Below are 72089 nucleotides of genomic sequence, written 5' to 3' on the forward strand. Positions count from 1 at the left end.
AATAAAGGGTAACAATGCTGCGTGTGTATGTCTACAAAGATGTATACTCTTGGTAAATGTTGAAATGACACAACCACAAAATAGTACTAATGACAAGATTTTCACAAGAGTATGTCGTACACGTTCCAAAAAACAATCTATTTGTACGAATCTACAACAGATACTCTTTCTAATGACGAACAAAAAGAAGTATGACAGGCAGCGTGCGCATCGTCGTGAGGGGGGCGGGGGGGGGCTCTGATCTCTGGACTTTGAATTGGTATGTCATGGAGGCTTTGTGGCTCATGCATGCTGAGTTACACCAGAAGCTTGCAGGTCAGAGGTCTGCGTTCATTGACAACGAGAAGCAAGATGAGAGCTCGAGAGTTGGGAGGGGTTGCACATATATTTTTCAATATGTAGGGAATAGAGCTACAACAAGAAAGCCGCTCGGATGAGCTGGTCAGCACCTGGACCTCAATTATGTGCGCCTAAGTTCGAACCGGGATCACGGCTGAGGATTTTCGCTGCTTGCTGCGTCTCTGCAAGTAGATGCAAGATAGGATCTCGAAAGATTCTATCCAATTAAATATGATAGTCACCAGTGTGTCAGTTTGAAGGGCAAGTCAAAGAAATTAATGTTTTCTAAAAGCCTGAGCACACGTCAGTCGTGACATGGTGAACGCCTCCTCTCCTTCTGGCTCACAATTGCAGTCAATACGTATTTCGCAGTGCGCGAAAGTCATCGTACAGAGTGATTAAGGACGAGCTTCATTGTATTTAGCCTGCGCGAGCTCCTGCGGATATGACAAACCTTTGTGCACAGTCTAGGCGCCATGTCTGCCGCTTCTTGAAGGTAAACCAATCAAATCTGCTATTTTCGATTAGATTCTCTCAAATTGAGGTTTAAGTACTAAGAAGGGCATTGTCTGCGACTGCGTCCCTAGCTCAGGAGCCTAGATACCCTCCCAGTTTTTAGGTGTGTGGATTCCAATGGCTGCATATATGACATGAGGCATAAACACGGTCTCTTGCATTCGCACAAGCCTTTCATCTGTCTGGTGCCAGAACCTTGCTTTATACACATTTGACAACGGAATAAAAGGATCCCCTCCCAGAGGAATGTGCCGGAGTGGATCCGCTAGCGACCATGGGAAGGTCCAGTTACACACTGATGGAAATCAGTCTAAAAGCTTCTCAAATGCTACAACTCAACTATGATGGCCACCAACAGGGTTTGCACCCAATTATGAGTTGCGGATATATGTGATACAGGCAAGAGCGGAATAGTATCTGAATTAACATTGCAGGAAATCTACATTTTTACACGTTTAAGCACTACAATGGTTTAATTTCAGCAAGAATTAGCCTTGTGTTGGGACCTTCAAGAGAGTGTGCCTTATTTTGATGATATGTGCCGATTGGCAAAAACCTCATCGGTTAAGCATTTTCAGACAAAATATGATGGGTAGGTAGTTTTGGCATTTACAAGTGGCCTATAAGCACTTTCTTGCTAGCTTTGCCAACTTGGGAGAAATGAGCTTGACCAGCCAAGAGTGAACTTTGACTGAAGGAACTAAATTTATCAAACACATTTCTTAGACTTTGACAAGGCAACAAATCATTGAGTTGAAACAGCTTCGTGGACATATTTGTTTCTTGGTTAATGTGCAGAAGTTTTTGGCCTCTGTCAAGGACGATATCATGATAATAGTGAAATTCTCTCTTTCTCCTTCATTTTTTGTATCTTTTCAAATTGCACGTCCTATTTTGCCGCTTTGAAGTACTCGCATGCTTGGCTTTTGAAAATCTAAAATACAACTCTTTTGTCTTATGCCTTCTGTCCTTTTCAGATTAAAATGCGTCGATAGAGTTAACTTAAGGCTAAGTGCTAACTCTGCGCAAACTCTTTTTTTTGTTATTTGGCAGAGCTCTGTCTACTGTTCTAGCCCTTATCAAAATTGCCTTCAGAGTGATTCAAGAAGAAGAAACCTCTTCACACTCTGCAGGTCTCGACCAATCAACAACTGTCTTCCCAATACCCTTCATTGGTGTCATAACCTTTCAACATCCACTTCAATTGCACCCATGCCGGAGATAGAAGCAGAATCTCCTGTTTCAGATATGCTGGTAGATAGGTTTGGCAGAAAACATACTTACCTACGTGTTTCAGTTACAGAACGTTGCAATCTTCGGTGCCAATATTGTATGCCAGCAGATGGGGTGGACCTAACTCCCAACTCTAAGCTCCTAACACAAATTGAGCTAGAACGTGTGGCAAAGCTATTCGTTTCAGGAGGTGTGGATAAAATTAGACTCACAGGTGGGGAGCCAACAATTAGGCCTGATATTGAAGAAATCTGTAGTCTTTTGAGGGCTTTACCTGGCTTGAAAACTTTAGCCATGACGAGTAATGGGCTGGTGCTTGGGAGGAAGCTTCCAAAGCTTAGAGATGCAGGGTTAGACTCACTAAATATCAGCCTTGACACCTTGGTTCCTGCAAAGTTTGAGTTTATGACAAGGAGAAAGGGCCATTCTAAAGTAATGGAAGCAATTGATGCTGCTTTACAGCTAGGTTATGATCCTGTAAAGGTACACCTATCAGGAGATTGCCGTTGAAAACATTAGCAGTGTTTACTTATCCTGAATTAATTACTTTGTTTGTTTGCAGGTAAATTGTGTAGTTATGCGTGGTTTCAATGAAGATGAGATCTGCGATTTTGTAGATTTAACAAGAGATAAGGCAATCAATGTTCGGTTCATTGAGTTCATGCCTTTTGATGGTAATGTGTGGAATGCTAAGAAGCTTGTGTCTTTTCACGAAATGAAGGAAATTATGGTAAGGCTGCGTTGATGGTTTTTTTTGTTGGTGGTGGATTGTTGCTTTCATTGAATGACAGGCAAACATTGAATCTTAGGCAAGACAGTTTCCTTCCTTACAACGTCTTAAGGACCATGCATCAGATACAGCCAAGAATTTTCGTGTTGAAGGGTTCAAGGGCACGGTTTCGTTTATAACATCTATGACGGAGCACTTCTGTGCTGGTTGTAATCGACTTAGGCTTCTTGCAGATGGAAACTTCAAGGTGTGCCTGTTTGGACCTTCGGAGGTAAATTCAGCTTGTACTTTATATATCTACTTGAGTGCATTCAAACTATTTTTGAGTTGGCATGTAGATTTTTGGGAGACCACAACATAATTCACAGCATTTAGTCTCACTCAATCCCTCAATGATGGAGGTTGCTGGAGGATAGAGACAAGAAATGATGTAAAACCCATAAAAAAACGAGACTTCAAAATTTTGCATTCAAAGTCTAGTGCGGCATTTTTGTTTTTGTACAAAGATGCTTTATGCTTTTCCAACTAAGTAAATATGAGGGCCAGAGGTGAAGGTTTCCTTTTACCACAAGGCGGGATTTTAAGTTGACATTTTACGATATCGTTCTAATATTTTTTGAAGTTTATCAACCAACGAAAGAGGACCACTTTCCTACCTTTGCTTCCATGAACTTAGATGAATCAAAGCAAACAAACTCTGATTGTGCCTTGTTTAGATACAAAGATACTTTTATGTGTTATTGAGACTATTGTAACTCGCTACATTTCCTTGATTGGACACAAAGATACTTTTATGTGTTATTGAGACAATTGTAACTCGCTACATTTCTCTCGTTTTTTTTTGAGGATTGGTTACACTAGAGTGGGCTTAACCCAACAACTACCCCTGTAAGGTGAAGCTTACACTAAAAGCTTGGATTCTAATCATGAGTTTAATATATGGGCTACATTGGGTAAGTACATATGGCTCATAAAGATGCAAAAGGGTGGGTCTTACCATCAAATTTGGGCTTGGGACAATGCTTAAACCCATTACAATACATCCTCATAGCAGATAGCGTTGACGTTCCCTTCTTCTTCTTCTAGTACATGTACTTTTCCTTTGGAATCTCTAGGGTTCTTTTGATTCTCAACATAAGAAACACTTACTAGGTGCATGTCCTTTCTTAGGGCACACCTTAATGTGGAAGCAATCTTGTGATTTATGTTTGCTTTTGTTACAACGCGAGCAACCTTTTCCTTCAACAACCATCGCGCAACTTTAAGACCTCATGTAAGTGCCAAGTCTTTCCTATTCCTCTAGAAGTGAATTGATTACATCTTCAAGTGCAGGATGGGATCTTCCTCCTTTAGCACAATTACAATGTTATCAAAGCTACTTGGTAGGGCCTTTAGGAGGATGGTTATTTTATCTTCGTTTGGAACTTGTACCTCGGCATAAATGAGTTGGGTTGAGATACTCTTAAGTTTGTTGACAAGGCTAGTAACATCATCTTGATCTTGCATAGTGAGACCATAGAGATGAATTTTAAGGCTCATCTTGGAGTGCTTACCTCGACACCAAATAGACGCTCTAGGGTTTGAAATTGTTTCCTCTTTGAAAGATAACATGATTAGTGCATTTGAGTAGGCCACTATGAGTGGCCACAAGTTATGGTGGACCCACGCAGTGGGTGGGAACATAGATAATGCACACTCCCACCTAGCTAGCCGAAACGGGGCACCCGTGGCTTGTAACTCTTTCATATTAGGGTCATTCCGCACACACAAAGGATTAATGCCTTGGCGTGTGGACTAGATCCGCCAGAAACGACAATTACAATCAATAAGATGGCATGATTATGAAAGATTGCTCATTGTGCATATGTGGGCTGAATGCTTTGAATGCTTCTATGTTCTCACAAGCACCTTGGATTTATGTTTTAAAGCTAGAATCGTGATCTACACGAAAAGAGCTTTCATTTGATACCTGAATTGATATTTCTTTTTGTTAACAATTTTCCAAAGAAGGAATTCCTAGAAGCTTCCAAAAGATTCTAGAAGATTCTAAGCGGAGAATTTTAGGACAAGTGGAAGAACGCTTGTTGCAAAGCTACTAAAAGTTGGGACACTCGTTCTCTCTTTTTGACCTTTGAAAGGACACTTGTTGTAAAGCTTCTCAAAAGCTGGGACACTTGTCACACATGCATCAACCTTTTTGACATGTGGCTAGACACTTGTCCCATGCTACCTAGCTTACATAAAGCTATAAATTCAGTCCCTTTCACCCTCATTAGAGCATCACCTACTTGTTGAACTTCCACTCTTATCATTAGTCCAAGAAGCCTCTACGCTACCTGTAACAAACTTGGACACCCAAGTCAAGATTCTACCGCGACACAACAGAGATTTACTTCAAAACAGTTCACAAGAGACGACACGGCCGGGCGTACGTGCCAAGAGGTATTGGCCCCAAAGACTGGCGCCCCTTTCGGTATTTATTTTTATATTAATCTATGTGCAAAGTACAAAGAGCCCGCGGGTGCTCACTCTCAGTCTTTGCGTCCAGATGCTATGAGAAGTGAGCCCCTAAGGCCACTTATAAAGATTACGGATGCCAAAAGGAGAGTCCCAAAAGCTTTTAAAATAAAAAGCAAACTGTCCCAAAAGCTGCCAATGCTAAATCAGCCAGCAAAAAGCAGCAGCGTAGACTGTGGAATTCCGTACAGTGCCACGTCAGCATGTCAGCGCGTTTTGCGGAGATTTGTACTGTCAGCCTGATTCGCGGAAATCCGTATGGTGCTGCCAGGTCAGCATGTCGATGCGTTCTGCGGGAATCTCTTCCACGTCAGTAGTAGGTAAATGTGTGTCCGGGGGCTTGCCACGTCACTGGTTTGTGACATACCCCCCTCTTGAAAGAATTGTAGTTGCCCTCAATTACGCTTGCAAAACAGACAGAGGCCATAAACTGTCTTAGTAGACACTCACTGTTAGTACCGACGCACTAGACACGACACATCTAGCACTGGTACAAAACGACAGTCACATCACAGGACATCACTTGACAAATCACAAACACTTTGATTCCAAATCTCAGACCATGTGTCCCAAACTGCTGACGTGTCAAAGCCCTGAAGAACAAAGCCAACTTGTAGATGCGTGCAGAGGGGCCTAAACCCTAAGAAGATCAAGTAACAGAAGAAGTCGTCCTACCAACCTATGGAGACCCCGTCCGATGGGGCCCCAAGTGACATAAAGGATAAAAATAAAGCAAGACCCACAAAGAGCCAAAACCTGATGACGTGGCAGCTTTCCGAAAATTCTGCCGATTGTTGACGTGGCAGAACTGTACGGATTTCCGCTTTTTACGCTGGCAGTGTTGACGTGGTAGGACTGTACGGATTTCTGTGATTTATGTTGGCAGCTTTTTGGCATTGCTTTTGGACCAGAAGCTTTTGAGTTTTGAAGGCTTTTTAGTGTAACTGCTCTTTAGGCCAAGGGCCTTTAAATATGAGGCTAGGGCTCATTCTTTGGCATGCTTCCTGGAGAAGGTGCAGAGCGTGGAGTTTCGGCTTGTACTATGTTGATGCAATATAAAGAAATACCGAAAGGGGCGCCAAGGTTTGGGGCCAATATTCTTTGGGATGGAATTCCGCCACTTCATGTCGCGTGTCGTCTCTCTCTCTCTCTCTCTCTCTCTCTCTCTCAGTTCAATTGTTATTGAAGTGCTAAAAGCCTGTTCAATCTGTTCTTTTCTCTTGGCACGTGGTGCCCGTCTTGTGACAGTGGTATCAGAGCATCAGGCGTGTGCTTTTCTGAAAGCATACCTTTCCTACCAAAGAGCAGACAGAGCAAGATCTCACTTCCAAAGTGCATTGGAAATTTTAGCTTCGTGCTCCGACCCGGGACTAATTAGCCACTCCCACCCTTATTTTATCGCGCATCGGACGCGCTCCCGCCTTCACCGCTCATTTCTTATAGGGCATAAGCCATAAAGATCACTTACAAGAGAAGGATCCAAGATGTTGATAGCTACCAAGTAGCATACTCCAAGTACTTGGCAAGCTTTCAAGAATTTTTTTTGCCCAAAGTTATATGGTTTCTGACATCTTGCTTCGGTGTGCAACTTTTGGCAGAGTGGGGTATCTTGAAATGCTTGCCATGGAAACCCTAGCAGATTATATCTTAAAACTTCTCGACATCTCTCAATAGATGTCTCTTCTCGAGCTGATAACCTTGGAGGTATAGTGTGATTGCTATCTTGGGACTACCATCGCTGCCAAAGAAACACTGTTTGTCCAAGAGCTGATGGACCATGCTGTGCTCGGCTACGACCCTATGGAATGAACCTAACCCTAATTTTTTTTGGTGCAGGTTTAGGATGAAAAGTCAGTCAACCTTTCGAGCTCGATTGATGAAATTGCTTTTTAAGTTTGAAATCTGTTTGAAAACTTGTTTGGTGATCCTGTTTGGAATTTGTTTGAAATGGATGGTATGTGTTTTGAACCTTTCTTGGTGCCGATTTGAATTGTTTGACTCTGGCTTTAATACTGGTTTCAATGATTGGTGATTTTACCCTTGGGTGGAATAGTGAGAAATGATGTTTGAGAATGCTTGTTCATACTCATGGCCCGGACCCTTGTGGTTATTTGCGGGGGGAGTATTGAATGATTGAAAAGTGTTGTTTTTACTCATGGCCCGGACCCTTGTGGTTATTTACGAGGGGAGTATTGTTGTTGTGACTCCCGGCCCGGACCTGGATGGTTATGTGGGAGGAGTATCAAGAAGTCTGAGCAATGGTTACTCTCAGCACCTCCAAACGACGCAGGTTGGGGTCTGGGGGCGTTTGGTTGTAAAAGGCCTCTATATCTCCTGGCCCGGACCTTTTTAGGTTATGCGGGAGGAGTGATGAGGGAGTCGTTGAATATCTTTCGGCCCGGACCTTGTTAGGTTATGCGGGAGGAGTTTTCATCGGCGGCTTTATGTTTCTATGTCTTGTAACATGCATATGTGAGCATTTGTGTTGCATTGTGATGTGCTTACCACTGAATATTCCTAATTGGATGAGATTACCTGGGTGCGTAATTTTAGTGCATCAAGATACCCGTGGAAGATCAGTGCGGTCTGGGTGTGATGGCTAATTTTACTATGCCGGAATTTCAAGAGTTCCGATCTGGATGAGAAGAGGAGAAGCCAACTCCTTGATCAAAAGAGCCGAAAGGAGAAGCTAACTCTTTAACAAAAAGAGCAAATTGATTGTCCCTTGGAATGACCCTCGGAAATTTTTGAGCTAACTTGAGTTGTTTTGCAGATATGCTGTAATCGTGGATGATTACTCTCTTTCAAGAAGGGGAGACGTCACAAACTGCTGACGCCTCAAAGCCCTGAAGAATAAAGCCAACTTGCAGATGCCGGCGGAGGGTCCTAAACCCTAAGAAGAACAAGTAACAGAAGAAGAAGTCCTACCTACCTATGGGGACCCTGTCCGATGGGGCCCCAAGTGACATGAGGGATTAAAATAAAGCAAGACCCACAAAGAGCCAAAAATTGATGACGTGGCAGATTTTTGAAAATTTCGTTGACCGCTGACGTGGCAAAAGTGTACGGATTTTTTGTGATTTACGCTGGCAGCTTTTGGCATTGCTTTTGGACTAGAAGCTTTTGAGTTTTGAAGGCTTTTCACTGTAACTTCCTTTTAGGCCAAGGGCCTTTAAATATGAGGCTAGGACTCAATTCTTTGGCATGCTTCCTAGAGAAGGTGCAGAGCGTGGAGTTCCGGCTTGTATTGTGTTGATGTAATATAATGAAATATCGAAAGAGCGCCAAGGTTTGGGGCCAATACTCTCTGGGGTGGAATTCCGCCACTCCGTGTCGCGTGTCGTCTCTCTCTCTCTCTCTCTCTCTCTCTCTCTCTCTCTCTCTCTCTCTCTCTCAGTTCAGTCGTTATTGAAGTGCTAAAAGTCTGTTCAATCTGTTCTTTTCCCTTGGCACGTGGTGCCCGTCTTGTGATACCATGACCATCGGCAATGTATTTAGTAATCGCATCTAGATCCATTCCGGACCTCATGGATGCCTGATTAACTAATCCTTATTGCAATTATGTCTATAGAGATTTATGAGACCGAAATGCTCCAGTCATTTCGTCTTTCAATTCCTGCACTCAAACAAGTCAAGTACAAATCAATCATATTTATTTTCGGAAATTCCTGTCATAAAATCATATAGCAAAATATTACTTAGCCCATTAGTATCCGTGAAACCCAAAGGAGACATCAGTGACTCCATTCAAAATCGGGGTACCGTTGACAAAGGAGCAGAGTGACTCCCCTTTTGTGCAAACCTGCTGCACTCGATTCACCCTCGCTGATTTCGGGTTTCTATTGGAGTAGACTATGCTAACCGAATGCTTCAAGGTAAAGTTCAAAATCTGAGGAGTATCTGCTAGGTCCTCCTCCTCCATCCACTTCGCATCCACTGCAGGATAGTTCTTGAATTTAACCAACAATCGCCTAATCACTTTACCTTTTATCTTTCTGTCCTTGTGTGCCAAAATCTGTTCTGGAATGAGTATCTCTTCGCTTTCCTCCACTTTGGGTTGCTCATCTGGCTCCCCATCATCGGGCACATCGCCTTTAAAAGGCTTCAATAGACTCACATGAAATGCATTGTGAATCTTCCAAGTATCGGGCAGCTTGAGTCTAAAGGAGACATCATTTATCTTTTCTTTTATGTGGAAAGGGCCATAATACCTCATGCTAAGCTTTGGAAAAAGCCGCTTCTTTCTCTTTTTCTTTCTTAGGCGTGCCTTCTCAAAACGTAAGAGCACCCAATCGTCTTCCTTTAATTTCAAATCTTGTTGATGTCGATCTGCTGCCGTATTATGTCGTTCTTGAGATTTTGCTAAAGCCTCCCGGACCTCGGCGAAAGTAGTGTCTAAGTCCCTCGTGCATTGGTCGGCTTCAAAAATCTTATCGTTAGTGCTGAGGAAGGGTGGAACCTTCGGAGCACCTTCAATGATCTCAAATGGCGCCTTCCCCGTCGAAGAGTGGATCGTGTTATTGTAGGCAAACATCTCAGATTGCCCATCTGTCTGCGGGTGGAATGATGACGAGAACTGCCACTGTGTGCCAATGTTCTCCCAAATAGCCCTCGAAAACAAACTCGTGAATTGAGGATCTCTGTCGGAGAGTATTGTCGCAGGCATGCCATGTAGTCGGAAAATCTGTGCAATGAACAGTCTCGCTAAATGATCCGGCTTGACTGTTTTCTTCACTGGAATGAAGTGAGCTTGCTTGCTAAATCTATCGATGACAGTCCAAATGCCATCATGCCCACTCTGTGTCTTCGGGAGATCAAAAATGAAATCCATGCATTACTTTCCTAGGGGCGGGTGGGAATGGGTAAAGTCAGTAGTAATCCCCGTGTCTTATGCCTGTCAAACTTGACCTTTTGGCATACTAAACAACTGCGCACAAAGTGTCACAAGACGGGCACCACGTGCCAATAGAGAAGAACAGTCTAAACAGACTTTTAGCACTTCATTAACAATTGAACTGAGAGAGAGAGACGACGCGCGACACGGAGTGGCGGAATTCCACCCAGAGAGTATTGGCCCCAAACCTTGGCGTCCCTTTCGGTATTTCTTTATATTGCATCAACACAGTACAAGCCGGTACTTCAGACTCTGCACCTTCTCCAGGAAGCATGCCAGAGAATGAGCCCTAACCTCATATTTAAAAGCCCTTGGCCTAAAAAGCAATTACAGTGAAAAGCCTTGAAACTCAAAAGCATCTCGTCCAAAAGCAAAGCCAACAAGCTGCCAGTGTAATTTACGGAATTCCGTATAGCATGCCACGTTATCAGCTAGCGCAAAACGCGGAATTCCGTACAGCTTGCCACGTCATCTTGCCAACGCAAATTTTGGAAATCTGCCTACGTCATCAGTTTTTGTGTGTGTGTGTAGGTCTTGCTTTGTTTTAATTTTTTGTCACTTGGGGCCCCATCGAACGGGGTTCCCATAAGTCGGTAGGACTTCTTCTTCTGTTACTTGTTCTTCTTAGGGTTTAGGCCCCTCGGCCGGTAGCTCCGTTCTTCAGTAGGTTGACACGTCAGCAGTTTGTTACATCTCCCCTTCTTGAAAGAGAGTAATCGTCCTCGATTACAGCATATCTGCAAAACAACTCAAGTTAGCTGAAAAATTTCCGAGGGACATTCCGAGGGACAATCAGTTTGTTGACAATTAGTTTGCTCTTTTTATTAAGGAGTTAGCTTCTCCTTTTGGCTGTTTTGATTAAGGAGTTAGCTTCTTCTTTCGGCTCTTTTGATCAAGGAGTTAGCTTCTCCTTTCGGCTGTTTTGATCAAGGAGTTAGCTTCTCCTTTCTGCTCTTTTGATCAAGAAGTTAGCTTCTCCTTTCGTCCAGATCGGAACTCTTGATATTCCGGCGTAGTAAAATTAGCCATCACACCCAGACCATATTGATCTTCCACGAGTGTCTTGATGCACTAAAATTACATACCCAGGCAATCTCATCCAATCAGGAATATTGAGTAGTTGGCACATCACAGTGCAACACAAATGCTCACATATGCATGTTACAAGACACAACAAACAGCGCCGTTGAGCACTCCCCCGAAACAAACGGTCTGCGGTATGAAGCTACTCAACGACTACCTTGTAACTCCCCCCGCAAATAACCTAAAAAGGTCTGGGCCATGAGCTTAGAGGACTGTATAACCAAACACTCCCCAGACCGCAGTCTGCGTCGCTTGGAGGTTCAAGCATACAACCAAACGCTCCCTAGGCATCTGCCTGCGTCGTTCGGAGGTTTTCTAGCATACAACGGAACGCTCCCCAGGCATCAGCCTGCGTCGTTCCGAGGTTTTCAAACAATACCAAAACAGTATTTCTCACTTCTCCACCTGGGAGTAAAATCACCAATCATTGAAACCAGTATTTAAAACCAGAGTTAAACAATTCAAATCGGCACCAAGATAGGTTTAAAACAAATAACATCCATTTCAAACAAATTTCAAACAATACTTTCTCAAACAATGTTCAAAAGTATCTAACTAGAAAATAACTAGAAAGGTCATTCAGGGTTTTGTTCGGACAACCGAACTTTGAGGACAACGGGCTTGCCCTTCTGCATCACGGTGATGGTTCGGTTCCGGACTTGGAGAGTTGCATCATTCTTGTCGTGCCAGGGCATGCCCAAGACAACGTCGCAATTGCCCAACTTCATAATGTGGAAATCGGCTTTTCCATGATAATCTTGTATAGTCATTGGAAGTGCACCAATGAGCGGTACCAGTTTCTGAGTTTGCCCCGTGGCTAGCTCAGCTTCAATTTCTCCACCCTCTACATCATAATCAAAGTGCATCTGCTTCAAGAATTCTGGATGGATGAAGTTCTCCATAGCTCCGAGGTCAAAGAAAATAAGGGCTTTCAAGCCGTTGATTTTTCCATAAGCTCTGCATAATTCATTAAAACTCTCGAGGTGTATATTATAAATATCGGGTACTAGTCCAATAGCAGGTCTAGCCTTCTTGGTCGGAGGTGGCCTCGGGGGTCTGTCTATCGTGGGAGCAGAAGGTTGTACTGAGGACGTCGAGGCTCGCTCAGGACATGTATTGAACGTATGCCCTGTTTGGAAACATTCGAAGCATCGGCCTTCTTGTAACAAGGCGTCTCGTTGACGTTGTGTCAGACGAGGCCGTTAAGGTGCGGGATTCCTGAGAATTTGTTCGTTGTTGCCGGGAGTTCTGGTTAGTGGCCGGAGGTTCTTCTGTGGTAAACTCCAACTTTCCTTTCATGAGCTTGTAGCCGACCGCGGCATGGTCCATAAGCTCTTACATGGTAGAGACTTGTTTGGAGAGACAATATTTCTGCAATGGTGATGGTAGTCCAATGGTGTAGCGCTCGCACTGGTCCTCCAAGGGAATGAACTTAAAGGAGGACATCGGAGGGTACACGTCGAGAAACCTTTGGTTATAGTCGTCCATGGTTTCGGTGGCAAGCATTTTCAAGTTGCCCCACTCTGCCAAAATCCGGACTTCAAACATCGAAGTCATGTAACTACGTGCAAAAACTGTCTTGAAAGCTTGCTTGGAGCATGAGGTTGTGACACGATTGAACTCCACTATTGTATAGCATTATCTTTAAGAAATCTTGCTGCTCGAGAAATCTTGGATTCTTCTGTGTAGTTCCCCAAAGCATAGATGTTGTCGAATTGCTGTAGGAACTGCAATGCTTTCTTGCGATCTTTCACCTCGGAAAAAGTGAAAAATTTGACTGTCATGCCACCATCTTTGAAATCTTTGGGTTGGTTAGGCGCATGTCCTGGGTATGGATAATAAGGGTATCCATATGGGCTCCAAACATCGTAGCCTGGTGGTGGAGGTGGGGGCAATGGCGGTGGCAAAGGCGGTTGCATTGGATCAGGGTCAGATGGCTGCACCATATTTCTGAAGACTCCCCTGATCGGAACAGATGGCTGAGAAGGTTGCCGGTTGGAAGCTCTCGTACTTTCTGGTGCCGGAGGAGGAGGTACCACTTGGGGCATCAGAGGGGGTAACATGTAGCTCAAAAATTGTTAAAAACTTTGCAGCATCGGAAGATTCTGCTGAGGATGTCGCGAAAGAATGTCGTGAAGCTCGTTGAGTAGAAACGGCAAATATTCTGCCGAATCCATGAATTCCAAGTCTTGGGTTCTTTATGGCTTATGCTCTGTAAGACACATCGATGAAGACGGGAGCGCGCCCGATGCGCGATGAAGTAAGGGTGGGAGTGGCTAATAAGTCCGGTTTGGAGGGCAAAGATACATCGAATGAAATTTCAATAGCTCTGTCTGTTCTTTTGTAGGACCGGTATGCTTTCAGAAAAGCACACGCCTGATGCTCTGATACCACTATCACAAGATGGGCACCACGTGCCAATAGAGAAGAATAGACTGAACAGACTTTTAGCACTTCATTAACAATTGAACTGAGAGAGAGAGAGAGAGAGAGAGAGAGAGAGAGAGAGAGAGAGAGAGAGAGAGAGAGAGAGAGAGAGAGAGAGAGACGACACGCGACACGGAGTGGCAGAATTCCACCCCAGAGAGTATTGGTCCCAAACCTTGGCGCCCCTTTCGGTATTTCTTTATATTGCATCAACACAGTACAAGCCGGTACTATCAGACTCTGCACCTTCTCCAGGAAGGAAGCATGCCAGAGAATGAGCCCTAACCTCATATTTAAAGGCCCTTGGCCTAAAAAGCAATTACAGTGAAAAGCCTTCAAACTTAAAAGCATCTGGTCCAAAAGCAAAGCCAAAAAGTTGCCAGCGTAATTTACAGAAATCCGTACAGCTTGCCACGTCATCAGCCAACGCAAAACGCGGAATTCTGTACAGCTTGCCACGTCATCCTGCCAGTGCAATTTTCGAAAATCTGCCACGTCATCAGTTTTTGTGTGTGTGTGTGTGCAGGTTCTGCTTTATTTTAATCCTTTGTCACTTGGGTCCCCATCGAACGGGGTCCCCATAAATCGGTAGGACTTCTTCTTCTGTTACTTGTTCTTCTTAGGGTTTAGGCCCCTCGGCCGGTAGCTTCGTTCTTCAGTAGGTCGACACGTCAGCAGTTTGTTACACAATGTCGTCCACATCTTTCTTGAGTCTCGGCCAAAAGAAGTAACGCTCCACACCTTTCAAGGTGGTGTCATGACCTGTAAAAGGTGGACAATGGCACTCAGTCAGAACCTTTTCTCTCAAGGGCTGTGTGAAGCACAACATCGTTTTCTTCATCAAGTAGCCATCCCATATGGAATATCCCGCTACTACCTCCCCATTTTGTATTCAAGTAAATACATTGGAAAAATCCGGATCTGTGGCATACTGATCAACCATGTCCTCGAAGCTTCTATGATGAATTGCAGAAATAGCCAAGACCAGGGGCTTTCGAGACAATGCATCTGCCACCAAGTTTTTCTGTCCCTGAACATGGACAATCTGGCCATGTCAACAGTCAGCGCGTGTGTGTGTGTGTTTGTTCCGGGGACCTGCCATGTCACCAGTTTGTGATAGTTTGTCACAAACTGATGATGTGGCAGCCTCTGTGCTGACGTGGTAGAGTGCCACGTGGCAGACAATACGGATTTCCGGTTTTTGTGCTGAGTTGCTGACGTAGCAAACAGTATGGATTTCCGCTTTTTGCGTTGACATGCTGACGTGGCAGCCTTACGGATTTCCTCTATTTGCGATGCTTCTTTTACTCGCAGATTTTTGATTAGTTGCTTTTGGGACCCTATTACTTTTGAGTTTAATGCTTTTGGGGCTTTGCTTTTAGCAACCCTTGTAATGTTTATAAGTGACCAAAGGGGGCTCACTTCTTAGAGCATCTCGATGCAGAGTCTTAGAGCGAGCACTTGCGGGAAGTAGTACTTTGCTCACAGATTAATATAAAAGAAATACCGAAAGGGGCGCCAGTCTTTGGGGCCAATCTCTCTTGGCACGGAACTACGCCTGGCCGTGTCGACTCTCTCTCTCTCTCTTTATTTGCGAATTGTTTTTTTAAGGAATCTTTGTTGTGTCGTGACAGAATCTGGACTTGGGCTGTCCAAGTTTGTTACAGTGGTATTAGAGCACGATTGATTTCTCTTCTATTGGGAAATCCGATCCTTTTTTTTTCCGCGACACCTATGGATTCCGAAAAGAATCAATTGACCTCTTCTACAACCGTTGAGGCGAGGAGGCAATATGGCAAATTCAAGCGACTTAGCAGAAGATGAGTATGGGCCACCCAAGCCTACACAATATAAACTTTTGGAGATGCAACTTCGGCAACAGGTTGACGAGTGCACATAGCAGATGCTTCAGTTTGCTAAAGATCCCCAGTTTGCAAAATTTTTGACCCATCAGTCCATGGTTGAAGTGCATACTCAGTAGCAGAAAGCCACTGAACCACCAATCAAACCGGCAATCAAGAAACCTCGTGCTCCGAGGATGTTTACTGAAGAAGAACTTCAAGAGGTGGTCCAGACCTAGGTGAGTCAACTTTTGGACACGAAGAAGCAATCGAAGAAGCGCAAGAAGGGGACTGACTACCCCGGTTACTTGGGCCGTCAATCTTCTTTTGCATCCGTAAGAAAGCAGAAGAAGCGTGTGCGTTTTGAAGGACTACCCAATTCCTCTTCCTCTTCTTCTGATAGTTCTTCTAGCTCTTCCTTTTTCGACTCGAGTGAGGAGGACAGAAAGGGCAAGAAGCGAAGCAAAAAGAAAATCTTTGGAAAGAACAAGAAAAAGGCAAAGAAGGTTAGATTCCGACCAGTTTCTGATAGTTCTATGGAGGAGTCATCCTCTTACAGTTCGAATTTCGACGATCACATGTTTTATGCGAAGAAGCACTTTTACAGAGCCAACCAATACAATTTCCTCGAAGATAAGAGCAAGAAGACAAAGAAATTTAAAGAGGGTGGACAATGAATAAAATTGAATCCTTTTCTGGATTTCGAGATGCTCCGAGGGTTTTGGCCTTCATAAAGCAGTTTGACATAGCCTTCTCTGGAGGGCATTACTCAGAGTATTTCTTCATGGTTGACTCAGGAGTACGAACGAAATGTAAGAACCGCTTGGAACCATCTTCGGATGACCAAGGGTGATTCTTTGGACGCATATTGCAAGAGGTTTTGGGATTCTTTTCTACCGACCTCTTCGTTTAAGAAGGTCACTTTTAAGAAACAGATTGAGCGGTTTTGCTGCGGACTCCCTACAGAGATCCGAGATTACTGCCTTGAACAATAGTCCGAGTCTATACAACAACGAATGGGACATGCGAAATGGGGATTCTCGATACATTCAGGGAATTTGACTTACCCCATTGATGAAATTTTGACTCAGAGGACCAAATAGACCTCGAACAATGAAAATAGAAAGAAAAGGAATCCCCAGGAAAAGAAAGATACACAACCCCGATTGACTCTTAGAGAGAGGGATAATTATCTCAAAGAGGGGAAGTGTTTTGGTTGCGGGGAACAAGGGCACATCTTCACAAAGTGCCCTAAAAAGGCACAACGAGGACAGATGAAGACATGCCAGGGAGGAACGTGGCAGAAAAGGCAAGATGAAAGCAGGTCTGGTACCGGATTGCATGGAAACCGACCCAAGCGAGATAGATGAAAGTACAGAACTTTGCCGAGCATGGGGCAAAGTGAAAGATCAGGAAGCCCTTATCTCTTTTGATGGAGGAGCCAAGGCCAACTTCATTTCACTTGAATTGGCGGCGCGGCTCGAGATTACGCCCGATAGGATGGGGCCACCTGCGGAGGCAGTTCTAGCGGCGGCTGGACGGGATGTAGCCATTACGCCTGTCATTGGCATGCAAGGACTTTTACATCATGCCTTTGGAAGGGTGTGACGTCCTCCTAGGAATCCCTTGGTCCCATAAGAAAAACGCCGTGGTCGACTATTGGGCCCAGAAAGCGACTTTGACAAATGAGAAGGGCAAATAAATTGTACTAGATGTAAAATTGAAGGGCAAGTTGTCACAAGATGGGCACCACGTAAAGAACAGAGTGAACAACTTTAAGCACTTCAAATAACAACTGAACTGAGAGAGAGAGAGACAACACGCGACAAGGAGTGGTGGAATTCCACCCTAGAGAGTATTGGCCCCAAACCTTGAGTATTGGCCCCAAACCTTGGGGCCCCTTTCGGTATTTCTTTATATTACATCAACACAGTACAAGCCGGTACTCTAGACTCTGCACCTTCTCCAGGAATCATGCCAGAGAATGAGCCCTAGCCTCATATTTAAAGGCCCTTGGCCTAAAAAGCAATTACAGTGAAAAGCCTTCAAACTCAAAAGCATCTGGTCCAAAAGCAAAGCCAAAAAGCTGCTAGCGTAAATCACAGAATTCCGTACAACTGCCACATCATCAGCCAGCGCAAAACACGGAAATCCGTACAACTTGCCACGTCATCATGCCAACGCAATTTTCGGAAATCTGCCACGTCATTAGTTTTTGCGTGTGTTCGGGTCCTACTTTTTTTAATCCTTTTGTCACTTGAGGCCCCATCGGACGGGGTCCCCATAAGTTGGTAGGATTGCTTTTGTTACTTGTTCTTCTTAGGGTTTAGGCCTCTCGGCCACATCTGTAAGTTGGCTCCATTCTTTAGGCTTTGACACGTCAGGAGTTTGTTACACGAGTCCGTCCCTATTGTATCGGCTTCGGCCATTTCAAAATTAAATCCAGTATTTTTGTTTTCTCGATCTACTTGAAAGAACTGAATGATGAACAACGAACGAACATGTCTGAATTAGACAAAGAACGACAAGAATTTTTGCACACATGTTGATTGTTTCTCAGAAGGCCTGCCTGGTGAGTTACCCCCATCTCGTCCTGAGGATCATATACTATTGATCTGATTTCTGGAAGCACACCACCGAACCAGCCACCTTATCGTGATAGCCAAGCCCAGAATGAAGAAATCATGAACCAAGTGAAAGGCCTTCTCGAAAAGGGTCTCATCCAGCCGAGTACTTCACCCTACTGTTCTCCGGTTTTCCTGATACTAAAGAAAGACGGATTTGGAGGATGTGCATTGACTATAGAGCTCTCAATAAAATTGCTATGAAGAACAGATTTCCGATTCCAACGATTGATGATATTCTTGACTGACTTCAGGGATCCTCTTGTTTTAGCAGGATTGATTTGAAAAGCAGGTATCATCAGATTAGAATCGCTCCAAAAATGTCTACAAGACAACCTTTTAGACACGCTTTGGTTTATACGAATTTTTGGTGATGCCTTTGTACTTACTAATGCTCCAGCGGCTTTCAACTGAATGATGGATAGGATTTTCCGAGAGCATCGATCTTTTGTGGGCACTTTCTTTGATGATATTATAGTTTTCTCCAAGGATGAAGCAGAACATCGATACCATCGTCTTCAGGTCTTTCAGCATTACGTGATCACAAATTGGTTATCAATGCCAAAAAGAGCGATTTTTCCTTGCTGGAGATACACTTTCTGGGACACATCGTCTCACCAACAGGAGTACAGATGGACCCGGCCAAAATTGAGACTATGCGCGATTGGCCAGACTTAAAGAATGTTCATGAAGTTAGAAGCTTTTTGAACTTGTGTTCTTACTACCGGCGGTTCATTCGGAAGTTTGCAAAGGTAGCTTCCCCTTTGCACTTATTGACTCAGAAAGGAGTCCCTTTCTCGTGGGGACCGATAGAGGTGACTGCCTTTCAGACACTCAAGGAAAAACTGACTATTGGACCATTGTTGGATTTGCCAGACTTGCAAAAGCCATTCGAAGTTTATTGTGATGCTTGTGGTCGTAGTCTGGGAGCGATCTTGATGCAAGAAGGCCATGTGATTGCTCTTACTCAGTGGTGACATTACCTACTCGGAGCCGATTTCATGGTCTTTACTGATAATTAGAGTTTATGCTACTACTTGTCACAGGAGAAGCTTTCGGAAAAGCAGATGCGGTGGGCTAACATCTTGCCACAGTTTCACTTCCAGATTGTCCATGTTCAGGTACATAAAATTAAGTGGCAGATGCATTGTCTCGGAAGCCCTTGGTCTCTGCTATTTTCGCGATCCATCATAGAAGCTTCGAGGATATGGTTGAGCAGTATGCCACCAATCCGGATTGTTCCGATGTGTTTACTTGGATACAGAATGGGGAGATAGTGCCAGGATATTCCATACAGGATGGCTACTTGATGAAGAAAACAGTGTTGTGTGTTACACAGCCGTTGATGGAAAAGGTTTTGACCGAGTACCATTGTCCACCTTTTACGGGTCACTGTGGCATTGATACCACCTTGAAAGGTGTGGAGCGTTATTTCTTTTGGCCGAGACTCAAGAAAGATGTGGACGACTTTGTTCACAGTTGTTTAGTATGCTAGAAGGTCAAGTTTGACAGGCATAAGACACAGGGATTACTACAGCCTTTACCCATTCCCACTGCCCCTAGGAAAGTATTGTAATGGATTTCATCTTTGATCTCCCGTAGACACAGAGTGGGCACGATGGGTTTTGGACTGTCATTGACAGATTTAGCAAGCAAGCTCACTTCATTCCAGTGAAGAAAACAGTTAAGCCGGACCATTTAGCGAGACTGTTCATTGCACAGTTATTTCGATTACATGGCATGCCTGAGACAATAGTCCTTGATAGAGATCCCCGATTCACGAGTTTGTTTTGGAGGGCTATTTGGGGGAACATTGAGACATGGTTGCAGTTCTTGTCATCATTCCACCCGAAAACAGATGGGAAATCTGAGATTGCAAATTGAGTTGTTCTGAATTTATTGAAGTCTTACATCTCTGATCAGAAGACTCAGTGAGACTTTTTTTTGCCTTTGGTGGAATTTGCCTACAACAAAATGGTTCACTCCTCGACGGGGAAGGCGCCATTTAAGATAATTGAAGGTGCTCCGAAGGTTCCACGCTTTCTCAGCACTAAAGACATGATTTTTGAAGCCGACCAATACACGAGGGACTTGGACACTGCTTTTGCCAATGTCCGCGAGGCTTTATAAAAAAAGATGAAAGGTAAAGTGATTTGGCGGTTCTTGGTTAAATTCAAGAACTATCCGACATTAGATGCGAAGTGGATGGAGGAGGAGGACCTAGCAAATACTCAGATTTTGGAACTTTACCTTGAAGCATTTGGTTTAGCATGGTCTACTCCGGTAGATCCCCGAACTCTGCAAGGTTGAATCTGGTGCAGAGGGATTGCACAAGAGGGGAGTCACTCCGCTACTTTGTCAACAGACTTCCTCAATTGAATAAGGTCACTGATGTCCCCTTTGGGTTTCAGAGATACTGATGGGCTGATGGGCTGACAGTATTCTGCTGAATGACTTTATGAAACGGAATTTTCGAAATTGAACACGATTGATTTGTACTCTCTCATTTGACTTGCTTGAGTGCAGGAATTGAAATACTAAATGACTGCAGCATTTCGGTCTCATAAATCTCTATAGACATGATTGCAATAAGGATTAGTTAATCTGACATCAGTGAGGTTCGGGATGGATCTAGATGCGGTTACTAAATATGTTGCTGGCAGTCATGGTCTGAGATTTAGGATGAATTTTTTTGCGATTGATTTGTCATGTGATGTCCTGTGATGTCTTGTGATGTGACTGTCGTCTTTGTACAAGTGCTAGATGTGTCGGGTCTAATGCATCGGTACTTAGAGTCAGTGTCTACTGAGTTGGTTTATGGCCTCTCTCTGTTTTGCAAGCGTAATCGAGGGCGATTACAATTCTTTTAAGAGGGGGGTATGTCACAAATTGATGACATGGCAGCCTCTGTGCTGACGTGGCAGAACTGTACGGACAGGCTGACGTGGCAGAGTGCCACGAGGTAGACAATATGGATTTCCGGTTTTTTTTGCGTTGAGTTGCTGACGTGGCAGTTGTACGGATTTTCACAATTTTTGCTATTGCTTTTATTGACAGTTTTTGACGAGTTGCTTTTGGGACTCTATTGCTTTTGAGTTTAATGCTTTTGGGGCTTTGCTTTTAGCAACCCTTGTAATCTTTATAAGTGACGCAAGGGGCCACTTCTCAAAGCATCTGGACGCGGGAAGTTGTACTTTGCTCATAGATTAATATAAAAGAATTACCGAAAGGGGCACGAGTCTTTGGGGCCAATCTCTCTTGGCATGGAACTACGCCAGGCCATGTCGGCTCTCTCTCTCTCGCTTGATTTGTGAATTGTTTTTTTTAAGGAATCTCTGCTGTGTCGTGACAGAATCTAGACTTGGGGTGTCCGTTTGTTACATCGTTTGTTTTAATGCATGTGCACATATGCATCTTGCATGATCTACAAATGTAGTCTACTTAAACTCACTCTCAGGTTTATTGTAACTGAGCTCAATCCTAAGGTACTTGGATTGAGCAGAAATTTATTTTGTTTTGGGGGGGTTTGACCATCTTCAACCCTCATTCTCTCTCGTCTCTATGAAGTGTTGTGATTAATGTTTGTCAAGTTCTTTAAGTATTGAATCACGAATAAGCACTCTTAGTTGCACAGGGCTCTTACAGTGGGATCAGAGCCAGGTTTGATGCTCACCCCTATTCTACTAGTGCTTTTAGTTGCTTGTGGCACAATTGTTTGAGCATCTCTTTGTTTACTAATGGAAGAAACACACGCTGCTATCTTACAAGCTCTTCAAAGTTTGCAAGAGGAGAACCGCTCCATCCGAGAACAACTTCTTAAACTCAAGAAGGGCGAGAAGCCCAAGGAAGCCAAGGAAGCAAGGGCCCCTTGCTCTGTTGCTAGAGCAAGTATTACTTTGGATTACTTGCACAATGCTGATACAATGGCTAAATGCTGAAAACTGAATACTTCGTGCTAATGCTGATTTGATGCAAAAATGCTAAGGCTGATTTGGTGCACAACCGCTGGGCTGAATCTGTGGCTGGGCTGAATCTGTGCACAAACGCTGGGCTGAGTCTGTGGCTGAGGCTGAAAATGTTGGTAATTGATGGCTGAAAACGCTGGTGTTGAATTCTGATGGAGAAAACACAGATGGGTGTTGGCTGAAAACGCTGATGGTGAGGGTCCTGAAGTGCTAGCGATGAGAAAACTGAGGTGCTGTGGACGCTGGGTGCCGTTGCGGATACTGGTTTTGATGATCCTAAAAATTGAAGGCCATGTGACTCTTTTACAGGTTTTCTTAGCCATTTGCTCTACCTACTTTTCATAAATGTCATGTCAAAGTCACTTGTTAATAAATGACTTAAGTGATTGCTCATATGCATATATACTCAAGTGACTGTATTGTGCAAGTGAGGGTATGCAACTATTGACGTGCCTGATCATGCATGTGCTTCTAGGGGCTCACAAAGTGCGTGGCTAGATCCTAAGCTATATAAGATTGGTGGTGACCTGTAGCAATAGCTTGTCCACATGGCTCAATTGCAATGCGCACGTGACATCCCCCTTGTTAAACGTGCACCGACAACCGACAGAACCCCAACGCCACCTCCAGCTAAGAGAGCTAGACCCGCTATTGGACTAGTCCCTAATGTCTATGGCATACGCCTTGAAAGTACAAATGAATTGTGCCAAGCATATGGCAAAGTTAAAGGTTTTAAAGCGCTTATTTTCTTTGACCCCGAAGCTACCGAGAACTTCATCCATCCAGAATTCTTGAAGCAAATGCACTTTGATTATGATGCAGAGGGTGGAGAAATTGAAGCCGAAGTAGCCACGGGACAAACTCAAAAAGTGGTAACACTCATTGGTGCTCCTCCAGTGACTATTTAAGATTATCATGGAAAAGCCGATTTCCATATTATGAATTTGGGAAACTGCGACGTTCTCTTGGGCATGCCTTGGCACGACAAGAATGATGCGACTCTCCACATTCGGAACCAAACCATTACCCTCATGCAAAAGGACAAGCCAATTGTCCTCAAGTTCGGTTGTCCGAACAAAAACGTGAATAAATTTTCTAGGTCTTTTGTAGCTAGATACTTTTGAACTCTATTCAAGCAAGTATTGTTTGAAATTTGTTTGAAATGGATGGTATCTGTTTTGAACTTGTCTTGGTGCTGATTTGAACTGTTTGACTTTGGTTTTAATACTGGTTTTAACGAGTGGTGATTTAACTCCCGGGTGGAGTAGTGAGAAATGTTGTTTTGGTATTGTCTGAACCTTGGAATGATGCAGACGGGATGTCTGGGGAGTGTTTCGTTGTATGTTGGAAAACCTCTGAACGACGCAGACGGGGTGTCTGTGGAGCGTTTAATTGTATGCTTGAACCTCCAAACGATGCAGGCTACGTTCTAGGGGGCGTTTGGTTGTAAAGGCCTCTATCTCCCGGCCCGAACCTTTTTAGGTTATGCGGGAGGAGTGATGAGTTTTTGAATATCTCCTGGCTTGAACCTTGTTAGGTTATGCAGTAGGAGTGTTCATCGGCGGCTTTATGTTTCTATGTCTTGTAACATGCATATGTGAGCATTCATGTTGCATTGTGATGTGCCAACCACTGAATATTCCTTTTTGGATGAGATACTCCTGGGGAACCAACGACCTAGGATATCAACAGTTCCGATCTGGAATGAGACTCTTTATTGGATGAGATTCTTCTGGGAAGCCAACGACCCAGGAAATCAAGAGCTCCGATTTGGAATTAGAAAACTGATTGTCCCTCAAAATGTGTCTCGGAATGACCCTCGGAAATTTTTGAGCTAACTCGAGTTGTTTTGAAAAATATGCTGTAATTGTGGACGATTACTTTCTTTCAAGAAGGGAGGATGTCACAAATTGTTGACGTGTCAAGCCACTGAAGAACGGAGCCAACCGGCAGATCCCGGTCGAGGAGCATAAACCCTAAGTGAAGAAGCAGAAACAGTAGAAGAAGTTCTACCAACTTGTAAAGTCTTGCCAAGTGGCCTATTTTTAAAGAAGAGTTCCCACCAACTTATGGGACCCAGTTCGATGGGGCCCAAGTGACATAAAGGCATTAAAATAAAGTAAGCCCACACACGCACGGAGAGAATGATGACGTGGCAAGCTGTACGGATTTCCGGATTTTGCACTGACATGCTGTACGAATTCCGCAAAACACGTTGGCAGCTTTTTGGGCACTAGTGTTTTTGGGACCAGATGCTTTTGAGTTTGTCTGCTTTTCATGTAACTGCTTTTCAAGGCCAAGGGCCTTTAAATATGTGCAGAGGGCTCATTCTTTGGCACTCTTCTAGGAGAAGGTGCAGAGCGTGAGTAACGACATTGTACCGAGTCAAGTAATTAAAATTAATACCGAAAGGGGCGCCAAGGTTTGGGGCCAGTACTCTTTGGGGTGGAATTCCGCCACTCTGTGTCGTGTGTGCTCTCTTTCTTTCAGTTCAATTGTTATTGAAGTGCTAAAAGTCTGTTCAGTCTAATCTTTTCCGTTGGCACGTGGTGCCCGTCTCGTGATAGAATTCAGCGTGATGTAGATCTCGCCAGGTTTGGGAAAGTGTTCGTATGTTCCGGGAAATTCACCTTTGGCATGGGGATTTTATCTGTGAAGCCTCCTATTGTGGTTGTGTTGTCGAAATTGGGCTATAGTCGGCCATTTTCAGCCCGGTAAAAGCGGGACAACTCGTAGGAACTCGCAGGTTTTATCTCAAGTTTAATAAGAATAAAGAAATACCAAAAGGGACGCCAGTCTTTGGGGCCAACAGGGTGTCGCTGTCTGCTTGGTAGCGCTCTAGCTGCCAAGCCGAGGTTTGTGTGAAGTGTTAATTCCAGTCACATGTTTATTCGTGAAGTTCCTTTGTGTCGTAAAGTTCAAGTAAAGTTTTTCAAGTAAAGAATCGGGTGAAAGCTAAAGTCTACCGCCCTACGGGCCGGTTACACCGACCATACGAGTTACTAGGTAGCCTTACTACTGCTGACTCTGCCTTGCGAGCAAGTGCTACCATTCGAATAGTCCTAATCGTGAAAACACCGCGGGTGAAGATGAAAGGTAAGGGTGCTCGGAGGTATTTCCAATGGTCCCATGTCGACGGAAGTGGATGCACGCTTCATGCAAATGCGAACGCAGAAGAGGGTTAGGGATCCTGCTTCCAACTCCTTCCATATCTGCATATAAGGCAAGCAGCGATCTTGGTACTCAAGATTTGGATCTTCGTGTATGTGATGCCGATCTTCATTTAAAGACATAGTTATTTAGACGGGGAAGTGTGCCCGATGCGTGATGGGCTAAGGGTGGGAGTGGCTAATAAGTCTGGGACAAGGCCACGAAAATGAGTGGCTAATATGGAGAAAAAAATTCTCAAAGAGATTCTTTGGGTTCTTGGTTTTTCTTGGATTCTTAGTACTTCCTTGAGTTCGTGAAGGGTCAAGTGCAATGGAAGGGTTTAAGGATTTTAGCTTAGATCTAGTACTTTGCACAAACACAAGGTTACTTTACTTCACTTGAGAGAATTGAACAAAATGTGTGTGTGTGTGAGAGAGAGAGAGAGAGAGAGAGAGAGAGAGAGAGAGAGAGAGAGAGAGAAATGAAATGAAATGATATATTAATGTTGCTAATTGGACTATTTTCTTAATTTTTAATGATTAATCTCTTTTTCTAGGATATTTTATTGTGTACACTAAGAATTGTTAAAAGATTGTAGCTATAGGAAGTGCCATCAAGAACGGACAACTCTGATGTGTCATTTGATGGGTGACGGTAAACATCGCGAAGGAGTTTCCGTAAGTTCGGTGGAAAGGGCCGGGTTACGAGTGTCCCTGATGCGTCACATGATGGGTGACGGGTGCATCAGAAAGGGGGCATTCCGTAGGCTAAGGAGGAAATCCGAACTGAGTAAGAAAATACGCGGAAGAACGCAAGCACAAGAATAAAGATGGGTTTGATGAAGCTTTTTACGAAAAGCAGGAACATTCGCGGGAGGGCAGATGCTTTCCCGCGAGGAGTCTGTGTCTGCATTGCATCTATGCCCGTGTTCTGCACCCGGGGACGCCTGGAATGTGTTCGTGTAGCATTGTTTTCACTAACTAAGTGAGTTTTTAGAGTTTGAACAGGTTCACACTTTTATTTTATAAAGTGGCCAGTCACTTTTAAGTGACCAGCCCTCTTATAATAAAATAAAGCAAGGCTCTTTAAAAACCCAGCGCTAATAAGCTACGCATGGGCTGAAAACAGCGAGCTCTCTCTCTCCCCTCTCTAGAAGCGCCAAAAACAGCGAGCTCTCTCTCTCCTCTCTCTAGAAGCGCCAAAGCTTTTGCTTTTTGTGCCCTATTTCCGCCGGGTGCCCAGGCCTATAAAAGGGCAGCAAGCGTTCCAGTTTTAGGCACGCCGGGAGCAACAGAAGGAGTTAGCGCTGAAGATTCTGGAGCAAGTACTGGCGACGGAAATCTGCAAGTGTTCGTGTGACGACTGAGTACGGAGGTCGCTTTTCCGAGCAAGGAGCAAGAGGTATAATGTGTTGATACGCATTGAGAATTGTTGCTTTGTGTGGTTTGTTTTGCAGGAATCTCCCTTCCTACGGGAAAGCCCCTTACGGGAAGTACGGCTTCGTGCCTAAGTCCCTTACGGGAAAGAACGACCTTGTGCCCAAGCCCTTTTACGGGAAAGCACGACCTTCGGGTCTAAGATTACAGAACGGAGGGGTTTCCTCGGGTTCTCGTGCTTGTATATGAATTCTCCCTAAATAAAGAATACTCTTGACAGGGGGGGGGGGTGGGACCAGCCCATCTTCTGGTCCCCAATACTGTGTCGATCTTCTCCCTTCTCTCACATTTGCAAAGTATTTTATTTTTCAGATTTCTAAGTGCTCGTGTACGCTCCCGTTTTGTGACAATTAACGTCTTTAAAAGGCCAAAATGACCTATGAGACCAAGCTGTTACAACATATGAATCTGATACCATGTCGAGAATCAAAGAGTAAGAGAAGAATTGAAACTAAAAATACAACTACTACAAGCTGGGATTGTGTTAGGTGCAGCGGAATGAATGTTTGAACTTTGCTCAAAATGAGTGCTCCGAACTGTGCTCAAGGTTCCTTTTTGTTCTTATGGAAGGGAGAGCCTTCCGTTCTTAATGAGAGAGTACAATGATCACAAACAAGTGAATGGACACTGTGCGTGAAAGTGTATGAGACTGAGAGATAGAGAGAGAAGAGAATACGACACCAGAGACGTTGTAAAACCCTCCACCGAAGGCCCCACTCTCTATGGCGAGAGCGGTCTACTTATGATTGCACAAGTCTCTACAATGCTTGGACTTGCCGACGATGTCGACGACGAGACGGGCTGAAATCTGCAAATCTTTATCTGCTGAATTCTGACTCTATGTCGGTGATGATGTCGATGGCGACGATGCGACGACGACGCGCTGAAAACGTTGATGCTGAAATCTGCGTTTTCCGGGCTGAAACTGTAAACCTTGCGGAAACTGACCGTGCGGCGAGGAACTGCTGCGGGAAGGTGAGATCTACGAGGTTCGGGCTTGATCTGCAGTGTCTAAGGGCTGAAAACTGAAAACGCTGATGTTCCTTGATGTTCCATCGCGGTAAATCTGCAAAACGCTGGGTCTAATCTGCAAGAGCAAAAACGCTAGGGCTGAAAATATGCAATCTGTCGCCGGTTGTTCTGCAAATGCAAAACGCTAGGCTTCTTGTTGAGTCTGCTGTTGCCAGGGATCTGCAAGAGCAAAAACGCTGGCTGATCTGGTCCAAAAACGCTAGGTGGTTGCTGTGGAGCAAAAACGCTAGGGCTTGGGGTTCTGCTGAGAAGTTGCCTGTTGAGCAATGGTGCTCCTGCTGCCTCTTCTGCCAATTAGTGCTAGTCTAGGTTTGCTTATATACAAACTTACTCAATTTGCCCTACCTACTTTCGAACAAAAGTCACTTAAAAATAATAAGTGAAAAAATGTCAAAAATAGGGAAAATAGGCTAAATGCACTGGAAAATTCCCCTAAAGGATTCTGATTGGAATGCTTATGATCATGCTGTGTGCAACTCGAGGATATGCATCTACACTAAGTGTCTGGGCATGCACGGTCTGCGAACAGAGTCACAAAAGTGCCAGATCACTTCTAAATCTAGACTGACTGGACTGACTGAACCCTTGTCGTGCTGGAGCTTGACCACGGACACATAGAGTTGGATGTGTCACATGACAGATTGTATGGATGTGTGAGCTAGTACAATGTGTAGTACAATGAGAGAAGAAGGGGGGGGGGGGGGGGGGGGGGGGGGGGGGGAGAGATATGGTAGAGATCCATCCTGATGTGCACTCTGGATGTCGAGAAAGTATGGCTCGGATCCTCTGCTGTAGTCTCCATCATATTGTGTAACTCCTCTCCTCAATCGCGGTCGCCTAGATCTCCCTAGCTCCAATGCTCGGTCTATGAGAATGCCAGTAGTGGTAGTATGAGTGCGGACAGAGCTCTGCAATGGTGGCTGCTCCTCTGGGTGTCCAATATCTAGTGTAAAGAAATCTGTAATTGAGAGAGAGAGAGAGAGAGAGAGAGAGAGAGAGAGAGAGAGAGAGAGAGAGAGAGAGAGAGAGAGAGAGAGAGAGAGAGAGCATGCCAAGTCCCAACCACCCTAAAGGGTCCTTTTACTTTGTTGCTAGAGCAAGTACTTGCTTTAGATTACTTGCACAATGCTGATACAATGGTTAAATGCTGAATACTGAATACTTCGTGGTGATGCTGATCTGATGCAAAAATGCTAAGGCTGATCTGGTGCAAAAACATTGGGCTGAATCTGATACTGAGGCTGAAAATGCTGGTAATTCATGGCTGAAAACGCTGGTGCTGAATTTTGATGGAGAAAACACAGATGGGTCCTTGTAGAAAACGCTGATGGTGAGGGTCGTGAAGTGCCGGCGATGAGAGTACTGAGGTGCTTTGGGCGCTAGGTGCCCCTGCGGGTACTGGGTTCTCTGATGATCCTAAACACTGAAGGTCAAGTGATTCTTTTATAGGGTTTTTTAGTCATTTGCTCTACCTACTTTTAATAAATGTCATGTCAAAGTCACCTATTAATAAATGACTTAAGTGACTGTTCATATGCCTATATGCTTAAGTGAGTGTACTGTGCAAGTGAAGGTATGCAACTTTTGATGTGCCTGATCATGCATGTGCTTCTAGAGGCTCACAAAGTGCGAGGCTAGATCCTAAGCTATACTTACTAAGATTGGTACTGACCTGTAGCAGTAGCTTGTCCACATGGCTTAAGTGCAATTCGCATGTGACAACAAGTGTCCTTTGTCCTTCTATAATTTCCCTTCTAGATCCTCTAGAAGCTTCTAGAACCTTCATTTTAGAACAATGCTAACAAAATGAAATATTAGCATGGGTGACAAGTGAAAGATCTTTTCGAATACAACACAATTCTAGTGTTAGAAAACCAATTTGAAGTTCTTATAAAGGAATAAAAGCATTTCATGCAATCAGTCCACATATGTTTATTGAGCAATCTTTTATGATCATGCTATCATATTGATTGTAATTGTCTTTTTAGGTGGATCTACCCCACACTCCAAGGCATCATTCTTGCCATGTGCGAGTTTGAGTCAATATGAAAGAGTTTCCAAGTCACGGGCGACTTGTAGGCTTGTGCGCTACATTTGGTTCTAATCCATTTTGTCTATCCACCATAAGGTGCGATTGCTCATCGGTGGGCATCTCAAATACACTATTCGAGCATAAAAGATACGCTCTTTTAGTAAAAGGATACAAATTCTTTCTTTATATTGAGTTGAGACAACAACCCAACAGAAGATGAGTAAGCTTTAGGCATATTGACCACAGTACTTTACACAAATTGTGTGCACTTTATTGATGAATGAAGTAGTGCTCATGATGCTTCGGAAGTTCTTGAAAAGAAGCACCTCTCTTTGAAGTGTGGCTCTCATCTCTCTACACTCCTCATCATACAAACTGTTTTGGGGCATACTTCTAGAATGCCTTGTCTGTGCCCGGGTTGGGTGTGTGGGTATGCCTCTATTGTTGCATCATGTAAAGTCTGGCAATGTTTGGGTAAGCTCCTCTTATGGGCGTCCTGGCTCCTCTTTGGCCAGGCTGTAAATTCCATCCATGTAGACAAAGTCAGTCTCCAATGCAGAAGTGTATCAAGTATGCGTAGATGCCTGGGCCAACGGAGCTGTACTAGATTGGAATGAAACTGTAAATGTGAGGAGGGACTTTGTCACAAGACGGACACCACGTGCCAATAAAAAAGAACAGGCTGAACAGACTTTTAGCACTTCATTAACAACCGAACTGAAAGAGAGAGACGACACGCGACATGGAGTGGCGGAATTTACCCCAGAGAGTATTGGCCCCAAACGTTGGCATCCCTTTCGATATTTCTTTATATTGGATCAACACAGTACAAGCCGGTACTCGAGACTTTGCACCTTCGCAAGGAAGCATGCCAGAGAATGAGCCCTAACCTCATATTTAAAGGCCATTAGCCTGAAAAGCAGTTACAGTGAAAAGCTTCAAACGCAAAAGCATTTGGTCCAAAAGCAAAGCCAAAAAGTTGCTAGCGTAAATCACGGAAATCCGTACAGCTGCCTTGTCATCAGCCAGCGCAAAACACGGAAATCTGTACAGCCTGCCACATCATCATGCCAATGCAATTTTCGAAAATCTGCCACGTCATCAATTTTTTTGCGTGTGTGCGGGTCCTGCTTTATTTTAATCCTTTATGTCACTTGGGGCCCCATTGAACGGGGTCCCCATAAGTTGGGAGGACTTATTCTTCTGTTACTTGGTTCTTCTTAGGGTTTAGGCCCCTCGGCCAGCATCTGCAAGTTGGCTCCATTCTTTAGGATTTGACACGTCAGTGGTTTGTGACAGAGTGATCTACTGGTACCCCAACAGGCGTGGGCACGACAGTAAAATCTTGAATAGCTGGTATAAAACTGGGCTGAGCCATAACATAGTCCGCTGTGCTAGCCCGGTGTCTGTGAGGAGAACAAGTGAGTCCATTCTCTGCTCGAAATCTTTGTAAGCCATTTTGGATGACCAATCCATGTGCAGTCCCCATGTCTGTCAAATATCTCGCATACTCATTATGCACATCATCCCGTGAGCACCTGGCCATTCCCAGATCACTATTATCCGGCTCTCTTAATGTCACGTGTGCACTTCACTTGCGCTATGTGGACAAGCTTCTGCTACAGTCTAGCATGAGTCATTAGCTTAGGACTGAGCCTGGCACCTTTGTGAGCTTCTAGCAGGACATGCATGCCCAGGCAAGTCATAGTTGCATACCCTCTCTTGCACATGAAAACATTTCAGCATGTAGGTAATTTGCCGCGTGTGAACCACCTCTTAGCATGCTACTTATTAATAAGTTCTTTTCAGCCAATTTATTCCAGGGTCATGGGCTGCCTTTGTCACTACTCGACCCAGATTGGGGAGGCTATATAAGTGGCCATGGGCCGCATGGAGAGAGCAGGAGACCCAAAGGGAGCAAAAGCATTAGCAGACCCGCAGTACTCATAGTCCCTCTAGCGTTTTCTCAAGCAGCATGAACCAACATTTTTCAGCCTGATGACCAGCGTTTTTCAGCCAAGAGACCAGCGTTTTCAGCCATCATGATCGCGTTTTCAGCCCATGACAGCCAGCGTTTTCAACATGAAGCGCCAACAGATTTCAGCCTAGCCTCGTCATGGTTGTAGTTCCCTAGCCATCGACGTCGCTAGCAGATTCCGGCATTCAGCCGTAGCGTCGTCGTCGACACAGAACCCATCAGTACCTCGTCGTCGTCGATGTCATCGTCGTCGACAAAGATCCATCACAACCTCGTCATCGATATCATCGTCGTTGACACAGAACCATCAGTACATCGTCGTCGACCTCATCGTCGTCGACATAGACTCCAGCAATACCTCGTCATCGTCATCATTGCCGACATAGAACCTCTCAATACCTCAATGCCCATCAGTATCCAACAGTACCTAGTATCAATGGCATCACCCCAATACCCAACATCAGTAGCATCAATACCCATTAGCATCAACATCTCAACATTTAGACATCGTATCAGCATTGTGCAAGAATAAAGAAAGTACTTGCTCTTGCAATAGAGCAAGGGGGCCCTTGAGGGTTTGGGACCCGACATTCGGTGTCGTCTCTTTTCTCTCTCGTGTCTCTCTCTTTCATTCAGTTCAGTTCAGTTCTTTCAAGTGAAGTAAAGTGTCCCTTGTGTTTGTGCAGAGTTCTAGATCCGAGCTAAACCCTTAAACACTTCCGCTGCACCTGACACTTAACATATCCTCTGAGGTATCATAGAAGGTTGCTTGAGAGTGGCCCGTCTTGGCATTGAAGTCCCCTAGGAGGATGACATCCCCATCCCTAGAGAACTACCATATGTCCTCATCTAAAATCATGCATGGTGACTGCCCCGTTGGGCGATGCATAGAGAGATGTTCTTGGGGGGAAATAGCATATTGCAATATAAAGTGGCTTCCTGTCTCTGCTCTCACCCTGACCCACATATATCTAGCATGCTCATCTCTCTGAACAAGATGAATGAAAGGGTGCAACTCTTCCTTGAATAAAACTGCTACACCTCTTGACCCACGTCGGCTATGCTCTGATCTCACCTCTTGTCAACAAGTGGTCTCCCAATGGTATCCCGTCACTCTAGGAAGTGTGATACTGGGGTTTGACGTGTCTCAAGAGTAGAAAATAATGTCTCTTCCCTTGAAGCTATCCTCATATGCACCAACATCTAGCTTCATTGATTCATTCATCTAGCTTCATTGATCCATTCATCTAGCTTCACACACACACACACACACACACACACACACACACACACACACAGAGTAGGCTTTATATTTTGAACAGGTGAGTCTACGAGATGCAATAAGGAATGGTGCTGACGATGATGGATTGAGAGAAATTATTCATGCCGCAGTAAGTATACTGCTTTCAAAATTGTCATTAATTTTCTGTTTTCTTTTTGTCCACGATGCACAAAACAGGTGAGTAATTAAACATGCATAGCTCCATCAGATATGGTTACATTATTAGATTTTTGTGAGTTGTAGTATGTAACTTGAACAAGAGAACAGAGTTGAAACTGATAGTGAACAATAGCATCAACAGGAGCTGGATATCAGAATCTGCATCTTATTTGCACTTTTATGAATTTTTAGCCTTTTGCAGTATGCTTATAACCCCTTTCTTTTCAGCTAAAGCATAATTTTAAGTTCACATGACCCAGCTTTGGGACTAATTATACACATTGGTTTGGTCATATTGTTTTCAAATATGTACCTGGGGGGGGCGCTCTCTCTGGCATTCCCAGTCCAGCGGAGCAGAGAGGAGCCCCGGCATCCGTACCTTGTTGAAGCAATCCAACAGAAATACCGAAAGGGGCCTAAGGTTTTCGGGCCAGTTTCTCTGGGAGTGGAACTCCGCCACTCCGTGTCTACCTCGTGGACTCTCTCTCTCTCTCTCTCTCTCTCTCTCTCTCTCTCTTTGTTCAGTTGTTTTGAAGTGCTCAAAGTCTGCTCCAATCTGCTCTTTTCAGTTGGCATGTGGTGCCCTCTAGTTACAGAAGTAACTGGCTCAACAATGGAAAGGGTAGAGAAGTCGTCTGTAGCAATAGATAAAACAAAGTCTGGGTCTGTATGCAACACTCCAGTGGTGCCTCAAAGTGTGCAAAGACAATGCAGTGAGAAGGGTAGAGAGGTGGTCTGTAAAGTCCAGGTCAGTATGCAGCATTCCAAAGTGTCTGAAAGCATAGGGATTGTCCTCCCAGGTGGACGCTCGCGACACAACAAGAAAAAGTCTGCGCTCATCCGATCCGCTTTAGCAATCCAAGTAGACGCCAACTCAGCTCTCTCCTTTTGCATCTGAGGTAGCACTTGGTGAGCTCTCTCTCTCGATCCATCAGCTTCATCCCCTTGTTGGTCAGTTGGGCCTTTTGCAGACATTAATATAACATTTCATCTCATCTCTCTCTCTCTCTCTCTCTCTCTCTCTCTCTCTCTCTCTCTCTCGGGTCTCTCACTGTTTTTAGGGTTTCGTCACTGTTTTTTTTCTGTTTTTTAGGATTTCAAAACTGTTTTTTCGTTGTTTTAAGGGTTTCGTCACTATGTTTTGCTTTTTTAAGGGTTTTGTCACCGTCTTTTGCTGTTTTTTAGGGTTTCTTGTATTTTTTTGCTGTTTTAGACTCCCCCCCCTCTCTCTCTCTCTCTCTCTCTCTCTCTCTCTCTCATTCTCATGGGAAGCATCGGAGAAGTGCCAACAGCTTCCCCCACGTGTAAGAAGAGGCATCCCTCGCCGGCCGCCCACAAAGCCTCTTTCATGCGGACAGGGAAGAGGATGTTGGCAATAGAGAAGGAAATAAGAAGGAGAAATGAAGTGGAAGAGTGAAGGAAGGAGATGGAAGAATTGAATACCATGAGAGAAGAAATACTAGTTATCAAGGAAGGTGAGGAGAAGAAGTCATGGGCTGCGGTCATCTCCGCAACACAAAAGAAAGTAGAGGAGGCCGAAAAATGGATTGAAGTTACCAAGAAAGGGAAAGGTAAGGAAGCTCCTTGTACACCCACTCTTATTAACATGACCCTCGAAGAGGAACAAAGGAGGAGGATGCGGGCTCTACATGTGAGGGTAACCGGCCTCAAGGACATAAACAATGTGGAAAAGGAGGTCACAAGCCTCACATCCATGATGGGGGTGGACAAGCCTTCACACACAAAGGCATGGAGAGTGGGCAAGAAGAGTGATGGCCCGGGAGAATCTTCAAAAAGGAGAGCTCTCATATTACGCTTCCCCTCCTTGGAAGAGAAGAAGGAATTCTTGAGAAAGAGGCCTACTCTCAAGAAGACAGATATTTTTCTCGGTGATGATCTCACTTTCTCACAGCTTGCGCATATGAGAGAGGTAATGCTAGAGATTACGGCGGCAAGAGAGAAGGGGAAGATGGCCTTTTACAGAGATGGATGGTCGGGTGGTGATTGTAGAGCGGTGCTCTACATGACGGTGTGAGACCTATGGGACCACATTGAAGATGGCTACTTGGAATTGTAATGGATCTATGAGGTTGGACGTTGGTGCCTTTGAGGACAGTTTCAGAGATAGGGACATTGTTTTCTTCTCAGAGACTCATTAGGCCCTTAGACAGCTTATGCCACATGTGGTGGGATACAAGTGAGAGACATCCCACAAGACAGCCGCGAGATCTGAGCATGGGAGTAGAGGTTCAAGAGGAGTAGCAGTGCTATTTAGGGAGGAGTTACAACCACTACTACATATTGTACGGAGAGATGATCATGCTAGATACATGTGGGTGAGACTGAGATTTGACATAGGCCGATTTCTATACATTGCCATATGTTACTTCCCTCCTAGTACGTCAGTATATGCTGTATCCAAAGGACAGTCGCCTTTCTCTATACTAGATGATGATGTATGGGAGTTTTCTAGGGATGGTGGTATCATCCTCCTAGGGGACTTCAATGCCCGAACATGCAACTCTCAGACAGTCTTCTACGACACTTCAAATGAGATGCTTAGAGAGATGGATGTGGGTGAGTTGGGCCTTGGCAGATGCTCACATAACAGAGAGCATACGAAGTATGGGAGATACCTCACGGAGATGACGACTACACATGGGTTAGCCATACTTAATGGCTTATAGCGATTTCTTGGAGCAGTCGGTTTCACATGCTTTCTACACAGACACGGGGCCAGTAGAGTGGACTATGTTATGGCACAACCGAGCTTTATTCCTTGTATTCAGGATTTCTTAGTGGGAGCCAGACCAGTGGACGTAGCTGTGGATCATGCACTTTTGACATTGTCTGTTTCATTTCAATATAGTACAACCGAGATATCAAGAGGTAGATCACATACCCCTTATACATTTACACCGGAGACCGACTTTGTTTATAAAGAGGAGATCTATAGCCGTCTATGCACAGCTGGTCCTGGCCTCTCAGTGGAGGAGTGCACCACTTTACTGACTGAGACACTGCATGGTGCAACATCAGAGGCATACCCACACACTCAGCCGTGTTGAAGGCGATATTCTGGGAGCATGCCCCAAAATAATTGGTATGATAAGGAGTGCAGAGAGATGAGAACCGAGCTTCAGAGGGATCTTCTTTTAGGAGTCATCACTTACAGACAATCTCGGATTGCTTCCCGGCGCCTTGTGCGACGGAAGAAACGAGCTTACTTGGCTAGATGGAGCGAGACTTGTATCAGCTGTTCTTGAGTAGAGACTCAGGAGAGGCATGGCGATTCTTTCATGAGCACTCCCCTCCCCCAGTGATTACTTGTCCTGATGTGTGGGCCAGTATGTCTCATCGTTATATACAGTTCCTGGACAGGACCCCTTCCAGATCCTACAGAGCCATGTCCACCTACCAACACCTTCTTTACCATTGAGATGGTAAAGAGAGTCATTGACAAGATGAGAACTAGCAAGGCATATGATCATGATGGTTTAGTAGCAGAGCACTTTACACATGCTAGAGATATGCTGGTAGAGGTTCTTGCAGTATTGTACAATCGTGCCCTGTGTGAGGGGTTACCTAAGACTTGGAGGTTGTCCACTATTGTGCCTGTCTTCAAAGCAAGTGATCCTACAGAGCCTGGGAATTACCGCACTATTATGGTTGGGCACACATTGGCATGGTTGTATGCATCCATTCTTGAGCACCAGTTGAGTAATTGGGCAGAGGGTGAGGGTGTACGAGCAAAGGGCCAGGCCGGTTTCAGGAGGGGTTTCTCCACTCTAGATCATATTCTGACACTTAGAGCCATCATTGAGGAGGGCAGGTCACATGGGAGACGGATTTATTGTAGCTTTGTGGATTTCCGCAAAGCATTTGACATGGTACTGAGAGCTCGATTGATGCGCATACTGCAGGAGATGGAAGTGCCCATAGCGTTGATTTGGGGGATTATGGCTCTATATAGATCAGTGATGGGACATGTACGCACTCCGGAGGGTATATCTGATTTAGTTCACTCCACAATTGGGGTGAAATAGGGTTGCCCATTGTCTCCTACTCTATTTGGTATGTATGTTGATGAGGTGTCTGATTACATTGACAGAGAGGGTGATAGAGGTGCCCAGCTGACAGGGACGTGGATTTCATTGTTGTTATATGCTAATGATAGTGTTGATCTCCGACTCACCAGAGGGTATGCAGCGACAATTGGATGCATTACATAGTTTTGCAAAGGATAGTGGATTGTCTGTAAATCTTGGTAAAACCAAGGTTATGGTGTTTAACACCACACCACAGTGGATCAGGAGATCAGCACCGACTTTCACATATGGTCAGGAGATTGTAGAATATACAGATGCATACACTTACCTCGGGGTTGTCTTCACTGGGCCGAGGTTTTCTTTGGGGAGAGCAGCAGAGACGAGACTGACTAGAGCTGTATCGGCCTTGGGAGGCTTGGAGAGGATGTGCTCGCAGGTTCTGTTCCAAGAACCTCGGACGAAGTTATGGCTCTTTGATACTTTAGTAGCCTCAGCTATGTTGTATGGGGTGCATATATGGAGACCTTTTGTAGGCCAGGATGGTTGGAGACGTATGGTGAGGCCTTGGTATCTATGATTTCTCGACTGATCAGAGCCAAGGCCTCCGTACCTCACGCTATCATTCGAGCTGAGCTAGCTGCCCATCCTATGGAGATTGAGGTGCTTACCAGATCAGTCTCCTTTGGGCACAGCTTGTGGGATACTACTAGAGACAGATATGCTAGACTGGCCCTCGAGTCTTTCGAACAGTATCTCTTCAGGGGGACACTTCATGCTGGTATGCACTGATGACATCATGGTTTCAGATGCATGGCTTCACCATGGACAGGCTGCCCCCTTTCCAGTACTCTCTTCAGGCACCCTCCATGTCTCTTACACGGGTGGAGATTACTAGACTCATTCGTCAGGACCTGATCCAGCTGGATACCAAGAGGACATGGATAGAGCCGCCACAAGAGTTGGGCACGAAGATGGCTTTCTATAGAGAGCATCTTCTCCTCCTCACAGGAGATGGGTTTGTGATTCGACCCAGCTACATGGACACACATATGTCTCATGGTTTGCGGTGTGCCATTGGTCGGATACGCACATCCTCACATCAGCTGGAGATTGAGACTGGTAGATTCAGAGGGATACCAGCAGACAACAGGATATGCCGCTTATGCCAACTAGAGCCAGAGACAGAGCTACATTACATATGTCATTGCACAATGTACTATGAGATACGGGGCCATTTCCACTGCTTATTCAGAGAGGGTTTCAGTCCTTTCTCTAGGGTCATGAGTTATGAGGATCAGAAATGTCTTGGGCTAAATCTACTTGAGTTACACAGATATAGAGACACTTTATTGGGGAGAGATAGAGAGAGACAGTCCCAGAGACAAATTACAGATTTCTTTTCACTAGATATGGGACATCCAGAGGAGCAGCCATCACTGCAGAGCTCGACCCACACTCATTCGACCACTACCGGCACTCTCATCGACCGAGCACTAGAGCTACGGAGATCCAGACGGCCATGATTGAGGAGAGGGTCTACACAGCATCGACGGAGACTACAGCAGAGGATTCGTGCCATACTCTCTCGACATCTAGAGTGCATATGAGGATGGATTCTAGTAGTAGTATCTTTGTTCTAGTTCTTTTGTACCCAGACATGGTATTAGATTCGCCATTTTGTAACAGATTGGTCTCATAGGTCATTTTGGCCTTTTGAAGACTTTAATATAATATTTCATCTCTCTCTCTCTCTCTCTCTCTCTCTCTCTCTCTCTCTCTCTCTCTCTCTCTCTCGCCCCCCTAGATAGAAAGCCTAAGATAACTCTTGCATCAGCCGCGTTGGCAGCTCGATAGATCACAAGGCAGCTTGCAAGCCCCGCCTCTGTCTCTGCAAGTCAGATCTCTGCATAGATGCAGTGATATGGCACCTCTGACTGGAGGCTACAATACAAGTGGCAAGCATTTTAAATACAGTGCTCGCTGCCCAGCATGGCACTAAATGTCCACTGATCTGAGGTAGGAGGGATTTGTGAGATAGAATCAACTTTGAACCTGACCTGTACGTGGTGCCTCAAGACGCTGGGAAGAATGGGCATGAAAACCTGGAGCATGCTCCGAAAGATAACTCTGCCAGCCAAGATGGTGATCAGACCCTTTTAAATGCAGCCCAAACAATCACATGAAAACGGTCCAAATGCTCTTGTAAGCGGCCACTCTAACAGCGTAAGCCCCAAAGAGAAGTGAAAGGAATCAGATGTGTGCACAAAAAAGGGGACATGCATGCTTCCACTGCTGATATCACACACATACCTGTTGCCTAAGAATCCTGCTCAACTACCAGACTTATGGAGTCGTCTCTTCATGATAATCCTCCCGGACTCAATATTGCTGGAATCTCCAGAATGATACATGAATTCATAGGCCAATACATCCACATTATGCTGCGAAAAAGCCGAACATGATGGAATATTAGTGGGCCCATAAACAGACGTGATACCAATCAATGCAGCTCCAAAATCTGCCATGATAACCCAAGGTGGTTAGGTACATAGTGTTCGGTACAAATTCGGTACGTAAGGTACGTAGTACATAATGGATTGAGTTTTTAGGTACGTAAAAATTCGTACTTTTTTTCAGAAAGCCTAAACTGAGAGTACTTCATAAGTTTACTTATGCATGCACGTGCACTTGCTACATTGGGCGCATAGAGGTTCAGGAAGTCTAAGAGGCAACGCTAAATCTGCATATTAATCCACTGAGCCCTGCTAGGCACAATAATACCTGTGTCCACAATGGCCTGTTGCCAAGGGTGCGCAATAGTCATACATACCCCTCCCTGGATACCACGAAGTCCAAATGCAACTGAAAATATCTCATATCGCCCACGCAAAAGCTGACCACATTGTCTAATGCGGCCCTCACACAGATGATGCTCCTGTAGCATAAGCAGATCAATCTCTCTGCCCACAAGGCATCGCTGAAGTTCTTGACATAATCGACCCCTCTGGCGCTGAGACTGGGGCCCTCCTAATCCCTACACGTTCCATGAGACGATCCTCATGGAGAGCGAGAGAGAACTGATGCTGCAGCAACAACTAACCGTGCTATCTTCGAGGCTGGCTTGGATGGGGAATAATCCTCATCCAAGCGTCCCCGAGATAGGCGTGACTGCAAAGAGTGTCTAGCTTAGGCCCAAGAAGAGCGAGCCGTGCGCAGGGCAACCTCTTCTGTCCAGGAGGCCTCATGTATGTGTATATAGTATGGCGGGCTCTGCGTTTCAGCAAAGAAGTGTACCACAATGTGTCTACATCCTGTTGAGTCTGGAGGTGTCACTGAGAACTTGGCCAACGGCCATAGAGTCTGTACCAATTCTGTAACCCCCAGGTCTCCCATGTGGTGAGAGAACTCGAGGGCCTGTGCCTGCAGCCACTCCAACACTGAGTCCAAAGTCCACTCAGGCTGGTCAGTGCCACATAGAGGAAAAGAGAAGCCAACCGCTGAGTCTAGGGCCTCTATCCCTCTAGTTGCAAGGAACAATACATGAACTCTGAAGCAAGCTGCCTCAATGTCTGGTGAAGGGTCGTCAAGAAAACGTGTGAAGTAGTAGGCAAAGAAGTCCCACCGATGACGAATGTCAAAACTCATCAGTCCACGAGGAACTGCTGCAAAGGGAGATGTCTGCACTAGAAGGGGGGTTCGCAAGAAAGGCTGCCCCTCTCGCGCCAAGCGACTCGTGGCAAAAGCGTTGCCAAAAGATCTTCTAGCAGCTGAGGAAGGTCCTGTCCCCTGGGTTGGCTGCGGGAGGTGATGTGGAAGCAAGGGTGCTAGCGGGAGGAGGATGAGAGGGGGGCAGGGAGCGGCCGAGGGAGAAGGGCGAGGTGGGGAGGAGGAAGGGGGCGGGGGGGACGCTGTCGAAGGTGAGGCTGAGGTGGAGAGTGAAGCAGGGACCTCATCCTGCTGAAGAGTGTTGAAACGGTTCTCGTGGGAACCCACTACTGTTGGCTTGAAGCCTGGGGACCACTCTAAGTGCCAGGTTGACGTGGTGGCCCTTGTCGATGCCGACCACGAACCTACTGCCAGCCCTCCTCCGCCTGAGCCCCAGGCTCGGAGGGTGGCTTTGCCTGAGTACCCTATGACTGTTTGCTGCTGCTGGCCAGCCCTTGGAGGCTGGGCTGAGCCTGAGGTGAAGGTTGGGGCCTCCTCCGTGGACAAGCCTTTGCAAGATGGCTCATCTGGCGACAAATGAAACATTGATTCGGGAGGCCCGAATACTCCAGCTCTGACGGAACCAACCACCACTCACCCGACGTAGTAGGATGACCTTTGGGAGGGTGTGGGTGTCCCGAACCAGAACACGTACTTTGGGAATGCCAGCTGCCTTGGCAGCTACTACAGAGGCTGCCGTGCGAGATATCTCCAGGACAGTCCCAATCTCTGAGCCTATCCTAGAAAGGAGCGGAAGGTACTCCCTCCTTAGGCCGGGGAAGCAGACTGAAATGGGCAAGTCTGCCTCCTCTACAAGAACGTCGGTAGCTGGATCGAAACCATGGCGCTATTGTCGAAAGTGTGCTCGAACTGCTCGGATGGCTAGGGGGCTCATCGCAATGACCTTGGATGCCATCTCGGGAGTCTCAAACTCTATCTGGTAGTAGCCACGCCCGAGAAGCTGAACATCGAGGATCTTGCCCACCTCTGCTTAAAGGCGGGCCTGGAGGAGATTACGCACCTCTCCTTTGCTAGGTCGGCTGCTGATGATCTTGCAGATGACGGAGGTCGCTTGGAGGCGCTCCACCTCTGCGGCTAGGCTCGCTTTCTTTGTCCGCGAGAGAGCAAGTGGGATGGTGGGCTCTGCAGTGTCGGGCGAGGGGGCTTCTGGAGAGTCCCTCTGGGGCGGAGCATGAGCCTCCATGTGTGTCTACTGCTGTGAGTGGGCGGAATACAAGAGCCAGACGACTTCCGAGGAACTTCGACGGTGAAGGACAAGCCCTCAAGGCCGAGGCGTAAGCAGAAACCAAAGGCACCAAGGGCAGGGTGGAAGGGGAAGGTGGGGGTTTTTGCGAGAGGATGAAGCGGGAGGGGGGAGCTGGAGGTAGCGAGCGGGGGGGGGGGGAGGGGGGGGGGTTGGCGCGTGGTGTCAGAGGAGCGAGCGGGGGAGACGGGCAAAGGCTAGGTGCACGCAAGGGCGGGCAGCAGCAAGGCGCAGGGAAGAGGGCAGCGTGAGGCGGAAAAAGGGGGGAAAAGGGGGGGGGGGGGGGGTGTTTGTCACTGATTGGCACCTCCCTAGGGAGGTGGGATCAATGACCCACATTAGGCATCGCGAGGCAGGTGCAATCCGGGCCGTCCGATCGCCGTTTGAACTAGGTGTGAACTAAGAGTGAACTCGGGAGGTATGTGTACCACACCGAATTTGGTGTGAACTTGGGAGGGTATGTACACCACACCAAATTTGGTGTGAACTCAATGTGAACTCGGTGTGAACTAGATGTAACTTGGTTGCGACGCAGTGATTTATTAACTGCGCGATAGCTTAGCGGTTAAGAGTCAATTCCAAAGAGGAGAGGGTAGTGGGTTCAAGCTTCGAAACCGGAAAAGTGAGAATCTTCTGCATTCCCTAGGCAATCCAACGGTCACAATCAACCGATGATCGTGAGCCATTGATCCCACCTCCCAAAAGGAGTGTCAATTAGTGACGAGGGAGGGGGGGGGGAAGGGGTGTTCAGCGATGGCGGGGGCAGCGAATAGCAGCAGCGAGCATCAAGAATTCATTACCCTTGGTTGGTAGCTTTTAGCCAAGTTGTTTTTAGAACTCATTGCTTTTGAGTTTAATGTTTTTGGGGCTCTGCTTTTAGCATCCCTTGTAATCTTTATAAGTGACTCAAGGGGGCTCACTGAGAACGAGCACCCGCGGGCGGTTGTACTTAGCTCAAAGATTAATATAAAAGAAATACCGAAAGGGGTGCCAGTCTTTGGGGCCTATCTCTCTTGGCACGGAACTACGTCGGGCCGTGTCGACTCTTAAATTTATGAAGTGTTTTGAAGCGAATCTTTGCTGTGTCGCGATAGAATCTTGACTTGGGGTGTCCAAATTTGGTACAATGGTATCAGAGCACGGCCGATTTCTCTTCTATCGGAAAAATCCGATCCCTTTTCATGCGTCACTTGTGGATTCCGAAAAGAATCAATCAACCTCTTCTGCAACTGCTGAGGCGGGAGGAGGTAACACAGAAAATTCAAACGACTTAACAGAAGATGAGTACAGGCCACCTCGGCCTACACAATATGAGCTTTTGGAGATGCAACGTCGACAATAGGTTGACGAGTGCACAAAGCAGATGCTTCAGTTTGCTAAAGTTCCCGAGTTTGCAAAATTTTTGACTCAGCAGTCCATGGCTGAAGTGCATACTCAGTGGTAGAAAGCCGCTGAACCACCAATGAAAGCGGCAATCAAGATACCTCCTACTCCGAGGATGTTTACAAAAGAAGAACTTCAAGAGGTTGTTCAGACCCAAATCATTCAGCTTTTGGACACGAAGAATCAATCTCAAAAGCAATGGAAGAAGCGCAAGAAGGGGATTGAGCCGTCAATCTTCTTTTGCATTTGCAAGAAAGCAGAAGAAGCGTGCGCGTTTTGAAGGACTACCCTGTTCTTCTTCCTCTTCTTCTAACAGTTCTTCTAGCTCTTTGGACTCGATTGAGGAGGACAGAAAGGGCAAGAAGCGAAGCAAAAAGCAAAGCTTAGGAAAGAACAAGAAAATGGCAAAGAAACTCAGATTCCGACTAGTTTCTAATAGCTCTACAGAGGAGTCATCCTCTGACAGTTCGGACTCCGATGACCACATGTTTTATGCGAAGAAGAAGCACTTTTACAGAGCCAACCAAGATGACTTCCTCGAAGATAAGAGCAAGAAGACAAAGAATTTAAAGAGAGTGGACAGTCAATAAAATTTGAATCCTTTTCTGGATTCCGAGATGCTCTGAGGGCTTTGGTCTTCATCCAACAGTTTGACATAACCTTCTCTGGAGGGCATTACTCAGAGCACTCCAAGATCAGGAGGGCTGCATCTTTTCTAAAAGGAAATGCTCGAACATGGTGGTCCACTCTTCTTCAGAGGAAAGAAGCCCCAGTCAAGTGGTTGAAATTCAAACGGCTCTTTATTTCTTCTTGGCTGACCCGGGAGTACGAATAAGATGTAAGAACCGCTTGGAACCATCTTCGGATGACCAAGGGAGATTCTTTGGACGTATATTGCGAGAGGTTTTGGGATTCTTTTCTACCAACCTCTTCGTTTAAGAAGGTCACCTTTAAGGAACAGATTGAGCGGTTTTGCTACGGACTCCCTGCAGAGATCCGAGATTACTGCCTTGAACAAAAGTCGGACTCCATTCAAGAATTAATGGGTCATGCGAAACGGGGGTTCTCAATACATTCGGGGAATTTGACCTACCCCACTGATGAAATTTTGACTCAGAGGACCAGACAGACCTCGAACAATGAAAATAGAAAGAAAAAGAACCTCAGAAAAAGAAAGATACACGATCCCCATTGACTCTTAGAGAAAGGGCTAACTATCTCAAAGAGGGGAAGTGTTTTGGTTGCGGGGAACAAGGGCACATCTCCGCAAAGTGCCCCAAAAAGGCACAACAAGGACAGACTGAGGACATGCCAAAGAATTCTAGAGGAGCAGAGGAACGTGGTAGAAAAGGCAAGATGAAAGCAGGACTGGTATTGGATTGCATGGGAACCGACCCAAGCCAAATAGATGAAAGTACAGAACTTTGCCGAGCTTGGGGCAAAGTGAAAGATCAGGAAGCCCTTATCTTTTTTGATGGAGGAGCCAAGATTTACTTTATTTCACGTGAATTGGTGGCGCGCTCGAGACTATGCCCGACAGGATGGGGTCACCGACGGAGGCAGTTCTAGCGGCGCCCGGACGGGATGTAGCCTTTACGCATGGCATTGGCGAACTTCGTTTGCATTGTCAGGGGTATTTAGGGCACGAGGACTTTTACATCACGCCTTTGGAAGGGTGTGACGTCCTCCTAGGAATCCCTTGGTACCATAAGAACAACGCCGTGGTCGATTATCGGGCCAAGAAAGCGACTTTGACAAACGAGAAGGGAAAAAAAAATTGTACTAGATGTAAAATTGAAGGGCGAGTTCGTCTCTATTGTATCGGTTTCGGCCATTTCAAAATTGATGAAATCTAGCCTTTTTGTTTACTCGATCTATTTGAAAGAGTTGAATGATGAACATCGAACCATGTCTGAGCTAGACAAAGCATGGCAAGATTTTCTCCACACATATGCTGATTGTTTCTCTGAAGGCCTGCCAGGCGAGTTACCCCCATCTCGTCCTAAGGACCATTCTATTGATTTGATTCCTGGAAGCACACCACTAAACTGGCCACCTTACCGTGTTAGCCGAGCCCAGAATGAAGAAATCATGAACCAAGTGAAAGGCCTTCTTGAAAAGGGTCTTATCCAGCCGACTACTTCAGCCTATTGCTCTCCGGTTTTGTTGGTATTAAAGAAAGACGGATCTTGGAGAATGTGCATTGATTATAAAGCTCTCAATAAAATCACTATCAAGAATAGATTTGTAACAGACTTGGACACTCCAAGTCAAATCTACCGCGTCAGGAATTCACTACAAAACAGTTCACAATGTGATTTAACACTGGCCCGGCGAAGTTCCGTGCCAAGAGGTATTGGCCCCAAAGACTGGCGCCCCTTTCGGTATTTTTTTTTGTATTAAAATCTCTGCTCAAAGTACAAGGGAGTGATTTGGGTCTCACTCTCAGACTCTGCGTCCAGATGCTCTGAGAAAAGTGGGAGCCCAAACCACACTTGTAAAGAGTCACAAGGGATGCCAAAAGCAGAGCCCCAAAAGCTACCCCAAAAATAGGCTTACAAAAATAAAGCTACTTTCAAAGGCTTCTAAAATAAAGCAATTTAACAAAAGCTCTTTTTATGCCTTGCGTAGCACTTGTGTAGAGCCAAATGCTGGTTTTTTTCCGAATGCTGCTTGCCAGCGCTTTTTGCGCCGCAATTTGCGGAGGTGTCTGTGCGTTGCTGCCACGTCACTGCTGCCAGGGCGGGAGAGTGTGTGTACAGGGCAGCCACGTCACCAGTTTGTGACATACCCCCCTCTTGAAAGCATTGTAATCGCCCTCGATTACGCTTGCAAAACAGACAGAAGACAAACATTTTTAGCAGACACTGACTGTTAGTACCGACGCACTAGGAACACACATCTAGCACATGTACCAATCGACAGTCACATCCCACAACATCACTTGACATCACATGACAAATCACATTCAAAATTTCATTCGGATCTCAAACCATGATTAATCGGCAACATCTTAAGAAATCGCATCTAGATCCACTCGGGACCTCACTCGGGACCTCATAGATGGCCGATTAACTAATCCTCAAGTCAAGAACAAGTCAGTATTGGGAATTCGAGTTCATAAAGTCACACAAAAGAAATCTGTCATCTCACAGTATCCCTGAAACTCAAAAGAGACATTAGTGACTTCAGTATCAAAAATCGGGGCAATCTGTTGACAAAGGAGTGGAGCGACTCCCCTCTTATGCATACCCGTTGCACCAAATTCCGCCCAAGCTGAGTTCGGGGTTACTATGCTAAACCAAATGCTTCAAGGTAAAGATTCATAATCTGAGGAGTATTTGCCAGGTACTCCTCCATTCACTTCGCATCCAATGCGGAGTAGGTCTTGAATTTAACCAAGAACCGTCTTATCGCTTTACCTTCTATCTTTTTGTGCCAATACTTGTTCTGGAACGCGTATCTGCTCGTTTTCCTCTAGTTCGGGTTGCTCATCTGGCTCCCCATCATCGGGCACATCGCCTTTTAAAAGGCTTCAAGAGACTCACATGAAAAAGCATTGTGAATCCTCCAAGTATCAGGCAGCTTCAGTCGAAAGGAAACATCATTTATCTTTTTGGAAATCTTGAAAGGTCGATACTATCTCATCTAAGCTTTGGAAAAAGCTGATCCTTTCCCTTTTTCTTTCTCAGGTGTGCCTTCTCAAAATATAAGAGCACCCAATCGTTCTCCTTCAATTTCAAATCGCGAGGATGTCGATCTGCTGCCTTTTTCTCAGATTTCTGCAAAGCCTTCCGGACCAAGTCGAAGTCCCTCATGAACTGATCGGCTTCAAAGAAAAATCTTACCTTTCGTGCTAAGAAGGGTGGAACCTTCGTAGCAAATTCAATAATCTCAAATGGCACCTTCCCCATCAAAGAGTTGATCGTGTTTCTGTAGGCGTATTCCACCAAAGGTAAAAACCCTTTTCCCATGAAGTCTTCAAATTCAAAGAAGAAGACTTCAACAAATCCAGTACCATTGAATTAGCAATCTCTGAATGCCCGTCAGTCTGCGGGTGGAACGGTGACGAGAACTGCAACCGCGTGCCAATGTTCTGGCAAATAGCCTTCCAAAACAAACTCGTGAATTTGGGGTCCCTGTCAGAGACAATCGTCTCAGGCATGCCATGTAATCTGAATATGTGGGCAATAAACAATCATGCCCATGCTGTGTTTTCGGGAGATCAAAAATGAAATCCATTGTAATACTTTTCCAGGGGCGGGTGGGTATGGGTAAAGGCTGTAACAATCCCTGTGCTTTATGCCTGTCAGAACTTGACCTTTTGGCATTCCAAGCAACTGCATACAAAATCGTCCACGTCCTTCTTGAGTCTCGGCCAAACAAAAGTATCTCTCCACACCTCTAAGGTGTTAACAATACCGTGGTGACCCGTAAAAGGTGGACAGTGGCTTTCGGTTAGAACCTTTTCCTTCAACGGCTGTGTAACGCACAACATCGTTTTCTTCATGAAGTAGACATCCCGAATGAAATATTCCGCTACTACCTCCCCATTCTGTATTCAACTGAATACATCTACAAAAATTTGTATATGTGGCGTATTGATCGACCATATCCTCGAAGCTTCTATGATGTATCGCGGAAATACCCAGAACCAACGGCTTCCGGGACAAAGTATCTGCCACCAATTTCTCTTGTCCCTGCACATGGACAATCCGGAAGTAAAAATGTGACCAGATGTTTGCCCACCGCATCTGCTTTTCCGATAGCTGCTTCTGTGACAAGAAGTAGCGTAAACTCCAACCATCTGTGAAAACTGTAAAATCGCCTCCGAGTAGGTAATGTCGCCACTGAGTAAGAGCATGGATAACCACCAAAAGCTCTTTCTCTTAGATTTGTACTATCAATTCGGCCTTGAAAACAATCGGCTCTCATAGGCAATGACATGGCCTTCATGCATTAAGACCGCATCCAGACTACGACCACAAGTATTACAATATACTTCAAACGACTTCTGCAAATCCGGCAAAGTCAATGGTCCTGCGGTCAAATCGTGTTTCAATTTCTGAAAGGCAGTCACCTCTGTGGGTCCCCAGGAGAAAGGGACTCCTTTCTGTGTCAACATAGGCAAAGGGGTAAGCAACCTCTGCAAACTTTCAGATGAACTGCCGATAGTAAGAACATAAGCCCAAGAGCTTCGAATTTCATGGACATTCTTCAAATCGGGCCAATCACAGATAGTCTCTATCTCGGCCGGGTCCATCTGCTGCCTGCACTCGTGCTGCTGAGACAATGTGTCCCAAAAAGTGTATCTCTGGGCTCGGCTCACACGGTAAGGTGGCCGGTTCAGTGGTGTGATCCCAGGTATCAGATCAATGGTATGATCCTCAGGACGAGCTAGTGGCAACTCGCCTGGCAAGCCCTCTGAAAAGCACTCGGCATGAGTGTGGAGAAAAATTGTTGCGTTCTTCATTCAGGTCAAAACATATTCGACCTTCAATCATCATTTAGTTCTCTCCAGTAAATCGAGTAAAGAAACTGAAGTTCATCAAGTACAATCTCTGTGCCCTTCATTTGACAAAGTCGCTTTCTCGGCCCGGTAGTCAACCACCGCGTTGTTCTTGTGGTACCAAGGGATTTCGAGTAGGACGTCACAACTTCCAAAGGGAATTATCCTTGTGCCCTAAATACCCCTGACATTGCAAACGAAGTTTGCCAATGATTGGTGTAATGGCAACATTCCGTCCGGGTGCCGCTAGAACTACCTGCGCCAGTGGCCTCAGCATGTCGGGCGTAATTTCAAATCGAGCCGCTAATTCAAGTGAAAAGAAGTTGGCCTTGGCTCCTTCATCCAAGAAAAAGAGGGCTTCCTGATCTTTCACTTTGCCCTAAACGCGGCAAAGTTTTGTACTTTCATTCATTTGATTCGGTTCGGGCCCCACGCAATGTGGCTCTAGTTATGATTTCATCTGCCTTTTTTGCCACGTTCCTCAGCTGCTTTCGAACTCTCTGACCTTTCTTCATCTTGTTCTTTAGGTGCCTTTTTAGGGCACTTCGCGGAGATATGCCCAGTTTCCCCGCATTCAAAACACTTCCCCTCTTTGATGTAGTCGATCCTCTCTTGAAGAGTGAGTTGGGGTTGTGTATCCTTTTCTTTCTTTTCTGGGGTGCTTTTCTTCTTTCTACTTTCATTTTTAGAAGTTTGTTCGGTTCTCTGCGCCATGATCTCATCTGTGGGGTAAGTCAAATTTCCTGAATGAATGGCAAAACCCCGTTTCGCATGACTCATCAGATCTTGAATAGAATCTGACTTTTGTTCTAAGCAGTGATCTCGGATCTTTGTAGGAAGTCCCCAGGTAAACCGCTCAATCTGTTCTTTGAACAAGATCTTTTTAAATGAAGCAGCTGGTAGAAAAGAGCTCCAGAATCTCTCGCAATATGCGTCCAATGTATCTTTCTCGGTCATCCGAAGATGGTTCCAAGCAGTTCGTATGTCGCGCTCGTACTCCCGAGTCAACCATGAAGAAATAAAAAGCCTTTTAAATTTCAGCCATTTATGTGGCACTTTCTTGTTTCAATAGAAGAGTGGACCACCAAGTTCGAGCATTTCCCTTGAAGTAAGAGGTAGCCCTCTGAATCTTGGAGTGCTCTGAGTAATGTCCTCCAGAGAAAGCTATGTCAAACTGCTGTATGAAGGCCAAAGCCTTCGAAGCATCTCGAAATCCAGAAAACGTGGCAAATTTAATTGACTGTCCACCTTCTTTAAATTCTCGAACTTTCTTGCTTTTATCTTCCAGAAAGTCATATTGGTTTTCTTTATAAAAATTCTTCTTCCTTGCATAAAATCTGATGTCGTTGGAGTCCGAACTATCCGAAGACGAGTCCTCTGTAGAACTGTCAACAACTGGGCAAGATTTAGACTTCTCTGCCTTTTTCTTGCCCTTTCCGAAGCGTTGCTTTTTGCTTCGCTTATTCCCTTTTCTGTCTTCTTCGCTCGAGTCAGAGGAGCTAGAAGAACTGTCAGAAGAAGAAGAAGAAGAAGAAGAACTAGGTACTCCTTCAAATCGCACATGCTTCTTCTGCTTTCTTGCCGAGGCAAATGTAGATTGACGACCCAACTAACTCGGGAAGTTAGTGCCTTTCTTCTGCTTTTTGTCGTGCTTTTCGGCTTTGTTCTGCGCGTCAAAGGGCTGGCTAATCCGTGCATCAACCACCTCTTCTAATTCTTGCTTTGTAAACATCCTTGGAGTAGGAGGTTTCTTGAGTGCCGGTTTGAGGGGTGGCTCCGTGGTTTGCCGCCACTGTTAGTGCACCTCGTCGAAGGAGGTCTGGGTGAAAAATTTTGCAAGTTTAGGGTCCTTCGCAAAATTCATCATCAACTTTCTCGCTTCATCGACCAATCTCCGATGTTCCATCTCTTCAAGCTCCGCGTGAGTAGGCCGAGGCGGGCCGTACTCCTCGCGTGAATCTTCTTCGTGATCTCTTCCCGCATCTCCGGATGTAGAGGAAGTCAACTGTCCTTTTCTTGAATCCATAAATGCCGCGTAAAAAGGATCGGATTTCCCGGTAGAAGAGAAATCGGCTGCGCTCTGATACCATTGTAACAGACTTGGACACTCCAAGTCAAGAATCTACCGCGACACGACAGGAATTCACTACAAAAGAGTTCACAATTTGATTCGACACCGGCCCGGCGGAGTTCCGTGCCAAGAGGTATTGGCCCCAAAGACTGGCGCCCCCTTTCGGTATTTTGTTTTGTATTAAAAACTGTGCTCAAAGTACAAGGGAGTGATTTGGGTCTCACTCTCAGACTCTGCATCCAGATGCTCTGAGAAGTGGGAGCTCAAACCACACTTATAAAGAGTTACAAGGGATGCCAAAAGCAGAGCCCCAACGGCTCATAAAAAGCTGCCCCAAAAATAGGCTTACAAAAATAAAGCAACTTTCAAAGGCTTCTAAAATAAAGCAATTTAACAAAAGCTCTTTTTATGCCTTTCGTAGCGCTTGCATAGAGCCAAATGCTAGTTTTTTCCATACGTTGCCTGCCATCGCTTTTTGTGCCGCAATTTGGGGAGATGTCCGTGCGCTGCTGCAACGTCATTGTTGCCACGTCAACCAGCCTGGGCGAGAGTGTTGTGTGTATGTACAGGGCAGCCACGTCACCAGTTTGTGACAAGATTTATGATTCCAAGGATCGATGATATTCTTGACCGACTCCTGGGATCATCTTGTTTCAGCAGGGTTGATTTAAAAAGCGGATATCATCATATGAGAATCGCTCCGGGTGCAAGAAGGTCTAGTTTGACAGGCATAAGGCACAGGGATTACTACAACCTTTACCCATTCCCACTGCCCCTAGGAAAGTATTGCAATGGATTTTATCTTTGATCTCCCGAAGATACAGAGTGGGCATGATCTGTCATTAACAGATTTAGCAAGCAAGCTCACTTCATTCCAATGAAAAATACAGTGAAGCCGGACCAGCGAGACTGTTCATTGCACAGTATTTCGATTACATGGCATGCCTGAGACAATAGTCTTTGACAGAGATCCCCTATTCACGAGTTTGTTTTGGAGGGTTATTTGGGAGAACATTGGCACACGGTTGCAGTTCTCGTCATCATTCCACCCGTAGATAGATGGGAAATCTGAGATTGCAAATTCAGTTGTTTTGGAGAGCTATTTGGGAAAACATTGGCACACTGTTGCAGTTCTCGTCATCATTCCACCCACAGACAGATGGGCAACATGAGATTGCAAATTCAGTTGTTTCGGATTTATTGAAGTCTTACATCTCTGATCAGAAGACTCAAATGGGATTTTTTTTTGCCTTAGGGGGAATTTTCTACAACCACATGATTCACTCTTCGACAGGGAAGGCGCCATTTGAGATAATTGAAGGTGCTCCGACGGTTCCACCCTTTCTCAGCACTAAAGACAAGACTTTTGAAGCTGACCAGTACACGAGTGAATTGGACACTGCTTTTGCCAAGGTCTTGGAGGCTTTAGAGAAATCTCAAGAACGACATAAGAAGGCAACAGATTGACATCGACGAGATTTGAAAATAAAGGAAGACGATTGGGTGCTCTTACGTTTTGAGAAGGCACGCCTAAGGAAACAAAAGGGAAAGGAGCGGCTTTTTCTAAAGCTTAGCATGAGGTATTATGGCCCTTCCCAGATTTAAAGAAAGATAAATGATGTCTCATTTCGACTCAAGCTGCCAAATACTTGGAAGATTCACAATGCATTCCATGTGAGTCTCTTGAAACCTTCTTAAGGTGATGTGCCAGTTGATGGGGAGCCTGATGAGCAACCTGAAGTGGAAGAAAGCGAGGAGATACTCGTTCCTAAACAGATTTTGGCACACAAGGAAAGAAAGATGAAAGGTAAAGTGATTGAGCGGTTCTTTGTTAAATTCAAGAAATATCCGGCATTAGTGCGAAGTGGATGGAGGAGGAGGACCTAGAAAATACTCCTCAGAATTTGGACCTTTACCTTGAAGCATTCGGTTTAGCATAGTCTACTCCGATAGAACCCCGAATTCAGCAAGGGTGAATCTGGTGCAGTGGGTTTGCACAAGAGGGGAGTCACTCCGCTCCTTTGTCAACAGATTACCTCGATTTGAATAAGGTCACTAATGTCCCCTTTGGGTTTCAGGGATGCTAATGAGCTGACAAGTATTCTGCTGTATGACTTTTTGAAACGGAATTCCCGAAATTGAATATGATTGATTTGTACTCTCTCACTTGACTTGTTTGAGTGCAGGAACTGAAAGAAGAAATGACTGCAACGTTTCGGTCTCATAAATCTCTATACATGATCGCAATAAGGATTAGTTAATCGGGCATTAGTGAGGTCTGGAATGTATCTAGATGCGATTACTAAATACGTTGCTTCAGTCATGGTCTGAGATTTGTCGTGTGTATATGTTGAGTGATGTCCGGTGATGTGACTGTCGTCTTTGTACAAGTGCTAGATGTCGTGTCCAGTGCATCGGTACTAACAGTCAGTGTCTACTAAGACAGTTTATGGCCTCTGTCTGTTTTGCAGGCGTAACCGAGGGTAATTACAGTTCTTTTAAGAGGGGGGTATGTCACAAACTGATGACGTGGGATGTCCACGCAGGATGATGGCGTGGCAAAACAGTACGGGCTGATTGTACGGAGTCCCACAATTCACACTGACTGGCTGACGTGGCAGTTGCACGGACTCCCGTAATTCACGTTGACCTGCTGACGTAGCAGAATGTACGGAACTCCGCGTTTTGCTGGTTGCTGATGTGGCCTGGCTTTATGGAATTCCGCAAATTATGCTGGTGCTTTTGGATGGCAGCTTCTAGCCAAGTTGTTTTTAGAACTCATTGCTTTTGAGTTTAATGCTGTTGGGGCTCTGCTTTTAGCATCCCTTGTAATCTTTATAAGTGACCCAAGGGGGCTCACTTCCTAAAGCATTTGGACGCGGAGTCTGAGAGCGAGCACCCGCGGGCGGTTGTACTTAGCTCAAAGGTTAACATAAAAGAAATACCGAAAGCGGCGCCAGTCTTTGGGGCCTATCTCTCTTGGCACGGAACTATGCCGGGCGGTGTCGACTCTTAAATTTGTGAAGTGTTTTGAAGTGAATCTCTGCTGTGTCGCGACAAAATTTTGACTTGGGGTGTCCAAATTTGTTACACGTACAAGATACCACGCCCTTTTATCTTGGCCACTTGTCCTCTTAATGGCCCTAACTCCCTCTAGGGCCCATGCCACATCACCAACTTGTGACCTACTTCTGAGCAGTGAGGGTACTTAGTCAGAGAGGACATTTAGTGATTTACAAGCAGAATTGTTACATCCCTCGTGCGATGTTTGGTTTTCTCCTGCTACACAGCAGGAGTTGCAGGCTGCTTTTATTGGTATTGATCCTGCTTTGTGTTGACCTCACTCGCCAGTTGTTTCTAGATTATTGGGATGTATTGCAGGTACCTATGTTGCATGGTTTTCTGTACCTTTTTGATACTGGTTAGATGCCTTTTTAAGTTTTGGGCTTCTTTTTTTGACACTGGTCAGATGCCTTATTATGTTTTGGGCTTCTTTCACTTATACCTAAGGAAGGTAGTGCCTCTTTGCTCTGTCAGATAAACTGACGGGTTGACCATCCTCTCCCGGGCGAGAGGCACCATCAATACCAACCACTGCATCATGCATGGAGAAAGGGGCCATCAAAGCCAGAATATATCCTCAGTAATCACAAACGGAACATGAGATCAAACCTCCTCTCCAGCCTGTAGAATGGCATCTGTCATCAGCTTAGCAGTAAAGTGTGCATCAAAGTAATCGGAGGCAATAGCATCTGGGTCTGTGTGCAAAATGTCTCTAGAATCGTCGTTCTTGAAAATATGCAAAGAAATCTCTAGTCATTCTATCAGCTTTGGGTATCCATGTAGATACCGAAGCACGATAGGTGAATCAGTTGTAAATGAGTGAGTCTCCCTTTAATCTGCCTCACGCTCACCCAAACAGTCATCTCTTGGAAAGTCGTCAAGAAACCTGTGCGTACAGCCTGGGCTATCCATTAACTTCTCCTCTCTGCCAAACAAGTCATGGCGCCTCACATCCTGTACATGTATACATGCCTCAGATGATGCAGAGATACAAGCAGCTAGGAGTAGATCCGAGTCCCTTGTAGTACGGTTTCAAGTTAGGATATGAACAACATACAGCTCCATTCTCATACCGTACGGCTGTACAGTTCACTGATCCATACGTACAGATTGTACCGTGGGTACATTCAAAAAATTATATTACAAAATCATTTAGTCTTTGACCATTAATCACTCTTGGAAGCTTAGAAAAATCAGTCTTCTATCAACACGAGTAACTGCATCTTCAGAAAATTACTAATAATGACCCATTAAGCAAGGTCTACTAGAACATGCACAAGAGACTTAGATAGATAAGAGACTTGTTTTATAGAACATGTGGGCCTCTTTGGGCTAATGTGGTGTCTCTCTACCAACTGTCTCAATCTTGCCAGGGGTCCTCTGCTTGGCGTGCTTTCTGTTGGTTGGGCTTCCCTAGTGGACTTGCAAGAGCCATGTTGAGCAAGTGGATTGTGCTGTTATGGGACTTCCTCCTGGGCATACTGCAGGTTTGGGAGTATCTTATTCCTTTCCTTGTATGGGCGTATGCTGCAGGTTCCTTGGCCTCCTGGTGGTTTCTTCCCTCCCATTGCCCTCATTCCGTGTGTGGCTTGGCTCTTCTTGGTTCTTCCGCTTCTTCATATTAGCTTCTGCAGATACTCATTTTGTTGTGGTCAGTGGTGCTGACGTTTCGGTTCGTTTGTTGTGCCTATCTTCTATATGCTACTCGGAGTCGACTACCCCTTTTTCCCTGTCAGGTTGCCAGGGCATCTTTTACTGTGTAGGAGTGGTTCTTTCTCTGGTGTTTTTATCAGGTTTTGAGCTTTTGGCCTACGGCCATTCTTTCCCAATTGTCCCAGTTTATGCTTTGGCTTTCTGCCTGCTCATGGCCGGTCGCCTAGTTGTATCTTTCAGCTTCGTACTGATTCTGGTGACAGGCTTGTTTTTAAGAGAGTCAAGCTCTACGAGCTAGTAACACAGCTCTGTTTTGCTTGAGAGAGCTTATGCCATTGTTTTGTGATCTAGGTGAAAAGGAAGAAAGCTGCCCATGCAGGGATGTTTGAGCTAGCTCAAACACCAAACAGGCCCATGATACACATCGGAGGCTGATGGAGAATTAAAGATCCCAGCTGCTCATCCATGCCTTGTGATGAGACTCTTCCAGTGGTCTTCACAAGAAAGCACTCAGGGGTCGCTCTTCGCATTCTTGAAATTCAGTGCAAGAGGTGAGTCACTAGTTTTTCGTTTCCTGCACGGTGTCATTTTCAGCATGTTAGTGAAGTAACTTGATGATTTCTTTGCTTTAGTTGAAAGGAGCATGTAAAGCAAGTGGAAATTCTGTCATGTGTAAAGCAATAAGGGGCAGCAGATCAGGAGGTTTATTTTTGCTAGGGCTGGGAACTGACCGAATTCTTTTGTTCTGGGGCTCTTCAAATGTGTTTTTCCCTGCAATAAAACGAGCCAGTCTGTATGATATTTCCGGATGTCACCGAGCTTATTGTATGTTGTATGTGAATGGAACCTATCAAGCATCAATGTAAAATATTGGGCTGATAGTTGTTGTAAAGGTGCAATAACCTATAGAATCACTTCAAATCAATCTCTCTCTCTCTCTCTCTCTCTCTCTCTCTCTCTCTCTCCCCCTCCACCATCACAATGAAGTCTCCCATAACTTTTACCCTATCCAGTTCTCTCTCTCCCCCTTTCATAACTTTCAAAAAAGTTTTTCAGGATGTAGCTATATGGCACGATGGCGCATATCTACGTTGTTTTAAGACCTCTCCGCAATCATTCTGACAATTTGCAATAATGCAACTATACTTCTCTCTCTCTCTCTCTCTCTCTCTCTATATATATATATATATACATATTCATTGAGATAGACACCCCATGCCTATAAATGCTTAAATTTGGTTTCTCTTGAAGAAACACTATGGTATGGTCACATGGCCCTAAAATTGAAGTTAGAACTAGTTGTTAGTCAAGTTAATTTTGTTAGTTAGGCTAACTTGAATATTTGAATAAGTTAGTGGGCTAACTACCACTACCTGGTCGAGACTACCTAGATGAGACCTAATTAACTCATAGCCTAACTACATCACAAAGGAAACATAACTAGGTTACACTAAGGCTATACCCTAAACATGGATTGAACTAAGTGTTGGCTAGGTGTTAGCGTCTTTTTGACTTGGGGGCTTGGGATGCAATAAATCCAAGGGCATATATCTTGGGCCAACTTAATGATAGAATCCTTTTGCAAGGGTGGTGACTTGGGCTGTTTAAAGATAGCTCCGATGACGTAGTTATATCGTCTTTACTATAATCGAAATCGATGACAGACGCCTCGAACTTTGTGAGGCAGTCCACCTTCGTAGTATGGTGTGTAGGTTTGATCTACGGCACCTTTGATGTAGAGTAAGATATTCTAAGCAAGAGAAGCAATACTTAAAGGTGAGCTCATTACTTTGAGCTCACTTAGTTTCCATTTCAGTGTTTCCTAAACAACAACTGCTTAATATGTGAGCATAGCAAGGGCTTCTTTTATGTTAGAGCATTGTTGAGTAAGATATCAAGTAAGAGTAAATCATTAGCTTTACACCTCCTTCTCTAAGTGAAAAGGTTAATAGGATTTATCAGCACTATACTTGGAAGTTTCAAACAACTCTGCGATGGCGTTGAACAAAGCAACTGGAACATTTGAGGTACTAGAACAATTATGGAGTAGTGACTAGTCTCAGGAAATAGGCATGCATGGATACCATGTTAGAGGCATGGTTTAGCTAGGATGAATGTAGTTATCAAGGAAACTTGGTGAGATTGACTTATCTCAGAAGTACTAATAGACTCATCCTTGATAGATTCTTCCACCGTTTACAAGCATCCTCCTCTTTTAGTATAAGATAGTGTGACATGGATGACAATTAGAGTCACCCCAGTTACCTGTAATGTTGTTTGGAAACAATCCATTGATTGTTTTTTTACAGTGGATGCAAGTAAGGGTGCTTTCTCTCGGGATTTGCTAATGGAAGGATGTGCTGTCACTTTCTCCTCTTCTCAGAGTAACTAAGATATGGCCTGTAAGTTTGATAGATTTATCTTTTAGAATGAATGACTAAATACATATATGTACTTAAATAGTTGTTGTGGTCTAGGGTTCTTCAATTTTTGATGGGAACTCATGTGCTACTTTAGCGTATATACATAAATATTTTTCAAGATGTGGTTGTATGGCGCGATGGCGTCTCTTTGATTTTTTGTAAAACTCCTCCGCACGCCATTCAGACAATCTAAAATGATGCAACTATACTTCTCTCTCTCTCTCTCTCTCTCTCTCTCTATACACACACACACACACACACATATCTTCATAATAAAGATTTTCATAACCTCTACTCTTTCCATTTCTCTCTCTCTCTCTCTCTCTCTCTCTCTCTCTCTCTCTTTGTCTCTCACTCTCCTACATAAATTTCATAAACTTTTAGGATGTTACTGTATGGCGCGTTGGCATGTTTTTGAGTTTCTCTAAGACTCCCCCACGTGCCATTAGGACAATTGACAATGATACAACTATTCTTCTTCTTCTTCTCTCTCTCTCTAGCAGAACCTTAGACAAACTAAGATCTGGCATGCACAATAGAGACTTATATCTTTTAGTGTGAATGATTAAATATATATGTCTACTTGAAATGGATGTTGTGGTCTATGGTTCTTGAATTTTCGATGAAGTCTCGTGTGCTATTTTAACCTATGTATATAAGAAACTCTCTCTCTCTCTCTCTCTCTCAATCTTTGAGGTCTCTTGGGATTGTTCCTATGATGTTAAAAATTCTTCTTCTTCTTCTCTCTCTCTCTCTCTCTCTCTCTCTCTCTCTCATTGAGTTACTGTGTGCCATTGGTTAGAGGCAGACATCTTCACACTAGCTTAAGATTGAGATTGGTAGATTCAGAGGGATACCAACAGCTAGTAGAATATGCTGCCTATGCATGGAGATGCATTATATATGTCAGTGCACAATGTATTACGAGATACAAGGTCACTTCCACTCTCTATTCAGAGAGGGCTTTGGTCCGTTCTCTAGAGTCATGAGCTATAAGGACGAGAGATATCTTGGATTGTATCTACTTGAGTTTCACAGATAGAGAGATAGTTTACTGAGGAGATATGGAGAGGGATAGTCCCAGAGACAGATTGATTTCTTCACATCAGACATTGGACAGATAAAGGAGCAGCCACCATTGCAAAGCTCAACTCATACTCACACCTGCGGTACTCATACTCACATCTGTGGTACTCTCATTGACCGAGCATTGGAGCTAGGCAGATCGAGACGCCCAGGATTGAGGGGAGGAGCTTCAGAGCATCAACGGAGACTACTGTAGAGGATTCGAGCCATACTATCTCGACATCCAGAGTACAGATGAGGATGGATTCATCACCCAATATATCACCCTCTTGTATTTGACATGTCACACATTGTATCAGTGGTTACACATACTCAACAGTTCCAGGTAGTAGCACTTCAAAATTCATTTTAGTTTCTCTTTTTTGTACCGAGGCATGGTATTATATTCACCAATTTGTACTGGATTGATCTCATAGGCCTTTTGAAGACGTTAGTATATCATTCGTTTCATTTCATTTTCTCTCTCTAGATGTAGAGAGACACTATTGCACCTGTAGCGGCACCAAAGGGTGGCAGACAGTCACAACTTACAAATTTCTCTCAGAGGATCACAGAGAAGTGTCACCCACAATAGGTTGAGATGGTCAGAGCTAGGAGATGCCCCCGAGCTCCCGGATGTAGAGCTTTGAGACTCCATCACATACAGGTCTAAGAGATTCAGACACGCCACCACTAGGCAGCCCAAGAGAGATTTGCTTAGATGCCAACAGAACCAGCCGTAATCATATGTGCACCCTTTACACCACACCCACCCATGTACTAGATCTTAGATGCCGGCAGACCCAGCCGCAATCACGAGATCTTACACCCCTAGTTTGACATAGGATTGAGCTAGTTAGCTTGATCTGTTTATGATTGTACTCACCTGAGCATATAGATGTGCACCCATACCCCCTAGAGATAAACCCCCCCTCCCCCCCCCCCCCCCCCCCCCCCCCCCAAAAAAAAAAAAAAAAAAAACCTCCATGTATCTTGTATCATAGCCTTCCACGAATCACCCCCTGCCCCCTACTGCAGTGCCACATTTTGTGACTTTGTACTTTTGTCCTTGCGTGATAGATGGAGGATACACACGTGATTGATTCGTCTCAAAGGCCGACTTTGTCCTCTAATAGAAGTAAAAAGATCTTAATTTCTTTTGTTCTTTCTTTCTCTCTCCCCCTCTCGCAATAGATCTTTGAGGTTTGACATGAAAATTCTCCTCCTTTGATGCTTTCAAGGGTGTTTCATTTGCAAATGTTCTGTTCCAAATCATCAGCGTAGCTTACAGGAACAATTATGATTTTTTTCTTTGTAGGGCCTAATGGAAATCTGAGAGTCAAGGCTAGTCATGCTATGGTTTTCATAGCATGTGCTCCGCATTGACCACCACCTACCTTCTTTCTTCCCTTACTTCCATACACTCACCTTCATCAAGGGGTCATATAGATTTCGTTACTTGCAAATAGGTTTCATCAAAGTTGGTTTTGAAGAGCTACAATCGTTTTATCAAATTTATAAGGGAAATGTTTTATTTAAGCCGGTTATATTTTTTTCCCACAACTTCCACTAATAAGTGGGGATTAGCATATATATAAAAATTGAAAAAATTACATAGCCTCCTCATGCAAGCATACTATATAAAGAGAAAGATATTTCCTTCATAGAAAGTAGAGCCAAAAGGTTCTCACCTCATGAAAATTCATAAGAATAAAATAGGGCTCCATTTAATCCATTCTTATGTTAGTTTTGCAAACTTTTGAATTTTCCTTGAAAGGGAGTAAAACAAAAGAGTGCACAATTTTCACCAAGTTAGGAGGGTTGAGTCTGGCTCTATTGTCACACATGGTGTAGGTAATATGGAGATTTTATGGTATGGCCTTGGAACGCATTGAGTGGCTTGCCTCACGGTTGAGATACTCATAGAAAAGGTGATGCTATTTCTCTATAGATAATAAGGGAAAATGGTAGAATTTTTTTTTCACAAAAAATGAGGCCTTATCCCATTTATATAGCCTTCCATAAGTCGTCTCGAGGCGAAAATTGACTCTTGGGAGCAAAATTTGAGGAGGACATTGGTGAGATTATAAAGGGTCAAGGGCACAAGTTTTCAGGCAAATTTGACGATTGGGTGCAAAAATTTGAGAAGAATGTTGGTGGGACTATAAAAGGGTCCAAAACCCCCATTTTACATTTCTGTTCCAAATTATTGAAGTCATCATCCTCTGTCTTGTTTTCAAAAGTGGCTTAGCATTATTGTACCTACCTACCTCATTCTTTTTCTCTTGTCCACCATGCTTAGAAAGGCATGTTTCTAAAGCTTTGCACAAGGCCTACCATATTTGCCAAACATCTACTTGACAATCCCTTGATCAAGTTTGGCTCAAAATTTGGTGATTTTGATAATGTGTTTAGAGCACCCAAAACCCTAGGAATGACTCTTACCTTGCCTCTTTTGGACACCTAGAGAGAGAGAAATACAACCCAAGTCCACACACACCAAGTTTGCACTAGCTGAAAACTTTCTTTGAGTGTCCAAAGGAGGCAAGACACAAGTTGTTACTAGGGTTTTTGGGTATTCTATACGCAATGCATAAGGGGAAGTTTACATTCATTCTTTTGCCCTCCTATAAGAAATGGTAGAGAGAGAAAATCCTTGTAATTTTTGAGAATGTGAACAAGAAATTAAAAAACCCAAAATTGGGAGGAAATTTCCACCTTTTTACTGGGTGCATAGGATGTCACTTTTCGAAAACCTACATGTAGTGTCGTTTTCAAATCTCTTGGGAATGTATCCCTTTCTCAAAAATCTCCCAAAGCATTGATTTTCTCTTTTGGTCCAAATTTCAAAATTCTTCCTTGCTCATTCTGTCCGTTCTCTACACCTTTCTATGCACCATGTTCAACCCATCATCTTCCCTATATCCAAGCTTTGACCTTGGTACTGCAGCCATGAATCTTAGCAAGAGAGGTATTTGTCATCTCCATGTTGAGTTGGATATGAATATTTTCCCCTTCGAGAAAGAAATAGGGTTTGTGAAACTTCTCCTTCTGCCATTGAAGTAATGAGATCAGAGGGAAAGAAGCAGTTTGACTTATGGACAGATGGTAGATTGTATCTCATGGACCCCATCACCAAATGTATCCCACCATTTTTTGACTGCTCTTCATTAGTGAGATTTGTAGGAGATGGTATAAAAGGGCTATTAGGCTATACAAAAAACCTTGCAACAGAGAGGGACATTCTTAAGCTGGAGAACCATTTGCTACAACAATTCAAGGATTCTATTAATCATCAACTTCAAGAAAGCAAGGACAAGATAAAGAACATGAAAACATTGTTAAATATAGCCAAAAGAAAGAGGACAAAGCTTGGGCTTAGACAAAGAAAAAGGAATCTGAAGAAGGAAATTGAGAGTCTCAAGTGAGGAAGTGGAGGTTACAACAGAAGAATCAAGGCAGTGAGGTAAAATTGATTTATCTCTCAATTTGGTATCTTTGTTTCGCAAGTTGGTATTGTTAGGTGCTATAGTCTTTGTTTGTGTTCACAAGGAAACATGAGATGTGCATCAATATTATTTTGTGAAGTGCTTTTACATGTTCTTGCTAGCAGCCTATTGGATAAAAGAAGATTCAAGAAGGTTAGGAAGGAATGCATCAATAGATTTTTGAAAATTTCTACCTTGGACAAGGATGAAGTTTAAGGGTAGTATGGACAAAGTTGGAATCAATAGGGAAGGTTATCAAAAGCCGTTAACACTAGGTTGGTAATGGGACATTTTTATGTCCTGGGACACTTTTATGTCCTGTTAAGTGACCATTTTCCTTGAATTATGTCAAGAGTTTCAAAATGGATTTTGAGGTGCTATCTGTCTAGAAAGTTGTCTCATGAGCTGAAAAAAACTTGACATTTTTTTGGAATATCAATTCCATCTTTAACCTTGTCCTTGCACAACATTTCACAACCTAAACTGTGTGAAAAAATGGGTCCTGTTTTTGGCTTTTTTCAACTTTTTGCAACTATACCACTCTAAAGTTCATGTTTGTGAGGTCTATAATGCTAGAGAACTGTCTTTAGTATTCCTCAACATGTCCTGATGCTTCTAGAGAGAAATAAATGTAAAAGTTGTAAGTTATGACCAAATTGCAAAAATTATCAAATCCTGTTTTTTAGCCAATTTTAGCTCTTCTATGATTTTTTTGGTGGCTTTCATGATATCCAAATGTAGTTTTGATTTTCTATGTCGCATATTGTAACATAAAGCTAATATTCCTTGAGTTTTGGGGCACCTAATACCCTATTTTGCATAGTAGACAACGATGGTTGATTTTTTCATTATAGAAGAAAACGAAACATTCTAGTATATCAAGTATAGCTTTTTCAATATTGTTAGTTTCTTATGACAACTACATGCATTTTGTAGGTAGTAACCATATCTAGTCATAAGGATCAAATTTGGCTAGATATTGAATAGTTTCTATGGGATTCTACAACTCATAATGTTGAACCCAGTTTTTTCATGTTTGCTGTATTTCGCACTTCATCTTTGTCCCCAAGATTCCCCTTGGTAAGAGATTTATTATTCTTTTGACATGATCCATATCTCATTATGAACCTAAAGGACAATAGGGAACTAAGAAAACATGCATATATTATTTGTATTGAGCATGGCTATAGAAACTTTGATGATAGGTTTGCAGAAAGGTAAAAATTCAACTTTTTTGTACCTATTTCTTTTGGCAAAACAAAAAATAGTGAGTGAGAAGCAATCATATGTTCTGATCACCAACCCATTGAAGTTAACTAGGGAATTTATCTCAAGTCCTACAAAAATCCCTAATCTTATTTTTATGCAACAAAACGTAAGAAATGACTGTTTTGCTGAAAATGTACTAGTCTATCAACTTTGGAGGCTTGGTGTGACCAAAAGATGAGAAATTTTACAAGTTTCTTATTTTTTCCATGTGTAGTAGGCCTTGAACTATAACCTCATGAAAGGATTTTACAAAATGAGTGGATCTACTATGGTTTTGGAGGTTTTTTTCAAAACCCTGAAAGGACACTTTTATGTCCTGTTAGGTTACCAACCTAGTGTTAAAAATCATGAATAAAAGCATGAAGCAATCAAGAGTGAAGGGCTCCTTGTTACCAAATCCATTAGTTGCTCCAACAGGTAAGGCTCATAATTAATTCTAGGGTCATGGAGATGCTTGGAGAGCCTTTACACATCAATGACATATCTCTTGGTAACAAGAAAGACCTCAAGTTTACTCTTTTGACTTGAGAACTTTGCAGAGGGCAATGGTAAATTCTATGATCTTCAATATACTGAGGTGAATGGGCAAGCCATTTTTGTGATCAAATTACATGAAAGTGAAATTTTGAAGGGAAGAAAACTTGAGAGTATCAATAATCCTCATGAATAGAGCTCTTGATACCACATATGAAAAAAAAACCAAAACATTTTTTTGAGTCACCTATGCACATTGCATGCACTCTGTAGAATCATTGAGAAGATTTCAACATACACCTTTAAATAGGGTTTTTATGGAAACTACAACTTTTATTAGCTAGAGAAACCATAAAAAAAGTATTGAAAGGGTATTGTCTATTATTGGACTTCAAGGGGGACATGTGGTGATTGAGTCAAACTCTTAGAGGTAGTTGGAGGGAAATAATATTCTTAGGGAAGATTCTATTGGTGGGGTGAAGGCAAGGATCTTCTTGGGATTCCAAGGAAAACAGGGTAGAGTTACATCTAAAGCCTAGTACAATGGAAATGGAAGATTCTAGACAATGCTATAAAGGACCATGGAATTGATGACAAGCAAGAAACTAGAAGAAAGAAGTGTGTGAAGCCTTGGATGCAGTCTTCTCTTACTATGATAAAAGTCATTGGGGAAAGAATGACCTCTCTAACGTCAAGAAAGAGCTCAATAGATTCAAGAAAGCTATGTCAAATAAATGGAGCTCAGAGCTTTTCACGAACTACATGGTAATAATTATGAATTATGATTCTGCTAATTTGCTTCAACACTTGCATAAGTGGCTAAAGGAATTCTCTTTTTTTGTGCAACATATTATCTACAATCACACTCCTTGGTTTTTAAAGAAATATGGAAGCTTGTCAATCTGGTCTACTCAACATATGGAGAAGTCCCACTAGCAAGCAAGAACCAAGTTTTTCAAACACACTGAACATGGTGGAGGAGCTCAAAAAGCTAATAGCTTGCTTGAAATATTCCACTGGTTTTATAGCCAAGTGTGGCACATAACAAGATCACAAGAAGGAAAAAAATTCATTGACAATTTTGATATTGTAACTATACAAAGTATATAAAAGGGAAAGATACATACAGTAGGTCATCTGCAAGTGAAAGGTTTTTACAATGGATTTCCACTAGAGAGAGGCAAGGAAGAAAATGGGAAATAATACAAAGATCAATTGTGGCTGCTTGAGCCAACATCAGGATTTTCATTTTTCTCCCTCCACTTCAAGTACTCTTGCTTCTTGTAACCCTGCAACTGCTTGCGTATGTCACCAAAAGAGGCAAGGACACAACTAGTCAAAAGGCCATAGTATGCACTTCTTGAGCCCATAAATATTGGAACAAGTTCAAAAACTCTGATGGCTTCTTATTTTCAAGAAGTATGATTTTTTCCACTCCAGATCATATTGGATGTGAATCTATTACCCTTGATAGAGCCAGTATTGCAAGTATGGAGAGAGTGGGTGATTGGGAAAGCTTCTTATGGTAGATAGATATTGTCTCCTTATTGAGCTTCCCAATTATCACTTTCCTCCCCTAAAACCTTGTCTGGCTTCACAATATCCATCTCTGTGAACAAAAATTCAAATTCGTTAAAGGAAAACCGGCCTAAACAATGTGCTTACAAAAAATTGTTTTACCTTAGGGTTTTTATCATCCTCAAAAAGGTCCTCTTTACAAAGGTCAACGGAAAAGCTTGGTTTTTTTCTCTTTGCTCTCTCTTGGAACTTCTTTGCCCATGTGCTCTATCTTCAGTCTTTTCTGAATTTGATGGAACTCTTCGTCTGTGGAAAGCCCTTGCTCTTCATACCTTTGAACAACATTTAATACATGCTTTCCAATATGAGACTCATCAATGAAATTTTTAGATTCTGTATCAAGAAATGAAAATGGAAATGGTGTTTTGTGGTCCAAGATGCCTTTATCATGCTCTACCAACTCTGCCAAAATAGCAAGGCAATAGTCCTTTTTTAGATCAAAGAGATTTTGTAGATCATGTAGTAGCACATACTCTAGTGTATATCTTGTAGGTGGGCATGGTTATTGTAGGCAATAAGAGATTAAGATCTTCCTTGGGAATATGAATGGACTCTTCAATCTTTGTGATATTCCTTGCCTTGAACTTTGCCACATCTAAAACCTCTTTGATTTGGATCTTCTCCATTTCTTCTCTGAAATCTTTAGGTGTTTCTTCAACATCTATGTCAATTGCTGTGATTTGCAGGGGCTTGGACTCTCCCTCCTCTATTGAATAAGATTTAAAAATAGAAAAAATGAACTGTCTTCAACCACAAGTTTACAACCATACTTTCCATGCCACTCAATTATGAACCTTCTTCCATTCATATTGGAGTAATTTCAACTTCTTGGCCCTTGTGCTCTTTGCTAAGGTTCCTACTTTGACAATATCATAGAAGTGTAAAAAATTTCCAATCTTGTGCTGCTTTGGAAGGTCATTAAAGACCTTCTAAAAGTTTGAAATTTCATTGCTAAAGCCTTCAAGAAATCCCTCCAATTGGAAGGGAATATTAAGTATTTTCCTAACATAAGCAAAATTTGATAATTGCTTGACTTGATAGAGTAGGTCCATAAACCTATCATTACTTGTCTCTTCAACCTCTTCAATCTCCGTACCTTCCAAACTCTTCCCATCAGAATCTTCTTTTGTAAAAAGAGAAAAGCAATAAAAATACATTAGGACCACTCAACCATATGCATCACACTATATTTTACAACTCAATACATATGGAAGGTGTCCACCTTGAAGAGATTTTTTATAAGCGGTGAAGTAGAGATAATAAACGTGCTTATTATCTAGCTTTGCAAATTCTTGACAAAATTAAATTCTAGTGCTTTACACTTGTCCTATAGACCTATTAAGTAACCCTTATCCTCTCTTTGAAATTTTTTGGATCCCCTTGAGTTCTTCTCCCCACTCGCCCTCTGACTTTGGAAAATTTTCCCCCAACTCTTGGTGGTGGTCATTTTCTTCATTTTTGAGCATATGAGAATGTCCCAAAGGTTGTAGGGATCTGCCCTGCCAAGTTTGGTCCCATTGGGAGTAGATTTGTGGTGATCATAGGTCACAAATGATTCTTTGTGGCCCTGCAAGAAATTTTCTATTGCCATTGGCCCCAAATGATGTTTTCTTTCATTCCCATTGAGGTACATTGTGTATAACACCTATAAGGGAGAGCCTCTTGTGAAGTCAAAATTTGATTTCAACACTTGCAAAAAATTGAGTTTATTATCTATAGGCCCACATGGACCCCAATGAAATGGTCATCTAAGCTTATGGGATTGTTCTATATATCTATGTTATGGCCCCTTTCAAGTCTGGTCAGCTTTGGTGTATCGGGACCGCAACTAAAGTCATTTTTGCTTTTGTCTTTTCTCAAGAAGGTTCTGCTAACGTAGGGTTTTTTTAAAGCTACCTCGATGACATACACGCATTCAAACATGCTCATTAGTAGGTTAGGAACTCACCTCTCATGTCTTGTGTCAAAATGTGTAGCATGGAAGTCGCTCGAAGCTCGAAAGTGCTCGTCTGAGAGAGATCCCAAAATTTCTTGATGTATTTTGGCATGTTCTCTCCATCCTCTAGTTTTAGGAAGCTTGGCACCCACTTATAAGTTGCCTTGGTAAGTGTCTTTGCTTCTAGCCTGTTTTTTGGCATCCACATGCACTTGGTCTTCGACGGTTGTACTTTATTTTTTCTCTAATTTTTTGTGGTGGGTTTTTGTGATCGACATGTACTCTGATTATGTTTTGATTGCTCCTTGGGTACCCAAATTTACATAAGATTTGTTTAAAGTTGAGCCTTTGTACCCAATATTTCCTAGTTTCTTGCATGTCTGTGTTATGAGGATAGATCTTTTGTTTAGCTGTTGCTAAGAGGTGGAGCTATGACTTGGCTTTGTCAACTTTAAAGCTGGTAGGTCTGCCTTTCATTCTTCTTTGCTGTAAGTAAACAATACTTTTAGCTATCCAACTTTGAGTGTATATTCCAAGACCTTTGCGTCCCAATCTTGAACTACTTTATAGGTTCGCATCCATGGGACTCCCATGGGGACTCGCAACACCATGTCTTCATTTATGTGCTTGTCTAGAATGCAGATAAACATGTGGATAGGAAAAACCGTGCACAAAGACTTAGGTTGATCATTCTCGAGGTTGGAGTAAATTCTTTATGGTATGGTCTCACTTTAGCTCTACAATACTCCAAGGGTTGGTAGTTGCCTTTTTATAAGTAGAATAACTCATTGCATTAATTTTGGCACTTGTATACGCTCATGCCTTGACTTTAGCTCCATCCTTCAAGGTCAATGTAATCCTCATGTCAAGTCCATTCATCCATTCATCATCTTTCTCAGCCTCATCTTCTAAAAAGATCTGAGTGAAGTGGAGAGCTTGAATGTGAAGCGTATTAACGGGCATGATTTTTGGGACTGGTCTCATTGTCTCTTTCTTTGGCAAAACTTAACCACCCTACTTGGTGAAACACTCTCAATCACAAACCGTATGTGCCCCTCCTCTTAAACTTTGGGATGTGTTGCTTCAATGAATAGACCAGTACAAGGTTTCTTTGCTCAAAAATTTTAGTCAATAAACGAGAGTCAAAGAATAGTTTTTGTTTTCTCTTTTGAGCATAGATGCGCGCAATGCCTATCAACCTTTTTTCATCTAATTGTTCAAGGTTTTTTAGTCGTTCCAACAATTCATGACCCATCCATTCTAGATCACATGCAACTTTGAGTGTTGAAAGTAAAAACTCCATTATGTCTATATCATCAAGTCCATAGACTAGATTCAAAGGAGTGGCATTTAGAGCTGTTTTGTGTGAAACCTAATAAACCCAAAGAGCTAAATGGCGATTCATCTCGTAGTCAGTATGTCCATAGCTCACAATCTTTGTTATCATATAGCTAAGGATTTTATTTGTGTGCTCTACTTGGCCATTTTCTTGAGGATGATAGGTGCAGATTTGTTATGGATAATTATTAACTTTCTCAAAAAATTCTTATCACCTTGTTTAGGAAGTGTGTCCCTCCATCACTCATGATCTCAATAGGAAGTCTATACCTCATGAATATACGTTCATACAAGAATGCAATAGTGGTTCAAGCATCATTCTTCCTAGTGGCTCTTGCATCAGTCCACTTGGTCAGATAATATGTGGCTATGATAATATATATTGTGCCTAATTCTTGGAAGCTGGTAGTGTTATATGACCAACAAAGTCAACACCTTAAAATGCTCTTGCTCCCATCACTGGTCGCAATGGCATGCTATCCATTCTAGTTGAGATTTTAGAACTTTGGAAAGAGTAACTTCTCTTGAAAAATTCTTTGGCTTCTACAAAAAGAGTTGGCCACCATATGCCAACCATCAAAATTGCTCTAGTCTAGGTCTCATGAGAGAAATGCCCCCCCACTAGACCCGCATGCACCTATTTATATAATTACCAATAGCTCTTTCTTATAAATCTGTCTCACCAACTCAGGACGTGTAAACATCCTGCTCTCGTAAGTAATGACATGGCCTTCTTGCATCAGAAATGCTCCAAAATTGTGACCACAAGCATCACAATAAACTTCAAATGGCTTTTGCAAGTTTTGCAACGCGAACATTGGTCCTGTAGTCAATTTTTCTTTTAGAGTTTGAAAAGTGGTAATCTTTGTCAGTCCCTAAGTGAAAGGAACCCCTTTTTGAGTCGATAAATGAGAAGGAAAAGATACCTCTGCAAATTTTTGAATGACTCGTAAATAATAAGAGCACAAGTCCATAAAACTTCAAACTTCATGAACATTCCTTAAGTCAAGCCAATCAGACGAATAGTCTCAATTTTGGCTGGGTCCATCTTTACTCCTGCTGAGATGATGTGCCCCAAAAAATGTATCTCAGGCAAGAAAATTTTGCTCTTTTTCTCATTGATAACCAATTTATGCTTCCACAATGCTTGAAAGACATGTAGCAGACGATGTGTGTGTTTTGCTTCATTCTTAGAGAAAACAATGATGTCTTCAAAGAAAGTGCCCACAAATGATCGATACTCTCTAAAAATACTATCTATCATTCGGTTGAATGTTGCCAGAGGATTCGTAAGATCAAAAGGCATAATCAAATATTCATACAAACCAAAAGTTGTCTGGAAAGCTGACTTGTAGACATCCCCCGGAGAAATTCGGATCTAATGATATCCACTCTTCAGATCAATTATGCTAAAACAAGAGGGCCCTTGATGTCTGTCAAGTATATCATCAATCCTTGGAATAGGGAATCTGTTCTTGATGGTGATTTTATTGAGAGCTCTATAATCAATGCACATCCTCCAAGATCCATCTTTCTTTAGTACTAGCAACACCAGAAACAGAAAGGTGAAGTGCTAGGTTGGATGAGACCTTTTTCAAGAAGTTCTTTTACCTGGTTCATTATTTCTTCATTTTGGGCTCGGTTAATTTGATAAGGAGGCCGGTTTGGTGGTGTACTACTGGGAATCAAATCAATCGTGTGATCCTCAGGATGAGAAGGAGGTAGCTCGCGTGGTAGGCCTTTAGAGAAACAATCAGCTTATGCGTGTAGAAATTCTTGTTGTTCCTTTTCCAATTTAGACATATTTGACCGTTGTTCATCATTCAATTCTTTCAAGAAGATCTAATAAACAAAAAGGCTGGATCTCATTAATTTAGAAATAGCTGAAGCCGATAAAAGTGGGACGGAGTCACCCTTCAGTTTTACATCCAAGTACAATTTCTTTGGCCTTCTCATTCTTCAAAGTTGCTTTCCTGGCCCTATAATCAACTACAACACTTTTCTTGTGGAACCAAGGGATTCCTAGGAGGATATTCACACCCTTCCAAGGGCATGATGTATAAGTCCTCCGCCCTAAATACCCCTGACAATGCAAACAAAGTTTTTCAATGCCAGGTGTAATGGCAACATCCCGCCTGGGTGCCGCTAGAATAGCCTCCACCTGTGGCCCCATTCGATCGGGCCTAATTCCAAGTTGAGTCGCCAATTCATGTGAAATGAAGTTGTCCTTGGCTCCTCCATCAAAAAAGATGAGGGCTTCTTGATCTCGTACTCTGCCCCATGCACGACAAAGTTTTGTGCTTTCATCCATCTGATCTGGGTCGGTCCCTACATAGTTTGGTACCAGTCCTGCTTTCATCTTTTATTTTCTTCCACGTTCTTTGGTTGTTCTGGAAATGTGTTGCCTATCTTCTGATTGTCCTTTGTGTGCCTTTTTGGGGCACCGTGTGGAGATATGCCCTTGTTCTCCACAATAAAAAAACTTCGCCTCTTTGAGGTACTCGGATTTCTGTTCCTTTGTCAGTCGGGGATGTGCTTCTTTCTTTTTGTGAAACTTCCCTCTTCTTTTGTTTTCATTGGTCG

The 72089-nt window shown here is 43.8% G+C and overlaps 1 protein-coding gene across 2 annotated transcripts; it reads left to right on the forward strand.

Moving 5' to 3' along the window:
• Window positions 1–536: 536 nt before the first annotated feature.
• On the forward strand, window positions 537–56879 carry CNX2 (cofactor of nitrate reductase and xanthine dehydrogenase 2). Of its 2 annotated transcripts, XM_086487209.1 has the most exons (7): window positions 554–835; window positions 1909–2571; window positions 2651–2818; window positions 2898–3089; window positions 33120–33188; window positions 56287–56486; window positions 56568–56879. In XM_086487209.1, the coding sequence occupies exons 1-6, from the start codon at window positions 785–787 to the stop codon at window positions 56368–56370; spliced, it is 1227 nt and encodes a 408-aa protein (XP_086343335.1). In that variant the 5' UTR covers window positions 554–784; the 3' UTR covers window positions 56371–56486; window positions 56568–56879. The 2 variants fall into 2 exon arrangements, with proteins under 2 accessions (XP_086343344.1, XP_086343335.1); XM_086487218.1 differs by lacking the exon at window positions 33120–33188 and having other exon boundaries at window positions 537–835.
• The last annotated feature ends 15210 nt before the right edge of the window (window positions 56880–72089 follow it).

The sequence above is a fragment of the Adiantum capillus-veneris genome, chromosome 2 (assembly GCF_014529385.1).
Source record: "Adiantum capillus-veneris isolate H3 chromosome 2, ASM1452938v2, whole genome shotgun sequence".
Taxonomy (NCBI): domain Eukaryota; kingdom Viridiplantae; phylum Streptophyta; class Polypodiopsida; order Polypodiales; family Pteridaceae; genus Adiantum; species Adiantum capillus-veneris.

Bases quoted from the DNA above. Each gene is read 5' to 3' on its own strand.
- CNX2 (XM_086487209.1), top strand. From the start codon at position 785: ATGACAAACCTTTGTGCACAGTCTAGGCGCCATGTCTGCCGCTTCTTG. The intron at 2,572-2,650 runs GTACACCTATCA...GTTTGTTTGCAG, and splicing joins TAGGTTATGATCCTGTAAAG to GTAAATTGTGTAGTTATGCG. The intron at 3,090-33,119 runs GTAAATTCAGCT...TATTTTGAACAG, and splicing joins GCCTGTTTGGACCTTCGGAG to GTGAGTCTACGAGATGCAAT.